The following is a 65,263-nucleotide window of genomic DNA, read 5'->3' on the forward strand; positions in this document are numbered from 1 at the left end:
TTAAAAGCAAATGAAAAAATTATTGCCAAAAAAAAGGCATAGAAAAATATTTATTTCCATAATGAAGATAGGATGAGATTCTTCTTCCCTAGAAGTCTTCCACTGGACGGAATTTTATTGCACGGATATTTTCTGGGGCATCACAAGAATTATTCATGAAACATATATAGACCTGTCGGGGGGTAATATATTTTTAAGTTAAATATGAGAAAAATGAGATATTCTTTTTAATATTCACTTTCTAACTGAAATCCGTTTTAAACAAAAATTTCCTTGAAGATGATTTTAAGGCAGAATTTTGCAAAATTAAAAAACAAAAACAAAAAACAACAACAAAAAAAAAACACTTGCTTGAAAGTCCTGGTTAATTAGTATGACTGACAACAGTGTGCACAAGTGTGAGGGTTGGTATATATGTACAGTCAAGTTTTAGTCATATTGCTCCTCACTATTTCTGATGCCATTTGTAGCTTATGTTCCTCTTTTGTCTACTGTTGTTTGGAGCATGTCAGATTTAATACAGCCAAGATGTTCTCACGAAGAAGATGCCTGGTCTGAGTAGCTTGTGAACCAAGACCCAGAGCCTATCCCCACCAAAAGGCTGCACCTTCTGCTGGTCATACTCATTCCTAAATGATGAGTAGTTGCACTGCAACAGCAGAGCTGTGCAGAATAGTGAGGTGCGTGGTGGCCTTCTCAGAGTGTGACCCCAGAGTGATCGCCACCGTGACACCAACATTCACTGGGGCTGAGGGTGGTAGGATCCCAACCCAGCACCAGTGAGCAGATCCTGGGCAGCAAGGTGGGAGAGTGCTGGAAATTGAGACAGAGAGTGTTGTGTTGGACAATTAAGCACCAGATTTAAAGCAAACCAAATGTTGTATAATCACCAGCTAATTTAGATATTTGTGCAGTTGATTGAAAATATGCAAGGAAAGCAGCATTATTTAAAATTATTTTTAAATGTTTGGAATTTATTAGAGTTGACTATGGAAAAGAGATAATTAAAGATTCTAAATATAATTAATGTGCCGAGTTATAAAAAGCACTGCTTAGGTTAGGGGTTTTCCAGCAGTTAGCAAGATGGTTGACACTGTAATGACAATTTTACATTTAAAGATGTTTGCAGTTCACATAAATATGTATTGAAAAATAATTTCACAGTAGGTGCATGAGGAATATACCTCCGTCTTCATTTTAGAACACTTCCCTAGAGGAAGGGAAGCATCCTGTAGTAAGAGGGTGTCCAATTTAGGTCCAAACAAAATGGCAGACATCTTCCTGCTAGAGGTCAAGAGGTGACTATGTTTGGTTCCACATATATCCAGTATCGGCCAGCATGAGAAATGTTTGGTTTTCAGACTCTTTGCAAAACTCACCACTGTGTTCTCTCCTTTTCCAGTTCACCTGAAGAGGAATCAGGACAGAGAGGAGGCAGTGCTCTGGGTGGAGAAAGTCAGTCCGGGCTGCATGATGGACTGCATCAGAGTACCTTGCCATCCAGGTTCCAGGCATCATGGACCTTCTGGAAGGCTGTGAAGCTCAGATGAAGGACTTCTATGATCTTAGAGTCTTCAGACTGGGCTTCCAAACCAGCTGCTGGCAAAAACACTTAGTAAACCATCTGAAATATGCCCAAAGAATTGCAAGGATGAGAACTGTATGGAAAGCTCAAACTTCTCCAGATATCACTGATTTCCAGCAGGTTATAGCCACCTCAATCTCTGTGCCACCTTTTAAACAGGCATTTAACATATGAAACTATCAAAATGTGAAGTTTCTCATCAGGTATAGTGAGATACAGTACTTCATCCATCAGGAAGAGTAGGTTTGCCAAATTTCCCCTGCAATGCACTATCTGGTCTTTGTTTGAATAGGATGTTCATCAGTCCTCATGAAGAGTAAATTCAGACTGTGCAGAATGCAGATGGCATATGGAGGTCTATAGAAGGAAATTCATTCTTCTCAGAAGGGAAAATGCTAATATTGTAAATAATGTTTCTGTTTATCCAGTCAGGTAGGTAAAAAAAGGAAAAAAGGATTTATTTCTTGGTGGATCAGAACTGGGTTTCCTTGGGTTTTATTTGCATGTATTTCAGGATCCTAACTGGGTCTTTGTTGTTGCCTGGCTGGCTGCTGCACCTGGAGAGATTCCCTCACATTTAGGATAATCACTTGGCCTCCTGGAGAACAAGAGCAGTCAGGGTGAGACTTGTGTAACCCTAACAAACTGAAATCAATCCCTCCAGTAGCAGCTTTCCCAACTCTTTGTTTTCCTAATTCTCCAAGCCAAGGAACATGTCTGAAATCACAGAAAGTGAATTTGATCCACAACTTCACTCCATGGGCATTTCACTGCTATATCTTGGCGATGGTTGAGGGAGCACAAGAGCTCGGAAGCGTGCCCAGCGGCATGGCCTGGGCCCTTTGTCACACTCAGGAGATGGTGAGACTCCAATGAGTTGCAAAAGGTGTTCAGTACAGAAAGGATTTTTTTCCCATTTTGTATTAGCTGTACTTCCCTTCTGTTGTTGCTGTTTACAAGGATATTGACATATAAACCGATGTTTGTTTGGTGGAGTTCATTTTTTCCTCTTACCCGTTTCCCCTCTGAAATCACGAGGTGAACTATTTGCAGAAACAATATATTTGATAAATATACTCCTTTTTCCTTTTCACAAATTATCTAGGAACAGACATTGATTTTTTATTACTTTGTTCATTACCTAAGGTATTTGTCAAATTGTTTACAATAATATCCCATGCACTGTTACCGAGCGGCCTGTCACAGTCATCATTAACAATTTTGACTTGGTGATTTACCTTCTGGAGCTGAATCTTGTATAATTCTTCATGTCACTTCCAAATCCCTAAGACACTGTTAATTTGCTTTGCGGAAGAATCTTCTGTTCCCTGCCATGCATCAGGATGTCAGTGTGCTAGGTGCTGCATAAACACAGCTCAGAAAAATCTTATCCCAATGCAGAGTGTGAGTTTGGGAACAGATGGGTATCACCAGAAACCCTCAGCACAGAAAGAGGCCATACGGGTGACTATGACGGACACTGGTTGAGCCGTCAAAGAGCTGTCAAACATTTTGTAGGCATCACAGCAAAGAAGAGTTCCAAGCAGAGACTAGAAAAACAATGAGGTATTTTATGTAAGTACCTAAATCATTTTGTTTTATCCATTTATCTGATCATAAAAGTCCCCTTTTTTATTTAGCACTGCTTGAGTTCTTCCCAGACCTCTCAGGCTGGCTGCATGAACAACTCTGGTATCAAAACATCCACAAAAACAGATGGTACAGATGTTTATGATCTCCACTACCACTTTTTCTAATTACATTTTCAGAGAGTAAAAGAGATCACAAGCACAATCAGAGCAAATATGAGAAAATGTATTTTCTCAACCTTTACTTTAAAAGACAGTTTTGTCATTTCAGATGGGAAACATTTACAGCTGTAATATCAATGCATTTACTGTCCAAAAAGGAAAAAGTCTGCATAAAGAGGCAGGGAAAGGCTCCACAAATGAAGAATTTTCCCCATAGTTATCCACAAGGAGCTCATGGCTCTTTAAAACCAATAATCACTATTTCAATATATAAAATTCAGCTTCATCAGAATCAGGTCAGAGCATATATCATACCATATGTGACTGCTGGGATTATATAATGGGAAAGTTCTCACTGATTTTTATAAAGCATCGGATCCCAGAGATTTTTAAAATTAGGCACTGAGGTTGACCCAGTTTGGTGGGAAAGGCTCACCGAATCCCAGGGAAGGGCACAGCCTAGGGAGAAGTCTCAGGAGGTACAGTTATTTTTAACCTTCAGGACCTACACGACAAAAAGGAAATTCTGAAAACTCCAGGTAGAAAAGAGGTTTTCAGCCTCAAACTTTTAGAATCCTCTCCCCTCCTCCCCCAGATCCTGACCCCAGCAGAAAACTTGTCGGAAAAGTTTTTTTTTGGATTAAAAATGAATTTTGGTGTAGATCGAAGTTCCCGTCTCACTTTTTCCTCCACAAGTGTTCAACACAAAAGGAAAACAAAATTTCAGGACAACATTCAACCAAAAATTAGAATGTTGAATGCCAGAATACCAAGACAGAAAGGCCTTTCATTTTAGCCAGAATTAAGAAAGTTAAACTTGCAACCAACATCACAGAACAGCTTAGGTTGGAAGGAACATAAACCATGGCATACCCACACTGTTTAAACAAAAAGATGCATTATGCTCAGAGTTGGCTTTTGGAAACTGTCCTAAAAAATGCAGTTTTCCAGTGATTAAGTATGCCTCGTCAGATGATTCAAACAAAATTTGATCTGGGCAAGTATTCTGTTGAAACTGTAATTGAATTTTCTTTTAATCTCATGCAGGTTTCAGCCCTTCTTATAAATGTGACAGGACCATTAGCTGAATAGGTTTTATTGTACATGCTGGACAGCATTTCAGATACAAATTTAATATTACTCTCCTGCAAGTAAACAAACAGGCATTTGTGTTTCAAATCAGGTGGGGATGAGATGCTTATGTTGGTATCTGATCTTATCATATGAGTGTGTATATTTTTAGCTGCTCTGAAATAGGAAGAGGGCTGAGTACACGTTATATAGACAATCTAGTTATATTGTGCTTGCCATTAATGGATTACAGTCCTCACTACCACTCCAGCATCATCACACCATACCAAAAAAAGGCTAGAATAAGGCTTCAGCAGTCATCCTTTCCCTGATTCCTAAGGAAGGAAAGGCCAGGAAATGCAAACAGGAGAGGTGGAACACAGATGTGTATCTTGGGGCTCATTTCTGAAGACACCTCTAAAAGCCCAGGGACACACAGGATGGGAGCACCCAATAAGTCCAAGCTGGCTTACAGCCGAGTGGTCTGGCATCTCACACAGGCATTTTAAGGCTGCCCTGTACTAGTCGGTGTGGAAGTTTTACAGCATGGGACTTTGGAACTCACAAATCCAGTGGCGCGGCACAGGAGAGAACATCTGGAAACTGATTTCTCCCCTCCTCGATGCTCTCCTGGCCAGCACAGCCCAAGCTGTTTGCTCCTGGCATGTGGGGTGCAGCAGCTCAACAACGGCAGCTTGGGGCAATCACACCCAAGGGAGACCTTCCCACTGCCATCTCCTGTTATTGCCGCTCATCGGGATGGTCAGGTGTCCCAGGACACTACATGGGACTGTGTTGTGAATAGGTGTGGGCATTTACCTTGTTCAATAACAAACAACAGATAAGCAACACATTTTTTTTTATTTTCTGCTAGAGACAGATTAATATCCTGGTCGCGTTCAGGCACTGGCACAAACAAGAAGGCGGCAATGCACTGTGGTACTGGCAGTAACCGGTAATGCCTTCAGCTGGTATTGCCAATGAGGACACGGACAATTTCTCAGATGGAAATCACTGGCCTTACAGCCATATTTTGTTAACAGAGCTGAACGTTTCTCATTCATTGCAAGCTGGCTTTGTTTGAGTCCTCCTTCTTATTTTCAGTGGAAGAAAAATTATTCTAAAGTCAGTGCCTTAGAAGTTAAGTTTTGTTGTTGCTGTTGTTGTTGTCTTTTTACATAATAACCTTCTCTCTTACAAACTTTTTACCTACAAATTTTAGTGTTGCCACCTTTGCCCACAAGCATGAGGTGCAAACCTGTCCTGTTGATCTTCAGTTCTTTGCCATTAAAAGGAGGAGATAATGCACATGACAGCAGAGAGGAGCTTGGGCAAACTTCATTCTAAGGCAAGAAAGAGTTGGGCTTCATTGATCTACAGCTTGACATGCAGTTCCTGCAACTGAATAGAAAAAAGGCATTTATAACCTATTAAAAACCCAAGGAAGATTTTAGCCTTATTTTTTTTCAAACTCTGTTGGAGAAATCAGTCTTTCAGAATAGCCTGGGAGTTGTGAATAAAGAAGAACTTTGCTATGTTTATTTAGAGAACCTAACCCCTTGGAGCCAGCATTTTCACTAATGCATTTTACATTAGCGGGCTGCATCAGGAAATCCTGACTTTTGGTGCCAGGGGGGTAATTAATATCAGATCATGTTTGCAAAATGGTTGTGTTTATGTGGGAATGAGGACTGAGCTCTAACTGTCAGGATTTGAAGTACTCAACTTTGCTATGGAACTTCAACTACTTGCTAGAGAGAGGGATGTTGAAATTAAAGTATGAGGTCTTGGCGGCTCTGTAGAGTTGCTGCTGCTGAAGGGAGTGCAGTCTTCAGACTTAGGAACAGAATTCCATAAGGAGTGTCTGAAGTGGTTTTCTTAGAAATGTTAGGGAGCTGTAGGTAACACTGAAATGGTTGCTTTGATCCTGGTCTTGGATGTTCCAAGGAGTTCCCAAATACGCATAACATGGTTGTGCCAGGCATGTTGCCCCACATCGTTTCCAAGTACCTGTGTTTACTAGCTAGGCAATATTCAGCTGTGGTGAAAAATATTTTCTCAGCATTCTTGAGAAGGTATACTTGCTCTGGTGCATGCACTAGTTAGCATGGTCAGGGCAGGAGGTGCGGCTATTAAACAACTAGCCTAGATGTCTCCTGCTCTGCTGAAGATGCTGGAAGGATATCCAGTGACCATCCATTAGGTTCACAGTAAGAAAAACAGAAAAAGAAATAGGAGATAGTGGTGCTTAAGAACACTCTACTAAGTAGACAGCTTGGATTCTCACATTCCCTGAGAGACAGTTTCTCAACACCAATTGGGAAATTTGCACTGATGCTTAGAAAATCGTTCAGGAGTATGGGCCTCATTGAGTCATAATGACCTCAAAGATTATTTTGAGATTTAAAACATATAATAGTCCATCTGAATATAATACACTTCACTTACTGGTTTCCAGGCTCTAAAACATCCATTTCAGTGGGATGCGACAGCTGGCAGCTTCTCTGCAAGACCATGTGTTTACTCCCTTCCCATCAGATCCTTTGCTGGAAGTTCACGGTTCCCTCAGCGACAGTGGGGATTAAAAGTAAAGATGTAATCTATATTAGAGCTAATATTTGTTTGGTACAATAATAATGAGCCAATATACTATTATGGATCTTGTGGTCAGCTCACCGTGTTTCATAAATACAATCAATACATGTTACTCCCCTCTGACATTCACCCACCATCATTTCTCCATGCTCACCTCTTGCCAGTAGTCATCTGGGGATAATCATCCCCACTAACAACCTACCTCTAATGTGCCCACTGTCTTTCCTCCCACCATGAATTGATCTGGTATAGGCACTAAAATAACAAATCTGGACTGTATCATTATTATATTACCAGTTCCTTGATCCTAAAACAGGGGTGGCAATCTAATCATGTTCTGCAAGTATAGCAAACACGTATGTATCTAATGATACCTCATCAGGTATTTGTGCAACTGATTTTACCAAAGTCTGGGATTAATGTCCTAAATTTGAATACTCTGCAGAAACGTTGCCTACAGCTTTTGTTTTCTGTGCAGTAATGGACCACCTCTCCTTTTCTTTATCTACCAATCTCTCTGGGTACCTACATTCCATTGTGTTCTAGTATCTTTTTAAACTTAATCCTAATCCTTTTGCTGCACTTCCTCTTTTGTTTGAAGATGCTGATGAACCCTTAGTCCTCCATACTGAGTAATTTGTACGCCTACCGGTAGTATAATTTCTTGAAGGACATGCCAGCTCTCCTGAACTCTGTTCTCTTTCGACTTTTTTCCCCGTACCATGTTTCCTTTTCATCATCTGAGATTACAGAGGTCTTCTTTGTGCAAGTTTGCTATTTGCTAGGCTTATTAAGGAAAAGTGAACTCCATGATAAATTTTCACCAAATTTGACAAAATTCACCAAATGCTGACAGGGTTGCTTCAAGTCATTACATTCTTGTAAGGGTCACAAAACTACCTGCCTAGGAGAGAAAAAAAGTTTTGAAAAATACTTCAGTTCAGCAAAGCCTGTTGTTAGAGCTCAGTAGGTATCAAATAACTCAACCATAAACTTAATTCCTGGCACTACTATGTAAAAATAAGCAACATTGGCTCTATTCAAAAATTACTTGCTCCTCTCTCCCTTTCAGTTTCTAAGAGTGAACTCGTATCACCTCATAATCTCTTACTCAGGCCACGCACTGAGAGATGATTAGGCTTCACTGGTGAGAACGAACGCAGAAGATCTTTTCCATTTGGCTGCTTTCCTCAAACCTTCCATATCAAAGCTGTGCTGAGAACCTGCCTGTATTTTGCTGAATTCACTTCCTAGGAGATGCTTGCATAGCTACAATTCCCCATTACTATCAACACAGATGATTCAGCTTGGTTAGTCACAGAATAACCCCGTGCACCTCAAACAGGTCTCATTTGAAGTCTACAGCAAACTCTCACCACAATGACAGCATTTGCTCTCTTCCCATTTATTACTTACACATTCACAATTGATCTATTGTCTACATACCTCGGAGAAGATATACTGCCTAATTCACTGGCAAAGAAATGTCTTCTTATTACTTTCTTCTCTGTCCTGAATAAAAGTTCTGTATATATTAATACTCAAGCCTTATAAACAAATCACAGAACCATAGAATGGCTTAGGTTGGAAGGGATCTTAAAGCCCACAAGTCCCAACTCTGCTGTGGGCAGGGCTGTCCCCCACCAGCTCAGCTGCTCAGGGCCCCATCCAACCTGGCCTTGAGCGCCTCCAGGGATGGGGCACCACAGCTTCTCTGGGCAGCTGTGCCAACGCCTCACCGCCCTCTAAGTAAAGAATTTCTGCTTAACATCTAACCTAAATCTCCCCTCTTTTGGTTTAAAACCATTCCCTGTTGTCCTATCACTATTAGGCTGTGTAAAATGTCAGTCTCCCCTCTGTTTATAAGCTCTCTTCAAGCACTGGAATACCACAACGTGTCCTCAATGGAGCCTTCTCTCTTTTGATGCAGCCCAGGATACTGTTGGCCTTCTGGGCTGCCTCATGCCCAATTTTTCATCCACCAAGTCTGCAAAGTCATTCTGCGCAGGGCTGCTTTCAATGAGTTCCTCTCTCAGTCTGTATGCATACCCGTGATTTCACTGACCCAACTGAAGCACCTTGTGCTTAGCCTTGTTAACTTCATGAGGTTCCCATGTGCCCACTTTTCAAGCCTGTCCAGGTCCCTCTGGATGGTGTCCCTCCCTTCTATTTTGTCAACTGCACCACTCAGCTTGGTGTCATCAGCAGACGTGCTCGGGGTGTACTCAATCCCACTGTCTATGTCATTGATAAAGGTCCTGAAGAGCACCAGTCCCAAGACTGACCCCTGGGGACACCACTCATGACCAGCCTACACCTGGACAAATAAACAGAAACATGTTTCCATTATGCTAATTCAGTTGTAATTTCAATCACACAAGAAGAATCTTTTAGATTCTTCTATTTACTGCATTTATAGACAAGCATTTGGAATTTTAAGCATATTGATTCGCTATCCTCATTCTTGTTCCTCCTCTATCTCCATCTCAGCATCTTCTATACACATGATCTGTAGCTCCTAATGCTTTCTGTCTCTGGGCTCCAACATCTGAGTCAGCAACGTGCTTTGTCACTAGGAAGACTAGCAGTATTCTTGGCTGCATCAGGCAAAACACTGCCAGCAGATCGAGGGATGTGATCCTTGCTCTCTACTCAGCACTGGCGAGGTGTATCTGGAATGCTGGATCCAGTTCTGGGCTTCTCAGTGCCAGAGAGACACAGACACACTGGAGAGAGTCAAACAAAGGGCCACTAAAATAATTAGCAGGACTGGGGCACACCTCTTCTATGAGAGAAGGCTGAGAGAGGTGGGGCTGTTCAGCATGGAGGAGGCTCAGGCGTATCTCACTGACGTCCACAGATATCTGGAGGGAGGGAGCCAAGAGGACAGAGCCAGGCTCTTTTCACTGGTGCCCAGTGCCAGGACCAGAGGCAATGGGGACAGCTAGAACACAGGAGATTCCTCCTGAACATCAGGAAGCACTTCTGTGCTGTGCAGGTGACGGAGCACTGACACAGGCTGCCCAGAGGCTGTGGGGTTTCCTCCTTGGGGACCTCTGGCAGCCACTTGGATGTGTGCCTGGGCCCCCAGCTCCCGGTATCCCTGTTGGAGCGGGGGTTGAGCTCGATGGTCACAGACAGCCCTGGCCACTTCAGTCATTCTTAGATTCTGCGACCTTCAGCAGCCAGGAACTGACTGTGCATTGGAAACTGCGTGGACCTGTAGCACTGTATCCACTCCTGTTCCTCTACCCCTCTCCTCAAAGGAAATCAATTAAATGGAACATAAGTGGAAGGCTACCAGGATGGAACATTTGCTCTTTCAGAAGAGGCTGTGGGAGCAGGACTTGTTCAATCCAGTGACAAGGTGGCTTCAGAGCGGTCCTAACAGCAGCCTCCTAGCACCTAAAGGGAGGCCAGCAAGTAGAACAAATCAGGTACTTCATAGCACTGCATAACAAGAGGATGAGAGACAAGAGGCGTAAACTGAATCAAAAGTTCACACTGGATAAAAGGGGAAAGTTTACACCTAGGGGAGTCAGGAAGTGGAATATGTTGCCCATATAGACTGTCCACAGTCTTCATCCATGGAGGTTTTTCAACACCTGAATGAAGACAATCAAACAGATCCAATTTCATAGTTGACTCTGCTTTAAGTAAGAGGTAGGACCAGAGACTTCCTGAGGTCTCTTCCAATGTGTATTAGTCAATGATCTGACTTTTAACCTTCTGAGAACACCACCAGTCACTGAAGTCCTAGTAAAACATCACGTTTTCCCATCTTCTGCCACTCCTGTTGGCAACGGTCATACAGACCCTCTCCTGTTCTTGCAAATCTCTTGAGTTACAGTAAGAAAGCTACTATGTTTGTGGATGCTTTAAACATTGTTATTTCTTCACTCTTCCTCCTTCTCATTTGCTAAACTCTCCCTTCACTCAAACACTATGTATATATACATATATATCTGTTTTTTGCTTTCAAAGGCAACATCGCTCTCAGTTGCATCAGTGTGCAATAACGTGGATAAATTGACCCTTCACATCAGGCATGCTTGTCTGCACAAGCTCACGACACTATGCCAAAGGCTGTTGTACTAAAGGATCTACTCTCCTTGGACATCCACGTATGAGAAGGAAAGGGACTATCAGTTTCCTGCTGTTAAGATATACACCTGCAGAACATGTGTGAAAATTCATGACGTCTCATGTAAGAAAAGTAGTAAAATCTTTTGTTGATATAGTCAAAGATGCCTATGGTGACAAAAACTGAGGAATCAGTGCTCAGTGAAATTCCACATGACCGCATGGATTTTGCCAGGAGAGGGCAGATTTTGATACCCATCTTCCTTGTAGCAGACCTTCCCATCTCAAAGCCATCACTCACTGAGCAGCAGAAGCAAGCCTCTCCTGAGCAATGGCCAGCCTCTCCCCTACACATACTGGTGCTTGAAAGCAGCAGTGCTCTTTTAGAAGTTGGGGAGCAGTTCCCTATAGAGACCTTCATCCAAAAGCTCTGTTTCCAAATGACAAAGATGACTAGTATCCACTAATTCAGTTACCTCTTAGGCCCAGAGCCTCCTCATAACAATGGAGAAGCTGGTCTCAAACACATACCTAAGGAGGAACTATAGATGAGCTTATGAACATGGGTAGTTCCATAAAGAATTTCTATCTGTCATCACAGACATCTTGTAGCATCTCCCCCAGCAACTGCACCTTTGCAACTATATCAAGTTTCGAGGTTAGTCTTGTCCACTGCCCTTCTAGAAGACAGGCATGGACAAAAACTGAGCTACTGTGGCTTACAAAACATGGGAGAGATGACTGACGTGGTCTCATGGTGAGAAACAAAGAAGAGAGCTGCTCATTTTTCACCTAAATATACAAATTGTCTGTGCGACCAGTGGCATAATCTGGGGGAAATCTACAAGTTAATGAGTTACTGGACCCACATGTTGCAGACGCACGAGCCGGCATGACACCCTGCAGCAGCATCCAACAGCAGCTCTTGGTGGAAACAAGCAGCTCAACAACAGGCACTTCAGCCCACCAGCTCACTTCAAAAGCTGCTACAAATTGATAGTGCAGACATACTGCCACGTGTTCGTTCAAATGGTGACCAGCTGTCAGTGTCATCTAAATAATGATAATAAGGTAGAGTACCAAGAAAACTCAGTTAGCAGGTCACTGCTATTGTGGCATGGCCCATGGACCTCAAGGCTGCCATGTTTATAACCGATGAAGCAGTCACACTCATTCACTTCCACGTTTCTCTCTCCTTCCTCAGCAGAGTGCTGCTCATGGAAGACCTCTGGTTTTCTACTTTCCTTGCTTGCTGCCCAGAGCAGGAAAATGCAAAGCCACGCAAAACCGAAGGGCAAGTAATACAGGCAGAACCAAGTTTCTGCTGTAATAAAATATCAGTGCTGCCATTATAGTAGCAGTTGTAACAAGCACCAATGAACATCAGGCTCCATTAGGCATGTCAGCCTGCACACCAGGTATTTGCAGAGGTTACAGATTTCCTAGTGCCCACCAGGCATCCATTCATTTACAGTCCTACAAGCAACCACTTGCCATCAGCAAAAATCTGGGAGGTACTCAAACAGTTGCCTGGCTTTTGCTATGTTCTTCTCTGCCTACAGGAATACCAAAGCAGGTGATAAATCTGAAACCAGCATCAAACCAGTAAGAACATGGTCACATTCAGATGGGTACCCTCACTGGGCTTAAGAAATTGAACACTCTGCTACGAGCAGAACTCTTTTTCCTCAACAGTACATTTTTAAAATAAGGTATTTCAATGTAGAAGGCAAAGATCTCATCCAGTTGGAAACAGCCTTTGGAGAAAATGGATAGATGCCTTTATCTAGGTGCTAGCCCTGTCTGAAACAATGTCATTGCAAAGGGGGGGGGGTGGAAGATTAAAAAAAAGATACACGGATCATTAACCTTTGAGACTGACAAGTTATCAACTTGACAAGAAGCCATCTTAACAAGAAAGGCCATTAACAAGTATTTACATAGAAACTTAGAGAACAGCAGCACTTGCTTGTATCGTAGCCCTGCGGAAAAGTAGTGGGAAGGCTCTGGGGTGAGAAGTGCTGTTGCTGGAGAAGTGTAAAAGAAGGCGACGGGACAAAAATTCCTCACTTGACTTGAAGTTTGATGAAAAACAGTTTGGATATTGAACCGGTAGAACTTAATTTCACAAAAACAATGCCCCAGCACATGGCATTTCTCTAAAAGCCTATCTGCAATGGAGATGTGTCAAGGTGCCAGCGCACTTCTGGCAAGGCCAACCGCAGCAGGTGATTAGAATTTATGCTGTGTAAAATTACCTTTTAGATGAAATGAAAATTACGAACCAAAATGGAAAAGCATTTACGTGGCAATCCACCTATACCATTCGTTTAGAAAGTGTCAAGTCCAGCAAATGTAAGGCAGTGTTCTGAAGAATTCACAGACATAATGGCTTTGCTGTTCCAGCAGCTGCCTTCCCTTCCCAGATCTTTCCCACTAGAAACCTAAAGTGCAAAGCCACCTACGTACTAAACTACCTTCAAAAAAAAAATTTAAAAAAGAATATACAAAACAAGTGATGCACTGAGCAAACTCACACCAGCAGCTGACTGATGCCCAGTGAATTCCTGACGAGCAGCACTCCCTTCCAGCAGCTCTCCCCAGTCTTATTGCTGACCATGATGCCATGGGGCATGGGACATCCTTATCCTAACCTGGGTCAGACGTCCTGAATGTGTCCCCTCCCAGCTCCTCGTGCACCCCCAGCTCTTTGCAGGCAGCGCAGCACAAGAAGCTGAAAAGCCCCTTCGTGTGAACACTTCTCAGCAACAACTGAAATATCAGTATGCTATCACCATCATTCTCATCCTAGATCCAAAACACAGCACCTTACCAGCTGCTGGGAAGAAAATTAATTTGATCCTGGCTGAAACCAGGACACACTGTAACGGGAAAAAAATTCTGAACAGAACAAGACACTTCCAGTTCAAATGCACATTTCGCTTCAGTTCACCAACCTAACTGAATAGCAAGCTGCTAGCGATGCCTGCTACATGGCTTTGCAGAGCAAGCTGCTGAAAATTAAGACAAAAAGGAAACGGAATATATTCCCATCACTTACTGTCCAGGAGAAACCAACAGAAATTTCTTCCAAACTCCAGCATGATGCTTCTTGCATAAAGCTGTGAAGCACAAGGTGTTATATTCTTTCACAATAAACCATTTCATCTGACCTAATGCAGCGGTGCATGCTCTAATATATATAAATACGTATGCAATACTTATCTGTAGTACTACTAAGCTCCTAGCCTCAACACAGCGGTCTGAGTTTGCAGTTGTGCGTGCTGTAAAAAGTGTTTCCCTTTATTGATTTTAAGGGTGTTGCCTTCCATTTTCATGTTGCCTGCACCCTTCCAAAAATCATCTGGTTTACACATACCGATGTCTGAAATAAAGGGCACAAACGCTCACAGCAGTTTATTGAACTGATATAGGCTGGTACTACCCACAGAATTTCTCCTGACAGTTGAATAACTGCATATGATGAAGACAGGATTATTCCACCCCAAACCTACTGTGCTGTGTTTGTAAACATAGACCCACTGCATTTCTCAAAGTTTTAAGTGCTGAACAATCTAAGCTGCACTATTTCCACCTGACTGTGACACCTGAAGATGTATTATTTTCTCCACTTCATTTGCTGTTACTCGGTGATCCCAAGGGAGCTCTGGCATAGTTTGTATCAACCCTCACCTTTTTTGATATTTAATATTTATTCCTACTTCCCCCTCCTCCCATCTTATCTGATTTTCAGTGCTTCCCAGCCCACCTTACTGTACGCTCCATTTCTATGGGAGCTTCTCAGAGAACTTCAGGATTTGTGAACATAAAAATCAAGATAATTCCACTTGAACGTGGATCTCTTAAAACAATTTTTGTAGGTTAACAGACGGGTTTATGTTTTTTTTTTTGTGTGTGTGTGCATTCTTTTCTTCTTAATAAACATTCAGTATATTGTTTTTAAATACAAACATTTATCATCTGGTATAATGTTTTATATAAATATATGTTTAACTTACTACTGTACCCAGTTATCTTTTCACTCTAGAAGGGTTGTCTGGACTCATTTCAGAGTCAGAACAGCAGAAAGGAAAATACAATCACCTGAAAAGAAATACGATGGCAAAAAAATCACAGCACTACGATAATTAAAAATCATTTAATTCATTAACTGATCCTCTTTACTCTTCGGACATTTGTACCACTTCTGTACACAGACGCTGACTGACACACACGCTCTGTCAGTCTCTCACTTGGCTCTTATTTTCTACACACTGTAAGCAAAATGCCCAATGTAACACCTTTTTTATTAGTTTGCTATTGGTTGGTATTTATTTAATAAATAATGATTATTAAAACAAAGCTTGTATCTTGCCGTTTTTCATCACCACGCTCCTGTTGTGCATTCCCGCGTTTTTTTTTTTGTGTAGGGAAAACTGTTTCTTTTTTTAATATCTAACTTTGGTAGAAACACTCGCTTTTGAATGGAGCGATCTCCTCTTGAGTTGTTCTACTGGCATAATATCAGAGGAATAGGGTAATTTTTGTCATCGCCAATTAAAAAGTTTTACGAAACAGGACTGTTATAAAACAATTAAACCTTGCAAATGCAGTAGTCTCTAGGAGGGAAACCCTAGAGGAAATTCTGCTTATTAAAATTGCAATTTTAGTTTCCATTAAAAAGGAGAATAAGACAACAGAAGATGGGCTGGCAAGACAAATTATTTCTTAATGTCAGTTGAGCTTATTTCAAATGAGATAACATATCTACACCAGGTTGGGTTCAACACATTGTTGCCTCCTCGACTCATTTATCTAATTCAGTCATCTTGATTATAGCCTCATGGACCTTCATTTCCAGAGGAAGAATTTCGTAACAAACAGCCTACACAACATGCTGATTACTGAACAGTTAATTCTAATTAACATGGCTATGGCAAGAGAATTTTGATAAAGTCCTAGAATGCAAATACAGTTTGGTTATCCTGGCCAAATTTCTATAAAATAAAAACTCACGGCAGAGTCTCCAGATGAGACATCAGAGTGATAGGGATCTAATTTAAAGAAACAAATGAGAAAATTAAAATCACAAATAATTTATTCTTCCGTTAGAACTGATGGAGTACAGTTTTAAATAGCAACGAAGTACACAGTGGTGGAAAATTGGCACAGAACCTACAAGCATTTCATTCATAATAATGCTCCTCATGCTGTAACTGTTCAAACCTTGATGTGTATTTTCTAACAACCAACTTTAAGAAAAAGAAAACTGTTTTCCCTTAAAAAATGATGAACAAATTGAAAACCTTGTTTTCGGTCTCTATTGTCACAGATATTAGGAACATCATTTTTTTTTTCCTCAACATGATCACCAACTGAAAAAATAAGGTTTTATTCCTGGGCTAATCTGAAGTTTTGTCATCTATAAAAACTCACCAGGAATTCTTGAACACATGTATTCCTGCACAAAAGAATATTCAATTATTTATCTGATATACAGTCGCAGGACAGTCTCAAAACCAATTTTTTTGTGTACTATGCTATTGATCAAGGTGCTGCCTCTATCTCGCATGCAACACTATAAGCGTTAATGCAGTTCAAAACAAAATTTGGCATTGACCTCACCAACAGGTTTTTATATTTTATGTTATAAAACATCCCTTGGTCTCATGTTAACCAATAAGAAAAATGGACACGCACAAAAAATGCCCCCTTTCTAAAGATATTAACTCCCAGTTAGGAAAGTTTAGATAGGTTTTACAAAGTCTTCTAGGCTATTTTGATACATACAAATTATAAACTAAAGGTTAAAATACACTTATACAATACAGTCCTGTCCTCCATATTCTTTTTCAAATTCTTTGCATATTTAAGCCAGGTAAAATTAACACTTGTCGTTTTCTTTGTTATTGCAATTATTAAGAGGGATTACAGCTTGCTTATGCAAAGCTGTGACAAAACACTTGAGAAATACAACCCAAATGTTTACCTCGCTACCCAAAAAATGTTGCAGAAAATTGTCAAACTATGTTAGAAACAGTTTTTACAAAAATGCTTCACTCAGAAAAATTGGAAAGCTTAAAAAATTAATCTTTGCACAAGACTATATTATACTGTCCTTAATTATGTTCCCATTTAGATAACTGGGATTCTCATTCTTTGTACATGAACCTATCAGTGATGTACGATGCTCTTCATCTTTTTCCACTGTTACCTTTATTGTACATCATTTTGAGACTTACACAATCAAGCACTTATCATGACCCTACCCATTTTTAACAGTAGATTTCTTATCCTGTCCAGCGAGTAGTGTACTGTCTTGCATATTCACCACATGAAAAACATAATATACAAAATATTGCTGCTGTAAAAAGTGTGCATATCCCCTTCCCCCTACAAAAAAAATCTGTGGAAAAAATATTAAATTCCCATAACCTTCATAAACATACAAAGCTGTTCGCACCTTTCAGTCTGTAACAGTCTATTTGATATACAGTTTTCAACTCACTGCAAATTGCTATGTCACGTATTTTCTGTCCAATATTGCCATCTAGAGTAGAGATGTGAAATCAGCTTCTGAGAATCTATAGTCTTTAACAATTAACCCATAAAGACCGTATACTGTAAAACAGCCACAAGATTTTTTCCAAGAACTAGATGGAATGGGAGGTTTTCATCTCAGGAAGATGTCCACAGTGCTGAGAAGACAATATGGCTGCTAATAGATATTGCCTACCGGAATGTGAATACTTTTCACTGTTGGTAATTTCCATACTGACCCTAAAAAGGAAATTCAAAATACAAAATTAGACCACAAGGTATATTTTCCTGTATTAAAAGCTCAAATCAGAAGATGGTCCAAACAAACTATGATGTTAAAAGGTGAACAACAATGACAACAAATGGTAAACCGGGTTGAGTGAGTACAGAGCTTCATCTCACTAAAAATCATTTGTGTTTTAACGCAACATGATATGGATTTAAAGCCAGGAATCTAATCTGATCAGAACAGTATGACTCTGAGTTTAATACACTGCTGTGAAATTTGCAGAACACCACAAAAAATGAAAGACAGGAGTTACTGCCCACCTAAACTTCAAAACTTATTTCAAAAATAGAAGGTCACCTAAATTCAAGTAATTCAGGAAAATAATCTGTTTTCAGAGACACATAAAAGTACTCACCTATCAAAAATCACAGAAAAAGAATGGTCTATGTAGCTCAAAAACCAAGGAACATCCTGGTGAACACAACTACTAAGCTTATCGTAACAAGAATCAATATTATGTACATCCAATTGACAAAATTAGCTGGTACTCTCTCTTTCTTTTGTCAGAACGTCACATAATGCAGAGAACGCCAAGGTGAAACCATCATTGCTACAAGCTTACCGTGATCCTTCACCACAGGGTTCAAGGTCTGCAGAAACAAGTAGTGTGCTACTGAAGTGGATGTCCTCCACAGGTGCAGACTCAGCACTATTTCATGTTAAGTACCATCACAATATGACAATACTTTCAATTTCATTTTTACGTTACAATGTCAGTGTTTTCCATTGCAATATACCAATCAGTCACGAAGAAAAATTTCAGAACAGCTGCCAGAGGTGAATTTAAGCAGCACAATTCCTCAGGGAATGGCTAGCGTAGAACTGTGAAGAGGTCTTCTATAATTGAGTTTCCCTGTCGAACTTAGACTGCACAAACTGGAGAACTACAGCATACCTACACAGAGGTTTATCCACTTGTTTTGTAAAGAAAGTTGGAGGACACTCAGCAAACTGAAACCCCTTGACCCAACACGTGCCACAACCAAAGCATTTTCATGTAGCTAACACTTTGCGTGAGGGAGTTACTGTTTCAGTGCGTGAGTGCTTAGTTTACCTTTTAAATAATTAGGAAAAGTAACCGCATCTCTAAGGTACCACATTGAAAGAGTTTGCCTGTTTATTCTTCCTTGTCTTTTCCAGTTTCTGCAGGGAGGGAGCCAGCTGTTCTCCGTTAGAAATGCAGGTAACTGGGGTTAATCTCACTTCCAAAGGAAAGTTCTGAAGAATTCAACTCTTATTCTACTGACACATCAGGATTTTTTTAAACACTAAAATTTCATCTAGATCTTAATATATGTTTAGTTATCTCAATTTTATTTATGTCAAGGAAAATAATGCTGTATGTTTCAATGACATTTCTGAACTTTTTATATCGCAAAAAATATTTTTACAGTTGAGTATGTTCTATAGGAATAAAATCTGTTTCATTCTACAGTAAGACAACAGTTTTTTTATAGGAGTCCTCCAGTACAACTCCAGCCTAGTGTTTTGATGGGGTATTACTGTTTGTTTTAAACTTATTTTAGCAGAGATGGGAAAGAAGCAGCAAATTTTCAGGTTCTTCTTTCTCATGTATCCCTTTTTACTCTTTAGAGGAAACCCGTGCAAAAACATTTTCCCTTCTCCCCACACAGCTCTACAGTAAGAAGAACTTTAGTTGTACACCAGAGGTGCTTCTACAGCTGCGAGGATTACCAGATTTGTGTTTGTGGGAAAATCAATTAAGCAATTCAGCACAAGATTAAGAGATTCAGGAACCTCACCTTTCATATTTGTCATTTCATATCGAGCTATGAAACAGATCAACTTAATTTTTAAGGTCTGCAAATATTGTCTGTAGGGCCTCACTTTGCCAAATTGCATTAAACTTTGCAAGCTCAAAAAGGAATAACTAATTACACTTCTAGACAAACATTTCTGGGTAACTCAACTGTTAATAAAGTCTCGAGAACTACGCACACATGCCAGAGAGACTACATCCTCAAATTCATCAGTTAACATGGTACAAGAAACCAAAATTATCCAATGAATGTGTAAGAATCACAACTTTCTGACCGAGTGAAAGAATACCTGGTCATATCCATAAGGCCTCTGCTGCGGTGGCTGTGGTGGCCCAGGCTGTGTGGGTCTGTATCCCCCATACTGCTGGCCTTGTCCTTGTGGATAATTGGGATACTGAGGTCCGGGACCACCCTGAGAAGGGCCTGTAGAATGTTAAAATGGAAAAAGAAAGAAAAGGGGAAAAAAAAGACTGCTTAAGGAATCAGGAAGAAAATGGTACCAGTACTGGGTTTTACAACTGAGCAGGGCTAAGTATCACTACCATGAAATTAGGTCTTCTATCTAAAAGCATTATAAGGGATCAGTGGTCCTTCTCTCATCCAAAAAAGCACCTTAGCTGACAATGCCCGTTGTGCTCCAGCCATAGAAAATTAACTTCTTTTTTCTTTTTCTTCTAATTATCACACATAAGGTCACAGAACAGAGAAAAAGCAAGATGTGACAAACCATAAACAAGAGCACTTTCCACGATTTAGGGAGGCACACTCTTCTCCTGTTGTATGCTACTCTAGTTCACAACTTCATAATGCAAGGAGCAGCCAGATGATCAACTGCATTTGGTGTTTGGACTTTCTGAAGAGACCAGTAATGCTGTACTGCCAAGAAGTCACTTCTCACATCACAGTGGGTAATCATAAACGGGATGCCAGGAAAGCAAGTTATATGCATAAAATGTGTGATGTGACAACCAGTAAACGCTACTGTAGGGAGAAAAAAGGCACTGCCTACACCCCCCTCCTCTGCTCATCTTAACTTTACAGGAACAGGACAGAAAAGAACTTTGACTCCAGCCCCTCTGGCTGGAAAAGGAAGGAGCTCTTTTGTCAAGACAAACTTTCTGTCACTGTCCACAGAGTCTAAGCCTGTCAACCAATGGAAGCTGCATGTTACTACCATCAGGCGCTGAAGACATCTTTCAAAGAAAATTAAACTCATCCCCTCCTACCTTGGGAGATATGATGTCCTGTGTATTTCAGAGATACTAGCTATTTCAACACCACCTGCTAAAAACTGGCAGAGTCAGGAAGAGCTGTAACTCTGGAGAAGTGTTTTAGAAAAAACAGGGTTTTTTTTACATCACAAAAAACAAGTTACGTTTTATCAATAAGATGACTCAGCACTAGAGAGGGCTAGTTCAAGCTACGGGCACTGGACATTAAAGCCACATGAGTTTGTAACTCTTTCGGTAATTCTGGATCTACGAGACAGTCAAAAAGATGACCTAGGAAAGACAAGTTCCTTAGCGTATTACCATTCTCCTCAGGCCTCAAATCTCCTTGAACTATGCAGCTTCAGCTTTGAACAGTGGAACAAAACCTTAAAGATTGATAATAATGTCTGAGATGCTGATTTATTTTTGCAAATTAGAAAGCAATTAAATATTAAATCGAGCAAGGGTACTATATCCTAAAAAGTGCTGTGTTCATCTGACAGATGAAACTTGGCTTTTATTTATTCATGGTAATACTTTATGGTTGAATCCTAAATATTCAGTAATAAATTCTATAAAATGAAATGGAATCTGTTAATTTGGGGCTTCAATATCTATTTTTGCTTTAAAAAAAAGAAACTAAAAAGTATGCTTATCGTGCTTACAAAAAAGTAGCTCCCACAGACTTCTTCATCCCTTTGCTCTAGAATTTCTTAACGTACACTTTCAGACCATTAGATTTTATTTCTTTACTTACAGTAATCAGAATAGAGAGCTAGACAGACCTTCATTCTGATCTTCACTCTGTTCCTATGTTAAGCTTAGCAGAATGTAAGTACACAAACATCATTTTAGAACTACAACATCCGTAAGGAGTTAATTTTCTAAATGTCAGTGGATCTTCCTTAAAACTGTCTCAACATAACTGGATTTGGTGCAAACCTGGCATTTGTCTACACAGCAAAGAAGTTGCCTATGAACTTCCACGCATTCCCACAATGTTGGAACTCTTAGCATATAAACCTAACTCAAAGCTAAAGTTAGAATATATATAATTAGATTTCAGAGATTCCTTCCTAGACGTTGCATCTCTTAAGATAAATACGTACAGCTTTACAATATGCAACAATAAGCTAAAGCAAGAGCAGTATTTTTAGTATGGTCTGCTGACTTACAGTTTTCACAAACAATGTGCAAAAATTACATACTACTACTTCAAGTTTCCTGTTTGGGAGTTTTCCTCGAATCCAAAGATTACATCATTTAACTCACGGCAGATTTCTCATTCTTGCCATACATTATGTGGTTTGCACTATCAGTGCAAGCATTTTCAAGACAAATCCTTAGAAAAGATCATAGGTAATGCTGCTGTTCATTTCTTAACTCATCAGTGCAAGAAATTTAATAGAATGATTCATTTGCGTCGGATGAAATTTTAAACAGGGGCTTTGTTTGTTGTTTTTAAAGATTTTGTTCCAAATGCCAAGTCCAGAGACGAAGTGGTGTAAGTGGCTCTTTGCTAACTTCGTGCCCTCCAGCCTGTGCTCACCTAGGGGACAGAATAGAGCAGAGCTTTTCTAAATCACAGACACTTTTGAAAATATTATCTAGACATTGCTCAGCTTTCTGTGCAACCACACTGTCTAAGCTTGTCAACAGATCTCCTTCCTAACAGATGCTGTTCACTACAATTTCTTGTTTTGGTCCGCTGAAAATGAGAGCACACAGGTTTCTTGCAGAAGCCCGGACTTTTAACCCAGTAAAACCAGGACAGAATAAGATATAAGGACCTCTTAGTGTTTTCTCCAATTACTGCCTGCACCGCCAGGTTCTTACCATAACCCTGCTGTTGTCCAGGATAGCCTTGTTGGCCTGGATATTGTTGCTGTTGTGGTGGGTAACCCTGCTGTTGGGGTGGTCCTTGATATGCATCTTGCTGCTGACCATATTGTGAGTTTCCTGTAAGATGATTGCGAGAAAGAAAAAACAACTGAAGATACTTACTTTATTAAATATTTTTCCTTTTAAGATGCACAGCCAACAACACAAGAACAAAATGAAAATGCGATACTGATTTCAAAAACTGAACAAAACAAAGAAAACTCAAACCAAACAGAAGGAATTCGGCCAAACAAACTGCAGTTAAAGCCAATTTTGCAAAGTTGAACTGCAGCATTTTCAGCATCTCTGCCAAAGGAGCATTGCATTTACTGGAACATCACAGTCATAAGATCATGACTATACTAAATAAAATAAAAAAGACAAAATTAAGGACAGCTACAAGAGCACAGACTAGCTACACAAGATCAGCAAGCTGTTTCCTAACGGCACTATAATTATACAAAATATATACACACACAAAAAGATTTAGAACGGAACCAACAAATTTATGTTTAAATAAAAATTTCCATTGAGATTAAAAAAAAAAAAATCTCTGAAGTGTTTTAGTCATTTTACTGTTGTTAGAAATGGCAAATTATGGTTACACATTTTAGGTGTTTGCAAGAAATTATTCTGAATGCTTCGAGTTCCCTGCAGTTTTCAAGACAGCCAGCAACTAGTATTCTACAAGAGCTTTGCATGGGTATAAGTTGTGTTGTGCAAGAGTTTTTGTTCCCGTTGCGGGTGGGGGAGGAAAGGGGATGTATGTGCGTATGTGTGTGAAGGTATATAGATACCTCCTTCGTAGTAATGTTGTGAGGAATCCTCATAAGGCCTATCGTAGCCTTGTTCAGGATACGACGGTTGCTGATAACCGTAATCATTATGACCTACATCAATTCGACAAGAGACAGGAAGAAACGTTAATGGCCTCTGAGTGAAACCCCAAGAATATTTCATTTCTCAGAAAAATGAAAAAAAAATGTCAACTGGATATACATGAAAAATATTTTTCAATTGTATTAGCCAAAGATTTATTAATATGATTTTCTTTCATATTGAATTAACATGTGACAGGAAAAAAAAAGCTTAAAGCAGTAGTTTTAGCAACATCACAGCAAAGGATGATCTTAACCTTCTGATAATCCTTGTTGGGGGAAAAAAAGTACTTTATCTTTCACTCAAAAAAAAAAAGAAAGCATTTAGGCCTTTCACATGTAAATAACCTGAATTAAATTAGAATGAACAAAGAAAGCAATTATCATACTTTGTCTAACACCTGTTCTGCTGATCTCCAATTCGAAAGCATATGCTAAAAGCAGTGTGAAATAGAACAAATAAAGCTCAATGAAGTTATGAATTACAGTCTACATTAAATCCTGCTTAGAAGTGACAGAAGAATAACATTCTCGAGGTCATTTTTTCCCTACAAACAGAATTCCTACAAGGCTTAGTGAACTTTTCCTCCAGTCCTGAGTAGAATCACTACAAATGAACTTTTCTATTCAGAGACTATAGGCATCTCCGATTATGAAACCAATACATGCAGTAAGCACCCCACCTGTTTGCTGCTTTAAGAGAAAGCACATCTTACAGACAAAAAAAAAATCCTATCATGTTGCTACTCTGGTCAAGAAATGAAACTGAAATTTTGCTTAAATCCTGAATAAAATTAGATCAGGTAGCTAGCATAGGAGAAAACAGTTTAAAAATAAGTAGTCTTTGTAATTAGTTCTGGAACTGTATAATACTTCATGGACTTAACCTAATAAAATAAACAATCATTAACACAACTCTTAACAATACAATCTCTAGTTGCATAGAAATCTGATAATGAGGTAGTGATAAAGGACGAATCTTTAAATGGAATAATTATTGGTGAACTCCTCTGTGCTGCCACAGATCTCTCAGTGGTTATGTCCAACTGCCTTCACTATAGTAAATATATTGCAACCATTTAAACTTCATGTTGATAACATAAAAGTTCAAAAATGAAAGCTTAATAATTATGAGTTATGCACACAGTGAAAGAACTTTGCACATATATCTCCAAAAATAACACATGTAAACTTATATAAGCATGGCTTGTTGTATCTTAAAATCAGTTTAACAGAAATGAAAATTCAGATAATTAACCTGTGCCCTTTTATTTGCAACAAGTAGTAGCTTTGACAACTACACTGCTTAGCTTTGTGTATGCTTTTTTTTTTTTTAAAACATGAACATCTACCACATTCCCTGAACTTCTTAGGAAAGCATTACATTGCACACATGGCTCTCACAGTAGTTGTGACTCAACATTTTTGTTCTCCCAGTTTCTGCTCAGCCTAAAAACAGGTCAGTTGCAACTTTTCTAACTTATAACACAATTCAATGGCCTTTAGCACTCTAAATTCCATGAGGTAGGAGGACAAATTTATGCAATTCCAAGTTATGGTCTTGTCTTGAAAGCCCTGGGGGGGGCATCTAAAGAGGATTCACAATTACAAGCTCCTCACGGCAGGGACCGTTTTACTCCTCTGTGAAAATTATGCTGAAGGCCCATACCAATAGCAGCAAGAACACACGAAAACTAAGCACTATGTTAAAAAATAGAATATTTGCAGAAAAACACATTTCTTAAGCAAGGTATTCCATTTCAGTAGAATCGTTATTAAAACGCTATCACCCCCTCTCTTATTTATAATGAAGTTATAACTTAATTCATCTCAATTATACTAGACATACTAAAGAGCCCTCCTTTTAGATACACCAATTACAGATTCTTCACTTTGAAATACTAAAACTGCTGTTTATAGTTTCAAATGTGAATATTACAAATCGCATACTCTAAATTGTAAAATTAACTACTCATAGTAACTTAAACTGTATAAACAATTCTGAATTTGGAAGCTTTTGTAAATGTGAGGTATGATATTCCATTACTACTCTTGCCCCATTCCTTAATTTTGGGCATACGTCTGCATTAATATTGGGCAGGTATAGAAAAGGGGAAAGTCAACATTTATGAGAGATTACCATCAGGGTAATATTGCTGGTTCATGCCTTCTGGAGGACCTTGTCCACCATGACTGTATTGGTCCCCATAATAGTCTTCCTGGCCTGAGTACTGCTGTGGTGGGCCTGAAAAACCACAACCAGTCAATATGTAAATAACTTGTTTTCTCTATTATAAAGCTTGCTATTTTCTGATTTTACCATGAGAAATATTTCTCAAATGTACTCCCCACCCATATCGTTGCATTTACGACAACATATGTAATCTCTTTGACTTAAAAAAAAATACATCTCTATATATTTTATACACACACACAAACATACAGTTGTTCGGCTGCATCAGATTGAGCACACATACATCAAACTTCAGTTCTGAGATCATTTTAGGAACACATGTATAACAGCACCAAGCATTAAAAATAAAATTACTCTTTTTCTAAAAGGACTGGGAAAAAAAAAGGACAAAATGAAAAAAGCAAGGCCGCAGAACACTGTTCCTTTTTTGTAACTGAGCAAATTCAGAACCAAGCAAGTACTTCACTCCTTTTCTATACCTATCATTTTAATATCAAAACAGAATCTGCATCAGCATGAGATGCGTATTTTTAGATACTTTCTGTCAGAAAGAACACAAAACAAAAGAAACTCTTGCCTTCAAATTTAATTGTGATATCAGTAACCTGCTGCTAAAAGAACCACAAAGAGTCTGCAAACAAAACCTGTAACTGGAACACCCAATGATTTCACTGAAATCTGGTGTAAGCAAGAAAGTGATTTAAAATAATTTTTAAGACAGTTAGTTAAAATCGATGTAAGAACACTGAAGTGAAGTCCTACCTTGCTGTGGCGGTCTGTATGGAGGAATCTGTCTCTGACCCATCATGTGATTGCCTTGGTTAACTTGGCCCATCATTCCCATTGGTGGCTGCTGTCCCTGGTAATGCTGGCCACCAGCTTGTGGCATATTGTATTGCTGGGAAGGAGGCTGCTGGTGCATCATTGGACCTATGAAAGAAAAGTAGCAAATATGTCTTCTGTAACTCAACCTTAAAAAGCAGATCAAAAAAGTCTCTATTTTTAGTTCTTTCACGTGGATCGGTTGTTTCTGCACCTATGCAAATGTACACAATGAACTCAGTAACCAAGTTATGAAAGAGAACTCATACCAAGTAGGACTGCTTTCTAGACCTTTTTTTCCCTTTGAACTACAGACACTAATTTATTCATGCACAAATAACTGAAATGTTCTTCATTTTTGTATGTTTGTTTTAAAAAGAACCTGCAAAGAAAATATAGAAAAATACCTGATGGTGAAACCTTGGGAAGTTGTAGAAGCATTATTTAACATTGTGAACACTTTAGGGCATAGTTTTAATACACATTTAGTTGTTGTTATAGTCCATTAACAAACCACCTAGCTGTTATCACAAAACAAACAATTTTATTTAGCCTGTAAAGACAAACTGCTTGTACAACTGAGTCAGACAATCATGCAACAGGCATTATGCTGAAAGACCCACAGGAATATATGCTTTGCCTACCACACAATAGTCCCACACAGCCTAATACAAAAATCTTTCATACCGAGCTGCTGAAAATTTCTATAAGCCACAGAAAGAGAACAAGAGAGATCAAGTACTGCTCATGTTTTATCAACCAAGAAAATCTGGTTAAGGCTGAACTTGGAGTCATGTTAACCACAAATGAAAACAGGCAGTTAAAGACTGACCCACTGACACAATATAGCAATGAAAATGATGATTGAGCCATTTTATGTGAATGTAGGTTATACTGATAGAACTTTTAATACAGAATAGCCTCTTCACTTCCTCAGAAGAGTTATCTCAGTATTAAAATCTGAAAAGAGTTGTGACAAGGAGCTAAAATTTTCAAACAATCTATTTTCATAATATGCCAACTGAAAAAAAATAATGCACATTGCACATTTTGTAAAGGTAATTATACAACAAAATAGAGAAAGTAATTAGTCTCATTAAAAAAAAAACAACAAATCATAGTATCAGACTAGAACAGCCACACCTTGTCTACATACCAAGAGAAAAAAGTTCTCATCTACTTGTACTGTATACTTGTTTCAGCCACTGCATTTCTTTTTTTTTTTTCTTTTTTTCTTTTTTAAATAACAAGGTGCTAGAGCACTAGCAGGAAGTCCTATGTAGGAACTGCAGTGCTACAAAACTAGCTAGGTACAGTCAGTACCAACAATGGATTTACAGATGGAACAGAATACAAAGTCACTTACGTCCTCTCTGTGTGGGGTTACAAGAGAAAGTTAAGCCAAATTAATTAATGGTATGAATTCAAAGTGTGTTAGTTAAACCCATTAAACCCCTGTGTGGAACCTTTCAGTGAGAAGCGAAGTGGCCTTAGTTCCGTTAAGCTTAATTTTCCTCTGAAGATAAATATTGGCCACTCTTAAAATGATCTAGTTCTGTTTCTACTCTTCAGGGTGACGGTTTCCATGTTCCGATATTGAAGTATAAAAAAAAAGTTTCTATTTTGATACTATAATTATTTTTCACTTAAAAATATGTTTCATTTTGATCTTCTGAACAAGGAGGTAATTTAGATCATTCCGTTTCACTGCTTTTCTGTTTAGAGGTACTGAGAAAGATTAGGCAGCCTTTAAAAAAATAAAAACTTCTTGCCATAATATTCCTAGATCTCAAGAAAGCTTGTTAATTAACCATATTAATATTAGTCACAATACAGTGTGATAAAATGTGTTGGGTCCCCATGGTGCAATGTAGAGGTTTTCTGTTTGCTTTTTAAATTAGAACTTCATTAACGCTTTGTAGAGCCACAATGAGAATTCACTGCCCTGTATCAGACTGTGTATTGTGTTAATAACTGAGTGCCTGGCTTCCTTCCAGTTAGGTTCACAACTCTGTCTCACTACGAAGACACATAGGAGAACAACCATGGCCTCCATCATCTCACAAACTAGAACCATTTTACGCAGAAGTTTTGAGGGGCAGGGGAACTTTGAATTTGCTTTTTCTACATTATCATGTTCTGTTCAACCGCTCAGTTCGAACAGTCTTCTGCACCTACCAATAAAAAGCTTGTTCCTGTTCCAGCCAGTGTTTCATAAGGAGGACTGATATACAAGAAAGAAAAGGTATGAACATTTAAGTAAAAATAGGTTGGTACCAGATCTTTTTAAAAATCCAGCTAATCCTGGGGCAATTTGCTGACAAGACACTACCTAAGGAATCCGACAACCTAGCTGTCAGACACACAAAGCAAATGGAGAGAAAAAGAAAAGCAAACTAGAAGTGGGCCCTAGATAAACCTAACAAATTTGAGAAATGCACTGAGAATGAATGAGCTGCTCAAAAGTTTAGCAGTCTAAAATGACTCCTTAGCCTCGCCTTCTGCTGTAACTCAGACAACTGGTGGCAAATGCTACAAGAGACAAGAGTAACTGTTAGCGTAGTTGAAACTTCTGGAAGAGAAACAGAGCAATGAGAAACCACACTCATAAACAGCTCTGCTGTTCCAATCAAACAGCTAAGGGAAAAGCTGGCTATAATAAAAAGTAAAACAAGCTGTCGTTTCTCTTGTCTTCAAAACTATACACTTTTTGTTGCTAAAAAAGAGTCTCTTCTTGCAGCATTTCACAATGTGCACAGACATCCGTAAAGCAACTGGATACTCTCATCCAGAGTATCAGCAAAACACACCATGCCAGGTGCTAAATCTCACCCTGGCGTCCACTGTTGGACAAACAAAATGTAAACCTAGCAATGCAGCAGCCCTCAGCAAAACTTTTTTTTGTTGTCATTGTTTTCCTTTAGGATTAAAAAAAAAATACAGTAAATACTTGCTTTGAAACATACATGTTGATAACTCTCGCAAAAGCTAGCTCAGGAACTCTAGCAAAGGGTGAACTTAACTTTCATTCTTCTCAAGATTCTTGACAAAGTCTAGAATTTGGATGCCTTCATCAAATAAACCAAAAAGTAGAGGTGGTTGAAAGAGTTTCTCAAAAGACTTTCAGGATATATAGTTTTTGCTACTCCTAATGTTAGGCTGCAATTAAAGGCAGTAGAAACTTCACACTTGCTTTCTCTACAGTTTTTCTTAAACTGAACCATTGTTTAAGGTGTCACTGAAGGAAAATGAAAAACATAAAAACATGTCATTAAAAAAAAATCCATTATTTACCACTGTTGCCTTTCACGTCTCTTAAGGAACAAACGTGACAGAACCGTGACATCTGTTTATGTCTTTTATTTTTCATGATAGGAGAACAGCAGTGTCATCCACATCTGCTCAACAAAGCCAGCTGTAGCACACCAGCACTTTAGAATTTAGAAGCAATTTTTTTGTTTTTCCTGAATATGTTATATGTCCAAAACTTTGAGATTGTCCTGCCTACTTCATGGCACCTGTAAAGCTACTATAAAGCAGTAAAAAAGCACTGGATGTTCCCATCTTTCTATTCCTTTCGCTCCATGGACAATGAAAGTAGATATGGGATTCCACACCAGCCTAGTCAGCTGTCTCTGTGATCTGTTCATATTTGCTTGTAATTCAAAGAGCTCTAAAACTGTTTGGATTTTTTTCTGAATTCATATAAATGAAATTGTCATTACAAAAAAAATCTCAGCATCAGACTACACAACTGGTCTTCTGCAAGTAAGTGACTGAGTCAACACAACATTCTCACGTAGCGTTCAGCTGTTAAAAGGAAACCAGTCCTGCTTTCACACCCCAAGCAATGTATAGTGCTCATTACATAATAACTGAGGGAGTTCAGCACTTGCTTCAAGCACTTCTTGCATGGGAATGGGATCTAGCAAGAGAATCTGAGAAACAAAATCTCCGAGACTGTCAAACTGCTACTTTCTTGGTCCTTACTCTAAAAGCATTTGAGCTATGAATCTATGACTGTGAAAGATCTTTTCAATATAAATAGGTGGAATTTCCATATTAGTTTCAGGTTCCAGAAAATTGTGCTTACACCTCCCTTCTGAAAAGCCAAAAACTGGTAAGAGTTAAAGAACTGTATTCAACTTAAGTAGCTTCCCATACAGAAGTGGAAATGGATCCAGAAAAAAGAAGCTTCCTCCCCAGTCAATCAGCTCCTGTTGCCTCCTGTCTTTTCTGAAAAGGCAGCCAATATTCCATGCAGATGTCCCAGGTTGCTACAGCAGCTTTTTAATCGAGTCACCCACAGAATCTTCCCCTGAAATATTCTGCTTCTTAAGTCCAAAATGACTAAAACTCTTCTAAGTAGACTGACTACCTATGTGAAAACTGCTTCTCATTTAACACTTTTCTATGGCTAGCATTTTATAAAGCTAGTGTAAATCAATACAGAGCAGACCAAAAGGAAACCCCACAATGGGTTCCACACTATGTATTAAATTCCTTAATTAGCACTTTTTTGTTTTTTCTTACTGACCGCATATTTCTCAAAATGTGTACATACAGTAAGATATTTTGCTAGAAGCTGCACATAAAACATTATGTTAAACACTTAAAAGTTAGACCAAACCTCTTCATGTGTTATAGAGTCATCTTCTTTTATATGATAGCAGGCTTCTTTTTCCTACAAGTCCTGGCCTCATTCACTAACAGTAGATATTATTCACTGAAAAGCTATTCAGTATTTTGTTTCCTCCTAATTGTTCAGCATGAGATGCTGTGCCTATTCAAACACTGCTCTGAAGATAGAATTATTAATTTACTCATGGGCTTTCTTATAGTATTCATAACTAAAATGCCTAAATCTTCATAATGAAAATACTTCCACAACGCTCCTGTGAAATCAGATGCCACAATAATCTCACCATCCAACTCAATCCTTTACAGATCAGGAATCCATGCAAGGAAAGATTAAGGTCAAAGACATCTACTGATTTTTAATAGCCAACCTGAAATGCTAAGACTTTATCTTTTGGAGTATTTAGCATTATATTTAGTGCTGTTATTAACTGATAGAACTAGTAGAATCTCTTATTTTCAACAGAAAAGAAGTGTGATTATGAGTTCACAAATGCTTCCTAGCAGCAATACTGAAGTTCAGAAAATTTTGCTTCATTTCTGCTCCTGAATGGCAGCACACAGTCCTGACCAAGAAATCGGGAAGTCTCCATCCATTTATTACCTTGCAGGGGAGCTGTTAGGTCACAGGTTGAACTGCTGATTGAGCACCCATTGAAGGGGTGTGGCTGGCCCAGGTTGCTCAGGAAAACTGTTTGCACCTGTGCTCCCCACGTGACCAGAAGGGGTAGAGCCATGCGAGGCTCTTACAAGGGCCAGTGGGCTACTTCCTAAGAAGGAGTGTAGCACAGCCAGAGAGACTCTTTACTGGTTGGGTGAGTTCAGTGCTTTTTTTTCTGCATATGACTATTGGCCTACCTGTAAATACTATACCTGCTATCACTAAGAACCTATCAGAAGCAATTTTGCTTCTTTGTGAGCAGAATGTACCTTTTTCTTTAACTGCATCCCAACACATTTCCTAGCTGCTCATTCCTGTTTCTTCACTTAGATCAGAAGCCTGCAGTGACTGCATTTGGTTGAATCCCTGTGCTTAGCTGGACTGGATCTTGGCCACCTATTTTTATCTATCAGCATCTCACCACTTAAAACAGACTCATCTAACATTTTTTCCCTCCTGTCTAGGAGCCACACTAGAGGGAAGATACAAAAATGCTTCCACTGCTTTGCCACAAAATCTCAAAACAAATACAACTAAGAGGGTTAGGGTAACTAAGAGTAGTTGGCGGAGATAGAGGAAAGGTGTTAAGTAAACTTGTCTGGGAATATTCCTACATCAAAAAACTCAGCTACCAATACACTACAAGCATGCACAATTTCAGACATAAGGACATTTTCCCTCTCAGGTATTGTTCTATGTTAGTCAAATTTCAAATATTTTCATTGAAATAGCAAAACAAGCTTCCTGTTAAACTATGGTCCATTACTAATGAACCAGTTTCAAAGCACTCCTCTAAAGCAAGGGGGCTGGACTAGCTGACCTTAAAAGGTCCCTTTCAACACAAACCACTTCATGATTTACACAAGAAATGCTCTACTTACTAATGTTTTTGTGCAACACTAATATTCTAAAGAATGCAGTTTTTAACCCCGCTGTCCTAAATGGCTCTCCACTTCTGTGGAGCTCCCACAAAAAAAATTCAGCCTTAAAGTAAATGTAAGAACCTGAGCCTAAACAGACAAAATTAGAAGGACTTACTGAGACATTATGTGTGGGCAATACTATCAGCTCATGTTCTAACAAGAGATTTTGCTCTTCTTGAACCTATAATATGGTTAGACACTGCTTTATTTCCCCCAAGCCACTTCAGTATTATTATTTGTTCAGAACAGAAACCTTTTAAGTATTTTTCTGCTTAACTTCTAATGAGCAACTTCCAAGTTTGATAGAGTACTGAAACTACAACAGGGGAATATTTTGAAGAAGAGTAAAGAATACTGTTCTGAGATGGAATAATCACTAGTCTTAAATTGTAAGATAGTCATACAAAGTGCTTTCTGTGAAGCAAGTTAGTTGATGGCTCCTTCACAAAAACAGCTACATACTTATTGCTAACTCTCTGCAACTAAGAAATTTCAACCGAATATATGCAGGGCTTTTATAAGCATCCCACAATGCTTACAAAATTACTCTATTGTGTATTGCAAAGAATACACAGGTAACTTAAGAGTTCTGAGAGTCAAAAATATTTGCACTTGTAATGATTTCCTCCACTCTGTATCTACCTTTTTTAATTCTACTATTAAAATTTAAGAAAAATATCAGTAAGAATGTGGGCAACAGAAGATTTATCATACCTACCACTTTCACTACTGCTAAGAAAGATGCAGAAATAGCTGGTTTATCTTGACTCATTTTTGGTTTCATATCAACTTCATCTTTCCTCTCAGTGATGTAATGATCAAACAGAACAGTAGAAATTGCTCTATTTGTACACCTCAGAAACTACTGGTATCTGTGTAACAAAGAGGAGCCTGAATCTCCAATGAGACTACATTGTGATAAGAACCTATATCACTAGATGCAGTGGATATGCTAAGTCACAGCATGAAACAGTGACTGAGCACCTGGTGGGAAGGCAGGACCAACCCAGGGGAACTCAGGTGCATGCAACGCACCTGAGTGACCAGAAGGAGTGGAGCCAGGATCCACCTCTTCCCAGACCTCATTTAAAGGCTGACAGTGGAGATGAAGGTGTCTCTCCCAAGATCCCTGCGTACTGGAGGATTTCCAATGTTAAGCAGTTTTTCTTTGTTTCTGCATCCACAGGTGCTGCATTTGGGCTTGTCCTTGTTTCCTGCAGCTTAGGATTGTGCCACCCTGCTACTATTGCTGTACTTCCCACCACATTATAGCATTACAGCATTACACTACTTTTTTTTCCTCTAGATGACTAGAAAGAGAACCCTAAAAATAGAAAAAAACAAACAAAACCATGTTCTACAGCATCAAGAGACAAAAGACCTCAAGTCATACACTTCAGCTAATAAGTCTAAGTTCATACAGACTTAAAAGGGAAAACACCACGCAAAACCCAAACCCAACTTGCTGTAAGCAGAAGTCTTGCTTCTACAGTATGTCTTCTATTGGGTTGTATGCCTAGATTCAGTGTAGAAACAAACTAATAGCTAAGCAGAAAATACCTCTTGTTTGCTGACTTGAAGACGTCCATACAAAAAAGAAGTATATATGCAATTTAAAGATTTGGTCTGCTGTGACTCTAATGCAATATTTTAATTCTCTGCTGTCCTTGCACTTCAACAAGGAGGACCACACTGTTAACAGTTCGTGCTATGTAAATATCCTAGATACAAAATTAGTTTCGAATTTTACTGTATACACAAGGACATCTGAAAACAGTAGGGAGTAGAGGATTGTTCCTGGTTCTGAATTTTATTTCTTACAATTAACAGACATTCTGAGCTAAAACAGCATGCAGGAAAGAACAAAGATTAATTAGGTAGAAAAATGTGAGGACTTCAATTTTTCAACTCACCCAAGAGACTGAAGAGTACAGATATATTTTTATCAACTCAAACAATAATAACAGTTAAAAGTGTCAAGTCTGGGAAAGTTAAACTGTAGTTTGAATTTACAAGCTACGAAAGCAGGTTTAATCCCATCTTCTCACAAAACACCAGAAAACAGTGTCTGCAAATATAAAAATTCATCAGCACATTGGAGAATAGAGATGTAGAGTCCTACAAACATGGGAGCCCTACAAACGTGTGCATTTAGGGAAGGAAATCTACAAGAAAAGTTCTGTTAAGAAAAGTCTGAGTGAGATGCTTCCTTTTTTGCAGAAGCAAACAAGCACCTCATTTACCTTGGTTTGGTTGCATGTTCATGTTTGGTCTGGGACCATAGTTGCCCATTGGCTGTCCCTGGCTCATGGTCATCTGATTCTGCACTGGCATACTCTGTGAGGATGGCACTGAGTGATTATAGCCGCCCATCGACCCATGGCTACTTGAAGGCATGTTCATGGAACTGTTTGTCATATTGAGTTGGTTAGGTCCAGGTCCTTGCATAGGCATATGGTTAGGTCCTTCAAAAAGAAAAGTAGGGGAGAAAAATGGTTCTATATTAAGCACTATCCAACAGGCAAATACAGTCACACCAAATTACAAAACTAAATAAAAGCTATTAAATACAACGCATTTAAGAATATTTATCCTCTTTGCTCTTTTCAAGACACCTTACTGAAATAAACATGCAAGCTTATTTATCAAGGAAAGTGAAATGAGTAATAAGGGTTCAGCGCTCCTGCAGAAAAAGATAAGCAGAGATTGCTGAATTGTACAAAGACAGATCCACCACAAATGCAGGAAGGTCAGTAAACAGGATGACAACCATGACAGAGAACTACAATTAGCAATGCTGTCCATTCAATTCAGTACTGTCTAACTGTGTTACACAGACAACAGAGAGGCAGGAGATCATCGCTAACCATGTAACCATCATGTTGAAGTAAAGCTAAGGTGAAAAAAAGCTCTAGACTGTGGTAACAAGCAACTATTACAGGACTGTGAGAAGACTACTTCCTCTATTTATTTTCTAAGGAAAGGAAGACACAGGATTAGTGCCAGAAAGTAACGGCATGGAAGTGTTTTTTTGTTTTTTTTTTTAATTTCTTCTTAAAGGAAGAAATTGCCTACAACAGATACTAGAGAGCTCACCAAGTACACAGTGGAATACGTTTTTGAAAACCAGTAATATAAGAAGTGGAACAGGGAAGACAGAAAGAGGGAAGTTGTTGAACACATAAACCAGCCCCTTAGGGAAATTATTTTACACTTGATGTCTAGGGTAGCATCAAAACAGAAGAAAGCACTCAAGAAACAGTGGGCAAAGGAAATATCTGGCATGCGTATGCTCCGGGATCAAAAACAGAAGATTGTTAGTGTGGAGCTAGAGGAAGAGGACAGAGGTAAGCTAAGATAATAGTATGGAAAAAAACCTTGCAAATGAAAAATAAGAACACATTTGAGAAGTAACTATTTAATACAGTTTGCCAATATACTTCAGGAGGTTCTCCTGCATATAAGGACACAACAGTTCATTTTTCTTATATGAACGAAATATGAAGAGTATGAAATGAGGAATATGAATGAAGGAGACAAGAAGTGCCTATCTGTCATTAAAGTAACTGCTTTAAATGCTTTACTAATTAGATCCTGTGTTGAACTAAAGTTAGTGGAATAAATATCTTGCCTAACTAAACTGCTAATAGATAGCATCTTAGTCCTGAGACTAAACTGTAAGTGCATTAGAGACTACATTTTTAGGAAGCAAAGAAGAATTTGGGAGATCTTGTATGGAGACATACAAGCACCTATTATTCAGGAAGAACACCTACCACTGCCAAGGTAAAGGTCAGAGAACCCTAGAGCTGGTCTTATCTTTCAACTTTCTACTTATTAAACAAGCTGAAGAAATCAGGGAGATAATTTGACATCAGCAAAAACTTTTTTATCATCTCCTTCCAAATCCATGCACTACCCTTAATCTGCATCACAAATTCAATGAACGCAATTCTTCACACAGGATTTTTTTTTTCAGATAAAACCTATCATCTGTCACAGGTACAGATGCACCGAATTCCACTACAGGCTGAAAAAGGCTTGTCTTGACTGTCTTCACTGCTAAGGGGATACAGACACTTATCTGTCAGGGGAAGCAATTAAGGGTCTCAGCAGTACTTCAGGCTCTTTATTAGCCAGAACACAAATGTGAGAAAAATCACCCTTTGCCCTTTAGGTAATGGGAGAGGTCTGTGGCAGAACTTTTCAGCAGCTCATGCACTGACTGTTACTGGAGAGCTCTTTTAATCATCCTATAAGCTGTTCCACCCATATTTAGTCCTCTGGAAGCCCCTACTTGGATGAGGCCTACTAGAAATCCATAGCTGGCAATTTTAAAAGCCTAACTTTAATTTCTTCCAGTCAACTTGCAGTTTTTGACCCTGGATTCTCATGTCTTGCACTGAACTCCTTTAGGACAGATCATCTCTTCAGTTATTTAAAGTTTTGTATCTGACTTCTATCATAAAGCGTCTTATGTAATTTTACACTAAGTGCCCTATAAAGAGAAAGCAAATGCATACACTGAATAAATAATTGCAAATATGTGCCTACAAAATATAGAAAGGCTCACATACAGGCAAACTAGCGAACACTAAAGGAAAAACAACATTCAGATATCTACTTAATGAGATGATTCTCTTTTCCCTTCTCCAGAGTGTAACTATGAAGCAATTTCAGCATGCCTTCCAAATATTAGAGATACCCTCATCCTAAGCTGTTTATCTTCACATCCTCAGAGACAACCTTAAACACAGAAGGGAAGGAACAGACATTCAAAAAAGGTATATGTTGGGAAGAAAGGCTAAATTAAAGCTTAGTTGGAAACTGTTTTTAAGCATTTGTCTAGGTGAATACCCAAACAAATCTATTTACCTTTCACATATCTTCATAAGCACTCTTTTCTTATTCTATCTAATTACAAAATATGTGTGTTTAAGGAGTGACTTTTCTCCCCTGTGGCCCTGCAGTGAAGTCATTATGCTCACATTGTGACTTAGTAATCCTTCTCCTTGGAAAAGATCATTATAATAACAATAATATGATTACACTAGAGGGTCAAAGAGACTGATTTGTGAGAGGCAATGCTATTCTCCATGGGAGCTGATGGATCTTAGATGGATAGAAGACTCCTCAACCAGAATATCTCTGCCCTACTTAAGGAGTTAGCATATATTGTTCTTTCTACTTCCAAGCACGATCAATGACCAACATGTACAACGAAACTGACTTCTCCTCTAGATCTATTATTTACTTCTTTCACAAGACTTTTGGATGCTATTAAGCTACTCTTTTCAGAAAAGCTGCTACTGTCAGGTCCATTTTATCAAGATTTGAGCACAAATTAGAAACCATAGCTATCATTATATTTTTAGCTGAAGTTTTGCATAGTTATATGCTGTGTTTATTGTCATGGAGTTTATCCTTGTGACCACTGAGAGGTGAATATACAAAGATCCTCTGATAGCAGTTTCCTTTCCTGGAAGAATCAATACCCTGAAGAGCTTTTGTATGAAAAGTTCCTCCATACAAAAGAACGAAGGGGTCCTGAACAAAAGCAATCCTGGGAATGTAATTTTAAGTTGAAAGCCAACTCTCACAGAAGAGGCAGTATGACTTTATGAGTGGAAATTCTGGAAAACAGCTTCTCTATAAAGAAGCATGCTTTTTCCAGGGCTCCCTCCTTTCTGATCTGACTGCTGAAGGGAATAGTTAGCCCAAAGCCTGTACTGGTAGGCATAATGTGGAATTTTATCATCTTGTTTCACTGCTTTGTTTTTGACTTCTCAAGCACTCTTCTTTTTATTACAAAACAGGATGGCATAAAAAAGACTTAAAATTTATACCTAGAACAATAATCTGGAGGCTGTTTCTTTACAAATCCCTTACCATTCAACATGTCTTCAATAATAAAGAACACAGAGGATTAGTGGCAACTGGTGACTTTCTGTACAAAGTGATCTAATTATTTTTTTCCCTTATATTTATGGAATTTTGAACGTGGGTAAAATGCATCTATTTTATGATTATCTAATTATTTAGTTGTGATGATTTCACATTATCTTTTTATGGAAGGATTTGCATTCACTCAGCCACAGGCCAATACCTTTCCCCAATAAGCCTTCTAAAGCCAGCTGTACTGCATGGTTTCAAACAGACTAAATTTAGCCAGTTCTGTTCATCAGAGGAATGCTGTGTGTCAGCTACATCAAAGCCCAAGGGCAGCCTGATAAACACTGAATACAGGTCACGTAGCTCTGTAGCTAACAAACTCTAAGAGAGCTCGTACTCGGGGGCATTCAAAGCAGTTTTGTCATCAACAATCTAGTATCCCCTGAGCCCCCATGTCGTTCCAGTTGCTAAGCAACGCTGGTGTTAATGTCTTAGAGGAGAAAAACTTACCAGGCATCTGGCCGTTCATCTGGTTCTGCATGTGTGGCGCAGGAGGGCCCCCACCTACCAGTCCATCTGAAGACATGTTGTGCGAGCGCGGGGGCGGAGGGGGGCCGCTCTGACTCATCCCTCCTGGACCCATAGGCATATTCTGTGTGGGTGGCTGGAAGGAGACAGTTTAGTCAAACAAGAGAAGCAGTTAGGCTGACAAATATATTATATGTACATATGGTACGGCAGTTGCCTATATCGCTAAAGCGGCGTATGAAAAAGCACTGAAAAGCATTTCTCGCTTTTTCTGGTATGTTTAACTCAGTATTAATTTGGGCAAAACATTTAGTATTTCCATCAATTTTACATGAAGTATTGCAAGCAGACAGCACCACGGTACCTTCGAGCATTGCTTTAAAATAAATAAAAACCAAATCAATGGCTCATTAAAAAATTATATCGGAACAATCTAAGACTGCTAGAATTACTCCCTCCCACACAAAGCTTTCCCTCAAAGCAGCGTTTGCTCAACAGAAAAATAACTCTCCCGTTATAATTCTCTCCTATCAACAATCTGTTGCTGTTAACAGACCTTGCACCAGGACAAAGCAGGTACAACCAGAGATGAAAGCCTCTAAATGCTCATAGACGAACAAAAATTTGCACCTGGGTGTGGTAAAATGTTTGAGATCTCTTCTCCTCTCTCCCCTGAAGCACTGAAGGCCTAGTTCATAATTTTGTGCCAAACACCCCCTACAGACTGGAAGCACATTAGTGCTGGCCTCCAAAGGTCCAGAGACAGCTGCCTAGAAAGGATGTTTTTGGCAAATTTCCTAATGAAATTGTGAGGAAAATAACGGAATAACCTTGAGAGTTCAAAGAGAGAGAGCAAGAAAAACAACAAATACAAGGGGGAATTTACTATTAGGTTCTATACTCGGCAATGTAAGGAGGCACAGAAACTGCTAGTAGACAGCTTCGTTTTCCTGTTAAATTCTCCTGTGAGACTGCACTATTCTCTTCATGCACCTTAGCCAAATGCTTCCAGGGGAATAAAAATTATCTGAGCCAGTAAAAACACTGACCTCTGGCTTTTGAGGACCCTGTCTAAAAAGTTCATGCAAAACCCCTTCCTGCGAGACAATGATGGGTGTATTTTTCCACAATTCTCTTCACAGAAAGAACCTAGAGAGAGAAATAAGTCTTTACCTAGAACAGCCCCCCTTATCACTAAACCTACCCATAAGGATGTTCATAATGACAAAGCATAATATGGTAAAAAGAGCAACTCTTTACACCTGAGTGTAAAGCAGGACCCCTTTTTTGCCCTGGAAATGGCAAAACCTGCAGTAGGAGCACTAAGCAGGAGGAGTCAGATCTCTCTGGTGACAGCAACAGGACCGAGGGAATAGCATGGAGCTGCATCAGAGGAGGGTCAGGTTGGGGGTTAGGAAAAGGCTCTGCACCAGGAGGGCGGTGGGCATGGCCCTAAGCTGCTAGAGTTCAAGGAGCATTTGGACAGCACTCTCAGAAATATGATTTGAATTTTGGGTGGTCCTGCGTGGAGTCAGGGGGTTGGCCCAATGATCTTGTGGGTCCCTTCCAACTTAGGATGTTGTATGGCTCTAATACACATAGATAATATAGACACGTATTCACTTCTTGGAGATAGGAAAGGAGGAAACAGTACTGATTTATTCTCTCAACATTTCTTCAAATACCTCAAGCAAGTATTATTTTCCCTGCAGTATTTTAAAAAATATCTCAAGAAATCAGAGAAAGGCTTTTCTGAGGAGGAGAAAGAAAGGAGATGAAGAAAAATTCAAGTACGTACCTACATTGCTCTGAAAGCAATGCCTCCTATTTATTTCCATGGAAACTACAACAAAGAGCACAATAACACTACATGATAGAGCAAATTCTCAGCTACAAAACACTATTTTTCATCAGTCACCACTATTAGTTCTGCATTTTTGCCAGTGATGCACAAGACCCTGCATGCCTCACTCGTAAAAATCTGCACACGTGGAGGTGACCCACTGTTTCATAGCTGCTATGATGGTGTTGTTGCTAGGAAAATGTCGCCCATGGGGCCTGGTGTTATCGTGTTGCAAGAGAAAGGCAGTCTTCTTCTCTGGCCTGACTCCGGAAGTTTGAGCCTTCAGCTTAGTCAGTATCATGATGGAGCAGATAGAGTTGATGGTTTGCCCGGGTTCCAGGAAATCCAGAAGGATCGCTTCTTTCCTAGCCCAGCAGACAGAGAACATCACTTTACAAACTGAGGGCTGCGTCTTCAACTTTTTTCTTCGATGGGGAATTCACATCTTGCCACTCCATGGACTGCTGTTTTGACTCTAGCTCATAGTGGTGACACCACATCTCGTCACTGGTAATGATGTGATCCAGATAAAAGTCATCTACAGCCTTGTTCTTCCCAGACATCTGCTGGAATTATAATACAGCAGAAAGGGCAGTCCCGGAGGTTCCTAGAGTGTGTGGGAGACAACTTCCTGACACAGCCAACAAGGGGAAGCAAAATCCTGGACCTGCTGTTTGTTAACAGAGAAGGCCTTGTGGGGGATGTAAAGGTTGGAGGCCATCTGGGGCAAAATGATCATGAAATAATAGACTTCTCAGTCCCTGCTGAACCTCAGAGGGGAGTCAGCAAAACTGCATCCCTGGACTTCCAAAGGGCAGACTTTGGCCTCTTTCGGAGCATGGTTGAGAGAGTCCCTTGGGAGGCAGTTCTAGAGGGCATGGGAGCCCAGGACGGCTGGGAATACTTTAAAGAAGTTATTTTAATGGTGCAGGAGCTGACCATCCCCAAGTCACAGAAGACGAGCCATCGGGGTAGAAGACCGGTCTGGCTGAACAGAGACCTTAAACTGGAACTTGGGAACAAAAAGAAAGTTTATGGTCTTTAGAAGAGGGGGCAAGCAACTTATGAGGATTACAAGTATGTAGTGAAGCTGTGCAGGGAGAAAATTAGAAAAGCCAAAGCCCGGCTAGAACTGAACTTGGCCACTAAGGTGAAGAACAACAATAAATATTTCTATAAATACATCAACAGTAAAAGGAGGGCTAGGGAGAATCTCCATCCCTTGCTGGACACTGAGGGCAACACAGTGACCAAGGATCAGGACAAGGCTGAGGTACTTAATGCCTTCTTTGCCTCAGTCTATAATAGTAAGACTAGTTGCGCCCTGGGCACACAGCCCCTTGAGCTGGTAAGATGGGGATGGGGAACAGAATAGGCCATGCACAATTCACGATGAGATGGTTTTGGACCTGCTCCAAAAGCTGGATACTCACAAGTTCATGGGGCCAGATGGATTGCACCCTAGAGTGCTGAGGGAGTTGGCTGCCAGGCCGCTCTCCATCATCTTTCGACAGTCCTGGCTAACAGGGAATGTCCTGGTTGACTGGAGACTAGCAAATATGATTCCCATCTTCAAGAAGGGCTGGAAAGATGATCCTGGTAGCTACAGACCTATAAGTCTCACCTCGGTGCCAGGGAAGGTTATGGAAGGGATAATCTCAGGAGACATCGTGGATCAGTTAAAGGTCAACCAGGGGATGAGGACCAGTCAGCACAGATTTATGAATGGTAGATCCTACTTGACAAACCTGATTTTGGTCTATGATAAGGTGACACTAAGTAGATGAAGGTAAGGCTGTCGATGTGGTCTGCCTGGACTTCAGTAAGGCCTTTGGCACTGTCCCCCACAGCATCCTTGTGGAGAAGCTGGCTGCCCATGGTTTGGATGGGCATATGCTCTGCTGGGTGAAACACTGGCTAGATGGTCGGGCCCAGACAGTTGTGGTCAATAGATTTAAATCCATCTGGCGGCCAGTCATGAGCAGTGTCCCCCAGGGTTCGGTGCTGGGGCCTCTTCTATTCAACATCTTTATCAATGATCTTGATGAGGGGATTGAGTGCACCCTCAGTAAGTTTGCAGATGACACCAAGTTAGGAGGGCGTGTTGACATGCCAGAGGGGAGAAAGGCACTGCAGAGGGAACTGGATAGACTGCATTGATGGGCCAAGGTAAACTGTATGAGTTTCAATAGCGCCAAGTGTCGAGTCCTGCACTTTGGTCACAACAACCCCAGGCAACCCTACAGGCTTGGGGAGGAGTGGCTGGAAAGCTGCCTGACAGAAAGGGACCTTGGTGTGCTTATGGACAGTCGGCTGAATATGAGCCAGCAGTGTGCCCAGGTGGCCAAGAAGGCCAATGGCATCCTGGCTTGGATCAGGAACGGTGTGGTGAGCAGGACTAGGGAAGTCATCCTGCTCCTGTACTCGGCATTGGTGAGGCCTCACCTCGAGTACTGTGTTCAATTTTGGGCGCCTCAGTACAGAAAGGACACTGAGGTGCTGGAGCAAGTTCAAAGAAGGGCAACAAGGCTTGTGAAGGGCTTGGAGAATATGCCCTACGAGGAGAGACTAAAGGAACTGGGGCTGTTTAGTCTGGGGTAGACGAGGCTGAGAGGAGACCTTATTGCTCTTTTCAAATACCTCGAAAGTGACTGCAGTGAGAGCGGGGCTGGTGCTTTCTCACTGGTGACAGGTGACAAGACAAAGGGAAATGGCCTCAAGTTGTGCCACGGGAGGTTTAGGTTGGTTATCAGGAAAAACTTCTTTACCGAAAGGGTTGTTAAGCACTGGAACAAGCTCCCCAGCGAGGTGATTGAGTCACCATCTCTGAATGTGTTTAAAAACCATTTGGATGTGGTGCTCGGGGACATGATCTAGTGGTGGGTTGTTATAGTATGGTTAGGTTGCAGTTGGACTTGATGATCTTGAAGGTCCTTTCCAACCTGAGCAATTCTATGATTCTATGATTGTATTGGTTGAATACGTCCTGACAAACTTGCATGTGGTGTTCTTTCTCTTTCTGTGTGAGCATTCTTGGGACCCACCTTGCACAAACTTGGATATTCCAATGTTGCCACCGTTGTTTCCAACAAACTGAAGTCAATATTCAGCTCCATGTACAGTTCCCTGGTTATAATTTGCCAATTGATGTGGATGAACTGATCAAGACACTCTTCATTTCGTGGTGCCACAGCTCTGCATGGCCATCCAGAACATGACTTGTCTTGCTGCATGTCACTGTCACCCCTGCTGAAACACACTACTTATTCCTCACTGTGCTCACATCCACCGTTTGGTCTCCACAAAAGTTCAGCAAGCATCAGTGAATGTCAATGAGTGCCATTTTTTCTGTATGGCAGAATTCAGTGACACACCTTTGCTTCATACCTCCACGTCAGAAACCATTACATCAGATCACCCCTTGGCTGCCATATATGACACAGTAACAAAATGTAACAGAATACTGGTGGGAAGGTTCAACCACTACCACCATACCATCAACATCTGCCTCTGCTGCCATGGGCCAACATAATAAAACAGGAGGCATTACTTTTGGTGCAGCCCTCATAATTTATCTAGAGGAGCTTCTGCGTATGCCAGCAACTCAAAGACCTGTGGGAATCCATTTAAGATTCTTGAAAATAATGTAAGGGAAAGGTCCAATGTAATCTTTCATTCATATACTACTGCATGAGGTAACTAGAAAGTAGTGAACATTATACTCTTTTCATAAGAAGTAGTAGGACTGATTCCAGGAACCACAAATCCCTCAGATTTGTGAACCTTACTCTCCAAGCTACAAGTATATTGATGAAACCAAATACAGAATGATAAAATTCCAAGAATGAAACACATGAGTTAGTAAACTGTCAGTACGGGGAAGTTATATCTTTTGACTCTATTCAAATTTTTCAGAAATACAAATAAAAAACACGTAGGTGTATATGCAACAAAAACTTCTTAATACAAATTTTTTTACAAAGCCTTTAGGCTAAGTACTGTATGTGGATGTACGCTTTCATTGATCAGAAACTACCCAATTAGAAGAAAAAAGAAACACACAAGGTTCAAAGAATGAAGGAACATACAGAGATCTCTTGAAAATAATTAAGTGCCAACATTTTAAGATGTTGCAATATTAATTGTTGAATATTATGAAAGAAAGAATAAGCAGAACTAGTGCCAGGTGAAATGCAAATGGAAAAAAAGAAAGCCAATTACACTGAATTTTGAACCGTTCTTTCTTCTGAAAGAACAAACACTTACTGCAACTGATCTGGAAAAAGAAACTGACAACTACCTAGAGAGTTCTGTGGGACAAAAATAGAAAAATTCCATTAAAACCACTCAAAATACGTACATCTACTTTCTGATCATCTTCAGTGCTTGATTTAACAAAAGTCAGGTATAAAACACAAGAAATAAAATGCCATGGCATTTCTGATAATGATACATGTTTGGTTTGGGGAAAGCAATCACAAGAAGATACAATAAAAGCAAAAGGACTCCAAAGACAGGCAACCAATGATTAAAGACTTTGAATTTCTCTTACCTGAAACAAGTCAAAAATGACAGATTTTTATTTTTACAGAGAAAGGAAATGAACGTAAGAGGATATGTCAGAAATACAATTTAATGTATGATCTACAGAAAATGTAGATCATCCAATTTATGCTTTAACAACAAAGAAAACCCCAGGAGAACAGTCAATAAATTGAGGAATAACATTAAATATATAAGACACCATATAAATCACATAAGCCTGAGGAATTCATCAACACAAGACATCAGAACAAGGTTTAAATAGGATTTGGAGATAATTACACATACATATATGCAATAGAAACAGAGTTACATTATATACAATATTTTTAAAGGGTGTTGTAAGCCTTCATGTCAGGGTCATAAACCAATCACTACCTGATAGCAATTAAAAAGAAGTGTCTCCAGCAGATATAATTATTCCCCTGTGAAATTCCTCCACAGCATCTTTCTACTTGCCGCAGACAGAAAAAAAGGAAGAAAAATTTGTTTTAAAATGGCAATTTCCCTATTTCTATCACAGTTATTCCATGCTATGAGAGGTAGTATAACTTCTTTTAAATCATCTTTAATTAAAAGAAAGTAAACCTGGATCACTTAGTCTTTTTTTGAAATTGACTATCCCTGGTAATATGCAGTAAGCATGATAAAGACCTTCTAAAATACAAAATGACGACAATATTCAAAAGCTAAATACTTGAATAAAAAATGAAAATAAGAAAAAAAAACCCACACACTTTGCGAAAGCAAAGTGACTCAACTTAAACCCTATACATTCAGTCATTTGGATGAGATTACATCCAAATGTAGTTAGGCTGAAAGAACCAGAGCAAAAACTACTTTCTTGATTTTACTGAATAAGAGACAGGAATGAAAATTAAAATCTCCGTTAATTTTATTCCAATTATGAAATACTATCAGTTAAGAAGTAAATTAAAGAATTAGAAGTAAGATAAGCATTAGACATAGCTTCACTTGCTAAACACTAATTTTTGGGTCACGTTCCCAAATACAGATTGCAATTTACAGCCACTATGAGCATCTATAATTTATCAGAGCATGACAAAAAACTTTCAACTATGCTGCCTAATTCTGGAAAGCTAAACTAGAGAAAGACTGAAATTGGCCTACAGTTACAAGTTAAAAAAGAGAGACAAGAAAAATAAACATTAGATTCTAGCTGACAGTTTTCAGCAAACAAATCTTAAAAGTTATTTGAAAGCATAAACTCATAACAGCAGTTAAACTGCCTTTTACTGATGATTTTCTTTTAAGCAATAAAATAAATCAAATGCAAGACATCAAACAAAAATGTGTTATGGTGGAACTGTACATCTGGAGCTTTTATCTATCATCTCTTTCCTACCCTATGCCAATATGCCAGATTTTTCTTACCACCAATAGTAGGTTGAAACTTTTGATTATGTATCATAATGATGGAATACTAACTCAGTAGTTAAAAAACGTAAAGCAGTAAAAATGTACAAGTCAGGAAATACTGTTCAGCATATGCTAAAACAAAGTATCGCTAATCAATACGCATAGCAATAGATATTTAAAGGACACTACCACAAATTCAATTTTCTTGAAATTCTCTCAGAATAACAATTACAAGCTACACGCAGTGCGAACATAGAAGTCTTCTAATCTTTCTAAGAGGAGCTCTAACTCGTGATTTAATCGATCATCTTTGTTTTCAGCTCTCAAATACCATTTTCTGCAAAGCAAAATATCCTATCCCAGGAGGTACTCTGGCCTGCTAATATCACATTGCTAATATCACAGCACCTGCCCCAGCCTCAAAGAACGGTACCCAGTTGATAGGTGCTGATGACACCTGCAGAACACTTACTGACATGTCAGAGTGGGAAATAAGATCATAAAGGAATATATTTCCAAGATCTGGAAACACTAAGATTCATTTAATTGGCTTATGACTCTTCCGTAAGACTCTTCTATTCTAGAGTCTTCTTGTACTGAGAATATCTTAAATGGAAAAAAAAAAAACAAAAAACAGAAAAACAACCTATATAAATTCTCCAAAAGTGTAATTCTTGGGGTAGGGGCGATTTCTATGTGAAAAAACATTTATATTTGTACCTAAATTGAAAAGTTAATTACAAATGTAATTTATGCTAACATTATCAGAAGTAGTTGTGGCACCAGCAGTAAGGAATTCTAAATTTAGAAAGACAACCAATTCTTAAGTCTCAATTTGTATAAATATCTTCAATAATCAGAAAAACTCTGACTTAATATTTGAATAAAATGCTACAATATTTTATAATATACTAATTATGCACTTTGTTCAAAGAGGAAACTGGAATTTTCAATTGTTTCAAACCGTATAAATGACAGCATAAAACTATTTCACCGTACAAATATTCCTTAACCTCATTTTAAGGGCCAGAAACTTTAGCCCTAAAATACTTTGTCTACACAGAAAAAGCTCTTCTGATACTTGAAAAGTAATCACGCAGAATTCTTAACTCTTGATGTAACTAGAAATTATTTAAAGTGTAAGCTAAATAATCTGGTACAAATTCAGATGATTTTATTGTGAAAGATTAGGAATAAGTTAACTGTGGGCATTAACTCAGGGAATCTTCAGCTACTGGAACCAGACAAATTCAGAGGTACTCTGTAGCTCCCCCATAAAATGCTGTTTACATCAGATTTCTGTTCCATAACCATTTATCTCCCGACTCTGGTTTTTAAGATGCTTTAAAACCTGGTCAAATATTTATAGATTTCTCTCACGTTTATTAACATAAGGGAAAAATTCCATCTCTAATTCAGCTAGCAGGCCTTAAGAAAACTCAACTAAAGCACAAAGAATCCTGCTCAACCTGATGTAAGTTTCATTAAGGAAACAGCAAAGCTGTACAGTCAGAAAGACTTGCATCTGTACAAATAACATTGATACTACCAGAGTGCCTTGTATTGCTCTCAGCAAACTGGCCAGGGCTGAGACAGAAATGTTTTGTACAAATATTGTACTGAAGGGAGGCAAATCACATCTTCAAGCACAGAAGTTACATTTTAGAGCATAACCTTAATCAAATTGGTCGTTGTGTTTTACTGATTTCTACATCAGCCACAGAAGTTGTAGGCAATGTCAGCAGCTTTTCTGTGCACAGTGCACTAGCTCCCCACGTGGACACACTTGATTAGCAATAAGTGCAGAGTAGCTTACACAAGTTACAGCAATCCTCTTATTTCAAGTGGTCTATGAATCCACCTGTAACATGGTAACATCTTAAAGCCTCATGTTGTGGTAAGAACTTCTTCAGATAAGTACTGGTTGCACTCCTTGCAGCTGTTCTCCATTTCCCAATAGTAACCCAACTGCGCTGCTGACACAGTTATTCAAACAGTACTCCAGTTAATCTGAACTAAATCAGAATGAGAATATCCCCCTTTCTCCATAATTATGCCATTGATTTCTCCAGACAGGTTCATCATGCAAGAACAATGAATCATCACGCAGCAGAACTGCATCTGATGAGAGTACAGCACTGGTTATGTCAGCTTAACTGGGGAAGGGAATGGGAAACCTGTCCAACAGCCAAACTTCTGACATTTTAAAGCCTCTCTGGAGTAAAACAAACAACCTGGAAAAGTGGGTATAATGAGGATCCACAATCTGAAAAGTCTTTAGAAATGCACCACATCCAGTTCACTTTTGCTTAAGACGGATGACTCTACTGGCCCCAAGAGATACAGCACAACTTACAGACTGGTGTTGTTACAGAGTCAACAAACAAACTAGGTGAGGAACAGCTCGCCAAACCTATGTTATAGGAAACTTGGCTCTTTGGACCTCAAGTTTTCTAAAATGCTTGTAATACTGACAGTTTTACCAGGCTGCCTCTTCAAGTTTCTTAGTTGTAGTCTTCCACGCACTGAGTAAAATAAATAAATAAAATCTGCCTGGTTATTTGTAGAACTAGTTCTTTTGACTAATATCTCACAACCACATTTTTACGTATGATAAACATGAAGGCAATCAGTGTTGATCCAGGGGGTCAAAAACATCCAAAACCTCATGCAAACAAAGTGGATACAGAAGCTCAAGTGCTGGCCATGGAACAAAGTCAATTAATTGATGCAGACACACCAGACCTCTCTGTAAGGGCTTATACAGACAGATCACAGCACATTGTGTTTATGGCTGATTATTACAGTCATGCCTAAGAACTAGGCTACTGACAGTAATAAAGAATTACATCTCATCTTTAACAGACCCATATAACTGTACCACTTCAGGAAAAATCTCCTTTGACATTTCACTGGAAGTGTTTAGTCTTCAAAATCACACAAACACAGTGACAACACAGTGACAATTATTCAAATTGTGGTACTAAATGTCCCAAATTTCTCATTCCTTAGCAACAAAGATAGCTTAACTGGAAGCTACGTACATCATCAAAGGGGTCTTACCACTTGCATCTTTGGCTCACAAAACAGGACAAATATTTTTTGAGAGTTCCAAAAAGAATTAGAGGAAGGAACAATGTAAGAAACAATGTTCTTTAAGGAGGCTGGAGGCACAAATAAGTTAGCTATTACCAATTCAAGATTTGCACTACCTTGGTAATTTCTAGTAACAATGCAGAACACAAAGCTTAATTTACCTATGCCAAACAGAGCTGCTCCGGTTGCCTCTCATTCAAAGAACAGCTGGGAAATTATTCTCCTGTTTAAGTTACTCTAATGTGAAACTTCACAGCAAACAGAAGCATCTAAATTTCTTGTTTTAAAGAGCATAAACACTGACAGTGACAGAAATCCTCCTTAGAAAGTACCTGCACAACATGGAGAATATGAATGCCACACCATTCCTCCTTTTTTTTCTGAGAATTTAGCTTGGTTAGTGTTCCCGTCATCACCTCCTATCTAGGGTTTGTCTTTCAGAAAGTATTCTAGAAGTTACTATATTTTTTGAAAACTGTTTTATAAACATTTGAGTGATTTTTCTTCAAAATTCATGCTCCACTTCCAAATAAATAGCTCAGTTGCCTCATGACAGGAAATGCTGAATCTTTCCTTTACACCCTGTTGCCTATTAATTCAATTTACAGTTGACCTTGAGTTCCGCATGGACTTACATTCTGAAAGGCTCATCCAGAGTAACATACCCTACTGCTTTCAGTATCTATTTGGAAAATAAATTAACCCTATCATTCACTGTGTGAAGAATTAAGCCCAAAGCTCAAAGACTGATGCCAGCTGTGATCAAGAGGAAAGAAGATACCACTAACAGATTTTCCACTATCATACCATAAAGACTAGACCGTCTCAAACATTCAGGCTATAACTGGATACAAATCTCATTAATGTAGTATTCCTCTCACCCTTAGTAACTTGAGTTGTGTTTGCAAATTTTATTTTAAATTATTGAAACTGTTATGGATGCTATTTCGCCTTTTTTTTTTCCTATTAGCATATATTTAAGGTCAATACTATGTTCAGAATGAAGGATACTTTAAAAAGAAAACAGTGTACACTCTGTGACTTTGGAGCCCTAGTAGTTCCAAGGTCTCCAAATTGTTTTTATAAGCTAGTTAACATCCCAAGTGCATTAGACGCATAAATTAAATAGCAGCTATCTGAAAAGTACCAACGCATAGACTCCCATTCAGCCACCTGAAATCTTTTAACTACTAAAAAACAAAAAAACAAAAACCCTCCCCCTGCGAAAAATAGCAAAAAACAACTGTCTTCCAGTAAGAAAGTTTGGGGTCCCTTCCAACCTAAGTCATTCCACAACTCTAAGAAGCTTAAGGAAGAGGTTTAGTAGGGTGCTGGTAGTGTTGCTTAATGATTTTTAGGTCTTGATTCTGTTTCTTTGGAAGTAAACAGCATTCCAGTTTTTCTTGACAGTGTGTGTTTATTAAAAAAATGAACACCATTTTATATTAGAAATGCTTAGTACCAATAATGATTTGGACTGTGACAAGATGGGAACTACATCGTGAAAAACATAGATGGAAGAATCACACAAGTTCTAGAATAAGGCTTGCTTTTGAGAGAAATTTCTCAAGCAAGAAAAAAAAATCACTTTATTGATTTTATTAATGTTTCAATATTATGATATCAAGAAAAAATGTTTTAATGAGATGCATACATTTTCCTGTAACTCAAGCACTGAGCTTTCTTGCAAGTCACTTCACACACAGAATTTAGTTTGCTAGGAGAGTAAACTCACTTTTATAAGCAAGTTAGTATGAATCATTAGCCTTCACCTTCATCACATTCCTGAAGTATGCACTAAAATAATGAGCTCTGTGAACTGGCTGAAGGCAAGCTGCATTGCGTAAGAGAAACTCCGAGAAACTTCAGTGTTTAAAAAGAGAAAAAATTTAATAGTTCTCTGTATCTGCGGGTTAAAAAAAACACATTAACATGCACACACAAGTGTAGAACAAAATTTCCCCTCTATTTCTTTCAGAAAAGTTATCATCATGGGTTGCCCTCTTATAAATTCTTGGTAAAAAGCAGATGGACAGGAGAGGAAAAAGGCGTGAGCAGGTAAGTCTATTTTCGTTCAACAGTCGGCAATAACCTTTTAATGCCACTCTCTCAAGAAAACACAGGAACTAAAACAAACATTGGAGAGGGCAAGATGTAGTTTTAGATATCATGTAGTTTGGGACACATTACTTCCATGCACACTACTATTTTTGGGGGGTGGTCTTGGAAGTCCCACTAATGACCTTTAGTTGCATCTTTGTTCTCTGCAGTTTGAGGACACCAATATTCCGCTATTGATTCCCTTGAAATTAGACCAAAGGAAACCAAATATAGGTGTACAGCAAGGAACACAACAACAGCTGTTTTTGAGAAGTTTACTCAGAATGGTGGTGGTGAACAGATTTTCCACCGCTGTCCAGGGAAAGCACCTGTAAACTCAGTAAGAGTTTACAGGCCACAAAGTCAGTAAGAGTTTGTGGCTGGAAAGCTGCATGACAGAAAGGGACCTTGGTGTGCTTATGGACAGTCGGCTGAATATGAGCCAGCAGTGTGCCCAGGTGGCCAAGAAGGCCAATGGCATCCTGGCTTGGATCAGGAACAGTGTGGTGAGCAGGACTAGGGAAGTCATCCTGCCCCTGTACTCGGCATTGGTGAGGCCTCACCTCGAGTACTGTGTTCAGTTTTGGGCGCCTCAGTACAGAAAGGACATTGAGGTGCTGGAGCAGGTCCAAAGAAGGGCAACAAGGCTTGTGAAGGGCTTGGAGAATATGCCCTACGAGGAGAGACTTAAGGAACTGGGGCTGTTTAGTCTGGGGAAGATGAGGCTGAGGGGAGACCTCATTGCTCTCTTCAAATACCTGAAAGGTGATTGCAATGAGAGCGGGGCTGCTACCTTCTCAGTGGTGACAGGACAAGGGGAAATGGCCTCAAGTTGCACCAGGGGAGGTTTAGGTTGGATATCAGGAAAAAATTCTTTACCGAAAGGGTTGTTAAGCACTGGAACAGGCTCCCCAGGGAGGTGGTTGAGTCACCTTCCTTGAATTTGTTTAAAAACCGTTTGGATGTGGTGCTCGGGGACATGATCTAGTGGTGGGTTGTTAGAGCAGTATGGTTAGGTTGCGGTTGGACTTGATGATCTTGAAGGTCCTTTCCAACCTGAGCAATTCTATGACTCTATGAAGAGGCAACAAAAGTTGCATCAACTGCAGACTTAGCCACTGCTCCCATCCTGTTCAGAAGACACTGTCTTAGCAATGCTGCTGTTGACATGCTGAGGCTGGTCAACTCAAGGAGATTAACCTCACATTTCCTTCATATTCTGATGTGCAGGAAGCTCTCTTACAACAGAAGTCATACTTAATATTCAACGTTCATGATGCACACAATGGAAACAAGTACTTTATTATGACATTGGAGATTCAAAGTCTCTCCAGCTCTCTTTACTCACAGCCTGCAATGCTTACTTATCTGTTTCAACTTTTCCTTACTTACAGGCCCTTAAAAGCATCCCTCTGTGCAACATGGTCGGTTCACTATAATTTTGCTTAACCTAAGTCTTATCTTGTTCTTTGCATGCAATATCAAGCTCATTTCAGAAAGGATGTACAATCATTTGATTACAATAGTGCATTCTGAAAGATACAGTCCAGGAGCAAAGCAGCTTTTCTTTTTTTCTCATTTTTATATAAAATCCAACACACGTCCAAAACAAAAGAGAGGAAGAAGGCAGCAACTACCTTCAATAATCCAGGCAAAGTGCGAAAAAGAACACAGTACAAACATTTTTCCCAAATAATAATGAAGTGTTAAATCTATGGACTATTGTGAGAGGATAAAATGAAGTTACAAAGCAAAACAACTCGGACCCGGTATTAAGTCTTTGTGAATCTGGTCATTTAGACCTTTTGCTCATTTTAAAAGCAGCAACCTATTTTCAATTTAATTTTGACACATAAAATATGTTATAGAAAGTAAATATTAAGTTCTGAAATTTCATGAGAGTGTACTTGAGTAAAATGAGAACAAGATAAAATTCATACAACAAAAGAAATGTAGTTTACTAGGAGAGCAATCCTCCAGATATGCATAGATCAGATATAACCCAACTTCAGAAGCTGTCCAGAGGCTAGCCCTCTTAAATTACGTGGGAAGCTACTGCAACAACAATACCATGAAGTTTTTATACTCTACGACTATAAAAAAAAAAAGAAATTTTTAAATAGGTGGTGTTCACACTCATTATCTTTCTCTATATTACATTGCTGTCAGTCACAACACTTGAATTTAGTAAGATTGTTCAAATGCTGCCACAGAAGTGTGGTGAACTGAAACGTAACACTTCATAACCTTCCTTAGGTCTTAAGTGAAAAAAATAAATGAAGCACACTAGAAGAAGTTTACGTTATATTAAACAAGCAGTAGCTCACATGTTCCCAGATTCTCCTGGCTAAAATTCATTGTTAAGACAGCAACTGTTCAAAAAAATGATTTTTCCAAAAACTTAAATAGTTGTTCTTATTTGATTAAGTTACCCCATTTCAAGCAAATCTTCAAAGATTTTACTTGGTAGGTGAGAGTGTCTACACTTCACTAAGACTGAACATCTAAATTTAATTTTGTATTACCTTCATATTCCCTATCCAGTTATTCAAAGGAGAAAAAACGCTACACTATTTTGTCATTGCTGAAAAATATTCCTTACACTGAGGAGCAGAAATGTACTTCAGTCCTGGTCTGCAAAAACCTTTCATGGCCCTATCCTCACTTTTTCCTTAAGAAGAGAATGTCACCACACTCAACTATAAGAACAGAGCTGTGCACCAGGGACTAGAATAAGGTCAAATTCATTTCCAGTTGTCATCAGAACCAGGATATGAATTAAGCCTCCAAGAACATATTAGTTGAGTAACACACACAGCCCTCTTAAAGGTTTCCTTCCCTTCCCCCACAGCTACAAGCTTGGATTTATAAAAAGAGAATCCTCTTCAGGCACAACAGGTTGGACATAATGAAGCACCGTTTCTATAGTCCTCTAGGCACCAACTTGAAAAGATGCTTCGCTAGTAGCAGTGATTGGAGAACACTTCTCCAGAGACCAAAGAAAAAGTAATTCAATTTCAGTTGGTAAGAACTAGTATCTAGGAATGGCTGTTTTATAGACATTCTTTTTAGCTTCATATTACAGAAATGAATCAAGACTATATTAATTCAAGAAAAGTCTTATTACTAAAAAACAGAAGAACTTCCTTGTGTTACTCACAATGAACTCCCAGAGCTTTCCCATTAACACAAAAACACAACCAGATAGCAAGTTATTTTAATGCTTACTGTATCTTTCCTCACCACTCCACGAACAATGAAAAGAGGGGAAAAACTGGTGGTATCTTATGAAATAAAAAAGTTCTGTGATACAGATTCAGAGAAAATACAGATTTTTTTTTTAAAGAAGCAAGTATTATCCAACAAATGCTTCATTTCTAAAGCTATGTGGTGTTTCTAGATAAGCCTATGCAACCTTATTTCTTAGAGGTTGCTTTATGATAAAGGAGAGAAGGAAAGAATTTAAGAGACTCACCTAAAGTACCTCAAAGCTGATATTTACCAACCCCATTCCATAAAGGCTAAAGAATGGACGATACTCCAGCAGAAAATAAGAAGTAAAATAAAACTAAATGCCTCCTTTTTCCCTCATGTAGGGGGAAGAAGAGAGCACTGCTGTAGGAGCTGATCAAGAGCCATACCAGGAGACTTCTTAGTTGAGAAAAAGAAAAGTCATCTATCAGCAAAGCCAGACAACCTGCATGCACAGCATGTTTAATCCCAGAATATCAGCCTTCAGTTAACTATGTCAGATTGCGAGCATAACGTAAGCAGTGTGATAATGAGACTTCAAATATGGCATGAAGAGACATTCTATCTTGTATTCACTACAGAGTAAATTGTAGACTATTTGATCAGTTTTTCAAACATCTCCCCCTCCCCGTGAATCCAAATTAAATCTATTCCCTCCGTTTTATGCTATTTTGTACTTACTGCTGGTAGCAGAGACTGCATGTTCTGGTTGGAGTCAGCTATAGTAGCTAGATAAACCAAGTTTGTGTGGAGCATCTGCTGGTATCTACCAAAAAAAGGAAAAGAGGCCTTAAGTCACAATGACAATCTTGGAATTTAACTCTATGCATGTAAAGAAACAACTTCCAACAACTTACAAGAGTACCATTATCAGAAATCCTACATCTTTTCCTCGCATTTCCCCATTTCCCAACCTTTCCCAGTTTCTCTGCCAAATCTGGCCTGTTTGTTCTCTCTACAGTTTTTGTCTCGCAAATTAAATCTAGAACACGGTGACTGTTCTCAACTGTTTCACTTCCTACCCTAAACAAAGTCACTAGGAGGCATTTAGAGTATGAGTGTGTCTGTTTGATGCAATTTCCAACAGAAACACTAGGAAAAGAGAGCTCTTTTTGTTATGTCCCTAGATGCAAGGTATCATATCAATATGAATCATGACCAAGAACAGCGTAAACATTTCATCAGGACCCTGGGCTTTGGATGTTCACTGTTGAATTGTTTTTCTGCTGCAGAACCAGATTCCAGAGTATCAACATCCAGCTCAGAGTCAAAAGAACAACCTTGTAAGCAGGAACAGAGTAAAAGTACGTAACTATAGGCTTGCATACAACTTAAAATAGTAACTGTGTGCTACACTCTACTCATATCAATAGAAGTAATCCCCTGAAACAAAAATACCTACCATTTGTCACCCCAGCTTTCCCCCCAGATTACCAGTCTCTTAGAAAGGGCCTCAACAGCTACACTGTGATACCCCATCTGTCATCACATGGTGGAATATTTGTCCAGGTCCACAGCTGTCTCACTCTGCAGAAACCTCACTAAACAACAGGTTTACACGGTATATTCTGGCAAGCCAAACTTAACATGGAGTTTGTTTGCTCTCAGGCAAGTGGTGAACAGCAGAAACATTACACCATTTTGAAAGGTCTGAGAAGAAAACTACCTCTTTCCAAAACTGAAATGACAATACAGAGGTTGATCTTTCAGTTACGCAGTCCCCATTTTTGTGTCATTATGCTATCAACTTGCAGTACTCAAATTGCAATGTTTCAGTGATGGAAGCGATAGTCATACAGCAAGGAAAAAAAAAAGAACTACATTATTGGCAGCAATAGTTTTCCACTTTTCTGAGCGTGGTCCTCCTTCAAGGTGAGCTAAATAAATCAACAACTGATCTAAGATGGAAATTCACCCAGTCCACAGTAGATTTGGATTAATGCCTTACTGAGAGCATTCAGATGTCTTTCCTTTGTTCTGGTAGTCCATTATACACTGAATAAGATGGTTATTTTCATCCAGCATCTGAAACAATAAAGAAGTCTGAGGTAAGTTTAATATTCTTTATGGGAAAAAATAACTGAAGACAACTATGAGTCTTACTCTTCAAAGTATGATTTTTTTTTAAAACAAACAAAATCAGTATTCCAGAAAGCCCTGCTTTAACCAATTACTTACATTCTTCTGCTCTTCCTCCTCAGTTTCATCACGTTCAGAATAAAGGTTTCAAGTCACTATGATAGCTACATTTATCAAGTACCCTATTCAAATACCTATGTTTGATCTGCAAGACGTTCATAGGAAGTTTTCGGAGTTTTCCGTTTCTTCATTTGATCTCAACCAAAGAACAAACTTGGAAATTTGGGGCATAAATTTTTCTTCTCCCTCTGAAGCCCACAGTTCAATAATAAAAGGCACTGTAATGGTTAACTGATAGAAACTGAGCTTAACAGACAAGACTGTTTCAAGGAAATGTGTTGGAAAGTTAGGCCACATTTACATTATAAATATTCTGTATAATTACACTTTCTTAAAATGCGGTTTAACTGGCACAATAGACAATATTTCAGAAGTGTCTGGGAATATGAACACATGTTAATTATTTTTCTGGGGAAAATGAAGTTCTAAAACCATGGGAAATTGCAGGTCTCGTAGCCTTCTGCAGGAAGTTCATGAAATAAAGATGTTCTATGCTAACAAACTGGAAAAAAAAATACAGCCCAGTTTCCTAGAGTTGCACATTCTCAGGCTCGTGTCTTGTCTTAACCACTCACCTGCACTCTGATCAGACAGGAATAAGTAAAACCATGGTAAATCTGAGCTACCAACCAAGTTACCCAAGCCTGCTCAGTTAAATGGAAAATTTTACATCAATTTCTTTCCTTGGTTCCTCTCAGTGGAAACAGTGTCACATCCTAAATCTGCAAATCTGGTCACCCCTTCCTTGCCCTTACAAGTGGGACGTGGCACCCAGCTACTGAACTTCACAAAGCTAATACGATCTTAATCATCCTCGAGGCTCTTCCCTTCTTCCAAACACCGAATCAAAACATCCCAAGTTAGAACGTGGTTGAGATTAGCCAGAAGGTTTATGATTCTACAAGGGAAGCACAAACACTGTAATTACATCACTTCCAGTTCCCTAGGAATCCAACTTTAGCAAATTCTACCAAAAAAAAGACAACTTTTTTTCTTTTATTCCTTTTGACTAATCCACTTCTATTATGAAGAAGGTCATAAACCTCATAACCTTATGCTGTCCACTCAGGACTTACATCCAGATAAGAATAAAGCAAACAGGTGAGTCTTCCTAAATTCAAACCGGCAATTCACCAAAACACACTAGAACGGTCAGTGAGAAATTGTTCTTGCCTGAAATTGCTGGACCTTAAGCAGGAACCACAGACAGAACCACAATATCCCAAGTTTCAGAACTCCTGACACTACAATGAACTATATCTGCACACTCATAAGAGGATCCTGGACACACTCCTACACTGGCACACTTCATATGTACTAACATCAAGTGTTAAAGAAATGCAGTGGCCAAATTCAACAGAAAAAGAGCTGGGGAAAAATCAATTAGTACAATTTATATAGGAACTAGAGTACTTGCAAGGAAAGCCTTGAATGAAGGCCCTCCTCAAGAAGTCTCCAACTCTCTAGAGAAAGGCAGCAAATGCTTAAAGCATGTTAGCATGTGGGGTGATGAAGCGCTGGCACGAGCTGCCCAGAGAAGCCGTGGAGCCCCATCCCTGGAGGTGCTCAAGGCCAGGTTGGATGGGGCCCTGGGCAGCTGAGCTGATGGCTGGCAGCCCTGCCCATGGCAGGGGTGGGACTGGGTGGGCTTTGAGGTCCCTTCCAACTTAAGCCACTCTACAATACAGGTAGACTTTGGAACTGCCAGTGAGACAGTTGTTCTCCCTACTGCTGCCATACAGGCTGGGGAGAAAAAAAAAAGGATAAGGCTAGGAGGAAAGCAAAGGAAAGCAAACAAGAAAGAATACAACTGTTTGCTTGACAGGACTGCAGGCACTGCTTTATGCAATTTATATCCAGCTGTTGCTGATGGAAAATCAAAGTAGTTCTTTGAAGAAGTTACAGACGCCTGCCATCACAAGATAGCCCAGCTTCCAGCTGGATGGAGACACTTCCAAGACTTCTGACAACTTACCCGCGTCAGTTACAGAGATTCTCCAGCTTTAGCTGCACCATGGTTCTGCCAGTACACTAACACCAAATTAGTGGCTTGACTACAGCATAAGAAAACCCCATTTGTCTACATTCTCTACACACACTTCAGCGACCTACAACCTACAGGCAGCTTTCCACCCGGTGGGTATGCATTTCCCACCTTCACTTCTGAACCACGCACTGCTGCACTACTGTGTAAGGCTGCACTGTAGCCCTGGGTCCTCCACGACGCCCTGAGCCTGCAACACCCTCCCTGCTGACACCCACGTTCTTTCCTAAGCCTGAAGCTGATTGTATCTGACGAGCTCCCACAAGAGGAGCTTGCCACCATGAGTGGGAGAGATTTCAGAGCAAGAGTTACGCTGGTGACAGCGAGGGCTTACGCTTAAATTCCAAAGCACAGCGCTGAACACAAGCACACTCCTTCACCTCCGACAACACGGAACGCCGAGGGTTACTGCAGACCACAGGCACATTTCCCTCCCGCAGAGGCCCTGTCACGGCCGCCGGCTATAGCGCTTCCCTTTAAGCTTCAGGGGAGGGGCAAAGCGGGACAGGGCCTTACTTCGCGGCGGCCCCAGCACTCGCCCCGCGGAGGCCGAGCCTTCAGTTACGCAGGGCCCGGCCCGCTTCCCCTGACGGCCTCACACGGCCCTCACAGCGCGGCCAGGCCCACCGCCCTCCGCCGCACCGGGGCCTCAGCCCCGCTCCGCTCCGCCCCGCCGTCCCCTCACGGCGCGAAGCCCCGGGCCCTCCCTCACCTTCTGGATGGCGGCCGGCGTGATCTCGCCCTTCCCCCGCTGCCGGGGGGCCGCAAACGCCACCGACATGTCGCGCCGCAGCCGCCAGCAGGGCTCAGCCCGGCCCAGCCCCCGCCCGCTCACGCGCACCCCGCGGCAGCGGGAGGCGGCCGCGATCCGGGAACAGGGCTGCGCGGTGGGCGGGGCGGCGGCCCAGCGGGACGGCCCACCCAGCTCCCGCCGGGGAAGGGTTAAGGTGGGCCGGGAGCTCCTCCCTGCTTTCCAGCAGTGAGAAAGAAGCCATGAGGAGGGTCGGGCGCTTTGACGAGTATGGGCAAAGCAGCGGGACCGAGAGTCGGCTGCGCCGTTCGAAAGCGGTCGCCCTGCGCCACGCCGACCTTCTCGGCCTCCCCTCTCTTTATCGCGGTGTTGGTACGTTCCGACCCCACTCTGCTCAGCGCCGGACAGGCGGCAAAGTGGTACGGCCGGCAGAGGGGGAGATGGGAGCGCGGCGGCTCTCGCGTTACACGGGGCTGCTGTGCTCCCCGCGTGGCGGCAGTTGGTCGCGCCCAGGCAGCCCGCTCTGCCGGTGGGGCGGGGATGCGGCTCCGCGGAGTGCCGCCTAAACTGACAGGTGGAGAAACAGAAAAAGTAAAGAAAAAGTTGCAGGGGAGCAGCTGGTGCCGCCTGCCCCCGGCTCGTCTGCTCGCTCCTCAGGCTGGCTCCTTTCACAGCCCCGTTTGTACTAACAAGGCTTTTTCCTCTGTCTCCCACACACTTTACCCTCATAATGGCTATCATAGTTGTAGCAAAGCAAAAGCAAGAAGACTATAAAGAAACCTGTTTTGCTCAAGTTGACAGCCATCACAGTGACTCATGGTTACTATTCTATGCTCTTTGAGTGAGCTCGGTCACAACAGCTCTGCTTACAACTTACGCTTTTTCTAAATATCACAGACAGTGAGGATTCCCTAGAATGAATCACAGTATACCTTCGGCTGGAAGTGACCTCAGTCCCACCCCGTGCCGTGGGCAGGGCTGCCCCCCACCAGCTCAGCTGCCCAGGGCCCCATCCAACCTGGCCCTGAGTACCTCCAGGGATGGGGCACCACAGCTTCTCTGGGCAGCTGTGCCAGCACCTCACTGCACTCTGAGTGAAAAGTTTCTCCCTGATATCTAACCTAAATCTCCTCTCTTTTAGTTTAAAGCGGTTTCCCCTTCTCCTATTGTTATCAGACTGCATAAAACGTCAGTCCCCCTCCTGCTTTATAAGCTCCCTTCGGGTACTGGAAAGCCACAATGAGATCACCCCACAGCCTTCTCCAACCAAAACAAGCCCAGCTCCCTCAACCTGTCTTTTCTAGGAGAGATGCTCCAGCCCACTAGGAATTAAGAATGCAAGACAGCTGTGGAAAATGCTACCTCTTAGCCAGCTGCAAATAGAAAAACAAGGATTTAACTCTCTAGCAGAAGTATACACATGGCTCTTAGGAACTGGTGAAGTGTGTGAATGTGCCCCAAGGCAGCAGGCCCCTTCATTAACTGGAGGGTAAGCGTTCTCATGAAATACACTGAACACCAAGAACTCAGCAAAATGTTTTCCCACAAGTATAACTTATCTTGCTCTCATCCTCTGCTTACCCAGGTGCTGTTTGCAGAACATTTTGCAAAGGGGTATCTTGGTGATCTCAGTATTGGAGAAAATACTGCTTACGTGTCATATAATGGCCTGGGTTAAAAAAGACCTCAAAGATCATCGAGTTTCAACCCCCTGCCGTGGGCAGGGTCACCAACCACTAGACAGGCTGCCCAGAGCCACATCCAGCCTTACCTTGAATGCTTCCAGGAATGGAGCATCCAAAACCTCTCTGAACAACTTGTTCCAGTACATCACTTGCTGTGTCAGCCACAGAAATACTGCTTTGAAGATCTAAATGTTGCTCCATATTCTCCCACACTTTCATCTTGATGATGAGTAGAGGAGAAAAAATAGGCTTATGAGATTCTACAGATGAGGAATCATAAAATGAATGAAGTAACCACCCATCATATTTTGCAAAAATAGTCCAAATTAAATACGAGAAACTTTTGAGTACCTTCCTGTTTCCATACAAAATACGGGAGAATGGTGTATAGAATTCAACTGTATCTGTATAGAGGGAGATACGTGTGTAAGTTCATTCATTCCTAATAATTAAAACCACATTTTTTTGCCTAGTTTTGCCCGGCCATTAAATTAAATCCATTTCTTTCCCTTTTCTTTGTGATGATTTTTCATTCCTATATTTAAAATGTTGGACTTCTATATTCATAAATAGCAACAGATCTAAAGAAACATTGGAAAAAGATTCCACAGCTCTATTTTAAAATCAGTATGTAAATAATGGCACAGATGCATACAAGTAAGGAAATAGATAGCTACAATGGAAATGTGCCACATGTCTCAGAACACATAACCACAACAGGGTGTCTCTTTTATGACTTTCTTAATGCACTGCAATATGCCTAGATATCAAGGTATAGATAGTAGTAGTCTATAGGTATAGATAGTAGTAGATATCATTACTCACAACTTTAACATTATTTAATTGTAATTTAGATGCATAAATCTAGATCATCACCAAGAGCTTCAAATACAAATACTTTTCACTCAGATCTTTCTTCCACTTCTGTTCTAACTTTCATCTATGTATTATCCTTTTTGTTTATGTGTATTCGAGTATGCTTTATTGTTTTGAGATAGAAGAAACAGAGAAGGACAGGCCCTTTTCTGAAAGACTCTCTTACCTCACGCTTCCAACTCATACTTTTGGTAAGTAGTAGGTAAAGATACAGTCCCCGAGTCTGGGTCTTGAAAGTATTAACATTTAGTTCCTTGAGAAAGAAAGTGAAAGGAATAGAAGAAGAGTGGGTTTAGTCTTCTCAGGACTGAGTCAAAATTCCTCATCACAGGAGGGCTATGTTTTGGTTAGTTTCTGAGAAACATGCAATATTTGCAATGATCCACTCTTGGAACAATTCTGAGGGAAAAGAAATTGTAAGCTATCTCCACTTTCTACCTATGTTTTCTGCCAATATTGTCTGAGTTTCCATAAATTCTCCGGAATAGAAGAGAAAGGTAAGAGAAGGAATCAGCAGACATTCCCTTCCACGAGCAGGCCAATACAGAATGTTGAATCATCATTATTTTTAAATTTCATAAATCTCAGATTTCATAATTGGTGTTTACTGAGCTCTTTAGAATACAAAGGACAGCACAAAATATTATGGTAGCTTGTCTGCTTACACTTGCTTGACTAAAGCTCTCAGTTGAGAATGTTTCCTGAGAATAATTCCTGAGAGTTTTGCCTTAAATAGAGACTTTAACATGTCGGTGACGGCACTTCATTTTGTGCATTCATTTCCAACTGACAAAAAAAAAAATCACTTTCCTTACTCTAGTAAGTAAGATAGCTCAGGACCATCTGCTAGTAGGATGATAGGTTGAATTAAGCGTTTTTTTTTAGGGCACATCAGAGTGTTTCTGCATATTTTTTGTAACATCAGCAATACAATCAGGTAACAATTACAGCAAATCCCAAAGAAGCACCTTGTTTTGATAGATGAAGATGGAAGGCAGCAAAACCAACTATTGTTGGTTTAGTGTTTCTTTACCAACTGAACTTGGTGTCACCTCATGGCTTTGGTGGGATTTCCTACATGCCCAGTCTCCATGGGCATTCATGTTGCTGCAAAATGGAGCTAACATCTGCCGGTTTAAATGGTTGAGTCTCAAAAATGATTTAGATTCTATTTAATAAGCAGTAATTTGTTATCAAAATACACAGCAATATTAATGTGAGAGTAAATTATGGTTCCTAAAAGGGATTGCACTAACAGGGTAAATTTGTCTTGAATTTATTGTTTCAGCTTCTTGTCTGATACTTTCAATTTTTCCATTTATATTTTGCACTGGCTTTTGTATAGAATATTAATAAGAAGTAGCACCTGAAATGCAAGCCTCTACATTTAGATATAAAATGAAGTACTCAAAAAGCATTGCACACTACAATCATATTGGTGGTTCTGCCATGTTCCAGTGGGGCAGTAACAAAACCAGAAAAAAATCAACGTGATGCTAAATTTTTATTCTAGTGTCTGTCATTTTATATTGAAAATATAAATATTTAGAATAAGGGCACTCACATCATGTTCAGCAGTTTGCAGTAATGGGAGTAAGTGCAGCAGCTGAGTAGAGAAAATTTTTCTGTGTCCTGATTTTATTCTTCAAAAGGGAATCTCCAGCTAGTAGGAATGTATGCTATAAATAAAGAATAGCAGAACATCTAATCTAAGCCTCTTTGGAGCTGAAAATTCTTCAAGAATTCTTAGAGGTTAATATTTTATTTTAGAACATAGAAGCGAAGTTCTATAGTTCCTGATTTCTTTATTTTTCGAATGTCAAAAGCAAAGCAGAAATGATAAACCTGAGAAAGCATTGCCAAGTGATGCTGAAGAAAGGATATCAGTGTTCTTGAATATAACTTCATATTCTTATCTATTTAAGGCAACTTCGACAGTTTGCAATGAAGATGTGTACTTTTCTGGAAATGCTTCTAGGGACTTTCACTTCTGCACCATCCTCAGCCTTTTGAAGTCTCATCAACATAAAGGACAGAGGAAGTGACTGAGCAGGTTGTCATGGTTTTGTGATTTTTCTTATTGGTATTCCACATCATAACATCATGTAGTGAATGTACCTGGTTCTCAGAAGAGAAGGACTACTACATTTCCCAGGGTACTTTTCTCCTCTG

The 65,263-nt window shown here is 39.8% G+C and overlaps 1 protein-coding gene and 2 long non-coding RNA genes across 4 annotated transcripts; 1 reads left to right on the forward strand and 2 right to left on the reverse strand.

Moving 5' to 3' along the window:
* LOC110394654 lies at nucleotides 5,250-8,680 on the reverse strand. The gene is made up of 2 exons (XR_002435777.1): nucleotides 6,856-8,680; nucleotides 5,250-5,808 (listed from the first exon to the last, which is right to left on the reverse strand). It is a non-coding gene; the product is annotated as an uncharacterized LOC110394654 (long non-coding RNA).
* SS18 (SS18, nBAF chromatin remodeling complex subunit) lies at nucleotides 15,474-60,666 on the reverse strand. 2 transcript variants are annotated; one of them, XM_021386902.1, is made up of 11 exons: nucleotides 60,492-60,666; nucleotides 57,485-57,561; nucleotides 56,218-56,302; nucleotides 39,306-39,459; nucleotides 35,147-35,368; nucleotides 26,622-26,789; nucleotides 25,806-25,910; nucleotides 23,585-23,677; nucleotides 22,743-22,865; nucleotides 19,985-20,118; nucleotides 15,474-17,865 (listed from the first exon to the last, which is right to left on the reverse strand). In XM_021386902.1, exons 1-11 carry the CDS (start codon nucleotides 60,558-60,560, stop codon nucleotides 17,839-17,841), a joined length of 1,257 nt encoding a protein of 418 aa, XP_021242577.1. In that variant the 5' UTR covers nucleotides 60,561-60,666; the 3' UTR covers nucleotides 15,474-17,838. The 2 variants fall into 2 exon arrangements, with proteins under 2 accessions (XP_021242577.1, XP_021242578.1); XM_021386903.1 differs by lacking the exon at nucleotides 23,585-23,677 and having other exon boundaries at nucleotides 60,492-60,665.
* LOC110393718 lies at nucleotides 29,675-52,754 on the forward strand. The gene is made up of 4 exons (XR_002435135.1): nucleotides 29,675-32,134; nucleotides 36,129-36,250; nucleotides 37,560-37,687; nucleotides 49,161-52,754. It is a non-coding gene; the product is annotated as an uncharacterized LOC110393718 (long non-coding RNA).

The sequence above is a fragment of the Numida meleagris genome, chromosome 2 (assembly GCF_002078875.1).
Source record: "Numida meleagris isolate 19003 breed g44 Domestic line chromosome 2, NumMel1.0, whole genome shotgun sequence".
Classification (NCBI taxonomy): Eukaryota; Metazoa; Chordata; class Aves; order Galliformes; family Numididae; genus Numida; species Numida meleagris.

Excerpts from the sequence above, each read along its gene's own strand:
- SS18 (XM_021386902.1), bottom strand. The coding sequence starts at position 60,560 with ATGTCGGTGGCGTTTGCGGCCCCCCGGCAGCGGGGGAAGGGCGAGATC. Across the intron at positions 39,460-56,217 it reads TGCAGTCTCTGCTACCAGCA|CCACCCACACAGAATATGCC; the intron begins GTAAGTACAAAA and ends GTCTCCTTCCAG. Across the intron at positions 17,866-19,984 it reads GGCCTTATGGATATGACCAG|GGTCAGTATGGAAATTACCA; the intron begins GTATTCTTTCAC and ends TTTCCTTTTTAG.